This window comes from Coffea arabica, chromosome 2e, assembly GCF_036785885.1.
Source record: "Coffea arabica cultivar ET-39 chromosome 2e, Coffea Arabica ET-39 HiFi, whole genome shotgun sequence".
Classification (NCBI taxonomy): Eukaryota; Viridiplantae; Streptophyta; class Magnoliopsida; order Gentianales; family Rubiaceae; genus Coffea; species Coffea arabica.
Window position 1 is genome coordinate 67,920,250 of NC_092313.1, and position 59,311 is coordinate 67,979,560.

The window sequence follows — 59,311 nt, forward strand, 5'->3', positions numbered from 1 at the left end:
TGTTGACACGTTGGATACATCCATTCCATAAATTTGTTTACTGATGCTTAATTCTTTACCGCTTCTAGCTTGACATATTTTACAGAATAAGTTTTTGAAACTTTTTCCACTCTTCTGATTGCATCTGTCATGAAACATACTATAAAAATCTCACCATGCATGGTGTTGCCAACTCTTATTATGTTGTCGCGCTCTTTAGAAAGGAGAATTAAAAAATTTATATTTAGCACTACTAAGTAATCCTATGTGGATTTAAAGTGTTTCTGAGCTAAGAATGATGGATTCATATGCCTATTTTTGGTATTTCGTGTGTAGATCTATCAGCCAGATGTCAACTGTAGTTAGAAGTGGCAAAATGGATTCATATCCACCAATCCATCCATATAAACCAACCTTAAATGGATTTGGATGATCCATATAAATTCAATGGTTTTAAATGGATAACCATTTAAATTCAATTATGTTGGTGGATTTAAATGGATTATCCATGTCATCCATATACATCCACTTAATTTAAAAAATAGAAAATACACATAGTGATTGCAAATATTTATAAAAAATTGGGATAAAATCTTGTGGGACCATATATTCTTTTCTTCATAACTTCCTCATATGTCAAATTAATTTTGTGGAACCACCTATTCTTTCCTTCATAACTTTCTCACATGCCAAGTTGCCAATAACATTAATTGCATTTTATTTGCTTCTAGTTCCTAGACTTCTTCCATCCTTTTCAAAATTATATTTTAGTCTCTGCTCTTGCTTTTTTTTAATTAAACTCTCATGTAGTAATGATTTACAAACATTTACATTCTTAAGTAAAGAAAAAGCGAGAATGCATCATGTAGTGTCAAAATAATTTTTTATTTTTTTAATTCTTTTATTTATAAAAAGAATTTTTCTAACGAGTGTCCTCGCAACATTGGTTAAGATACGTAAATGACACCTTCTTTTTTTTTTTTAATAAGTGAAAGGTTTTAAATCCAAATCCTTATACTTACAATCCCTCTCCCCTTATCACCCAACCCAACTATCAAAAAAAAAGACACCTAATTTACTAAGTAATATAGGGTAGCTTGTATATCAATGGTATAATAAGGAATTTCATACATTTTTAGGTACTACGTGCACATGCGATGAAAATATTTTACTTGTCAAATAACATAAGATTTCTCATTAGAACTCCACTTTTATTCAAGTCATCCCTCTTGAGCAGGAGTGCAAAAAATTGGAAACATAAACTTCTTTTCACTGTAAAGCCGTATTCAATTCACCCAAAAGTTATAAAAATGTAGCCAAGTTCTTAATTGTTCATTACTTTACAAACTGATACTTAAAGTAATAATGAAAGGTTAAATTGACCACAGCAGTTAAATTTTCTTAGAACTAAACTAATTTTATGAAGAACTGAAATAGAGTAATAGTAAAAGCATTTGTTATTACCAAAAGGTTTTAGGTGATTTAAGGATAGAATTTTGGGGATCTGTATTTTTTGGAAAAAAAACATTTGGATCTTAAATTTAGGATTTGGGAGAGTAAATGGATAAATAGATGGATCATGGTTTACACTATCCATTTAAATGACATCCATTTAGATCCATTTATTAAATGGTTTTATTTGGATTGGATCAATTTGATCCACTATCCATTTAACTAAAACCATTTATTAACCATATATCCATTTTGCCACTTCTAACTGTAGTCATAATTAATCTGTAAGAAAGTTTTCAATGTTCAAGCACCTGCTATCATCCAGGTCAAGAGCGTGGACAAATTTGCTGGTACCTAATAATTCTGGTACTTGGATATGTTTACATCGCCGAGTGTTTCGAGTTAGATATCCCTGTTAGCTAGCCTTTGCTGCTATTTTTGTGCCTGTTTAGCATAACGAAGGTGCATGGTCTTCCACATCCACATGAGTTGAAGTTGAGCCTAATTGAGACAAAGCCTGCCCCATCACCATGCGTAACTCTCATCGTGAGTGGTGATGTGTATATTTTTTTTTTCGGTGCAATGGTGATGTGTCTAAAGTTTTTCTTTTTATAATTTTCTAGTGGCTAAAGAAAGCTATCTACTTCAAAACAATAGAGCTAATCAGCATTTTCCACCTTTTAAGGTTGTAGATGTTTCCACATATAATGTTTTGCATGTTCGGTTGATGTGAATTATGGCTTTTATGCTCTGACAAGCATCATCAGTTGGCTTACTTCTTGAAGTTCAACTTGTCTGACTCAAGCCAACCTGATGTATAAATGTGTCAGTTTCTTTGGTTAGATATTTCAGTTTCCAAGACTAGATACTCTCTCTGTCTATCTCTCAAGTTTACTTCTCAAACAATATGATATTCAGTTCAGGATTACCCTCTTAGGTAATTGGTATTATTTTTTCATCAGGGATTTACCACCAGGTTGACAGGTTTTTGACAGGTGCCGAACCTGTGCAATAATAATTACTAAAACGTCCTAATTACCACCTCAATTAAATAATTATAGAACAAATCCAAGTACTGGAGCAGGGACCCTAGGTGTGCAATGGGTTACTTGATTCACCCTGTTCCCGAAGAGTTTGCTTGATCCGATATACCGGATTTGTCTATAAAAATACTAATTTTGCGTACAATGGTAAGTAGGGTCGATTCCACAGGGAGCAGGTAGGAAATTATTTCTTTCCAAATTAGTAGAACGAAATTGGGGATTTTCAATGGGAGGCAAACAAAAATAAAATAAAATAAAACAAACAAAATTCAAAACTAACTCACAAAGCACAATTCACTAAAAATAGCAATTAATAAAAGTTCTACCCAAAGGATCAACTGCTCAGGCACGGTCCAAATAAATGCTCATCGACGCAAAGATATTTCATCCATTTATCACTAGGTTGGTTATAGCCATCAATAAGCTCTGACAACCAGTTCTTCCTTACTTTTTCGACAGTCAAGGTACGACTATTGACTGCTTCTCTAACCAGATAACAACCCTAGGTACGACCGTAGGAATTTAATTACCCAATTACATTAAAGCTAGAAGAACCCAACCCTAACCAATAGACACGCTAAGAGGGTTTATTTAAGCTAGATCTTGCGTTTCCCCATCATAAAACCAATTATGGTGGTTGCCACGAGGTGTTAATTAAATGAACAATTACGGATTCTATTTAATTAACGTGGCAGTAGGCTATTAAATTAAATCAAATACCCGGCCGTTGATATTCAATTAATAAAATACCCATGAACAATTAATTCAGGAAACGCACGAATAGCAATTAATTGGAGGAAATAATGAAGATTCGGTTAGATCTCACAGATATTATGGACCGCGCCTTCGCGTCAACCTTTGGGTAGAGGAGGAAATTAGCCGCTCCTCATCATGTCAATCCTGCGTGATTTAATTGAATTCATTCAATTATTCGCCGAAGAATTGGGGAAAGGAAGTTAATTGCGGCAACAACGAAGAAGATCCTGCTTTTGCATTCGTTCTAGAACCGCAATCGCAAAGCAAAAAGCCAACGCGAATTGTCTCAAACAAGGGTTACAACCCAGCAGTCAAATCCGTACAAGACAGAAGCTAAAGGAGAGAAAATTACGTTTTTTTTTCCGAAAGAGAACAAAAGGAAACTTAAAGCTCAAATCCAATTGCGGCTGACGGAAAGCGAAAGAAGAGAAAAAGCGTCTGACCGCTGACAAACGTAGGAAAAGAAAACTAAGCCTAAAAGTAGATGATCCCCTGAATCTGGCTTTTTCCTCTCTTTTAATAGCCGCCGCAGGAGGTCAAGCAACCAAAAAGAACGTCTGGCCCAATTCATTGAAACAAAGGGACTTTTGGAGTTTTAATCCCGTGTTCCTCGCGGTTCACGTGGACCGCAATCCGGCTTTCGGTTTCGTCCACCTTCTAAGGCGTGGCCACGCCTTGGAACGGAAAGTCTTCTGGAAATTCACCCCGCGAGATCATTTTTCATGCCTACCACCTACAATTCACACAAATATCGAATATGAGTGAAATTTCAATTCTTAGTACCGTGAATAGCCAAAATTAGGACAAGATAGTAGTGCAAAATACGCCAAATAACCGTTCTATCAAATCCCCCCACACCTAGACAATGCTTGCCCTCAAGCATTTCGGAGCTCAGAAGTACAACCAAGAGAGCAGAGGTCATGTAATAGTCTATACTAACACAAGCATCTAGGGTCCCTGACAATATCACCAAAAGTATAACACACCGGACATGTTGTAATTCAAAGAGTATATACGAATACTAGGAACGCTCAATTCAACATCACGGAATGCCATTACCATAGGCTTGCACATTTATCACATCTTCACCCCTTAAAAGTGAACTAAACACATAAATCAAAGGGACTTTAATAGGGTTGTAACGGGGCTCAGGTGAAAGGCGGGTTAAGAGGGTATAGATAGGGGGTAAAGTGTCAAGAGAATGTCCGAAACTCACCAATAACCACAGTGCTTTACCGGAGGAGTTTCACTAACAAGGCAGTTTCCATTTGCTGTACACCCTGTACAAGTGCCCCAAATTTTTTTTATTTTTTTTATTTTTTACTACTCGCAAGGCGTGGGCACGCCTTGTAGCCCATAGTCCTCTGGTCACGAGGTCTCTTCATGAATTTTTTTTTTTTTTTTTTCAAGAGACAGTCTTGTAAGGCGTGGGCACGCCCTGTAAGCCAAAATCCTCTGGTCAGTGGCCTTTTTACCAATTTCCCCTCCTTTACACAAAGATAGCATCATATAGCTCCTAATCTATCAGCACTTTCAACCCCAAATTCGTTTGCTTTGCGCAAATGATGGATTTCAGACATCCCTTGACAACACAGGGATAAACAAGAAAGTTTAAAGAGGTCTTGGGTTAACAAACACGGATATCAACCAGAAACGAAGGACAAAAGCTCAAGTTGGTTCACTATTGGGATATAAAATGAGGGCTTGATTTTTTAGATAGCTGAAGAGGGTTAAATCCTAAATGCCCTTATCATTTCAAATGCATCCTGTTCATCAAAATGCGGTCTTGACATGTACAAAATAGCAAGTTCTAGAATGTTCATACCATGTGCGATACCCACTCAATCAAACAAAATAGAGCAAACAAGAATAATACGCTCAAGTAAGGCTCAAAAGCTCCCCAAAAGTTACAAAAATGGGTGAATTCCAGCATACTCAACATTCAATGACATTGCTAAGGGAAACAAAACGCACAGCCAGCATATACGACCACATACCCACTCACTTTGATTATGTCATTCATCACAGCAACATGCCCCAAAAAGACGACTAACTACAATGTTTTTTTTTTCTTTTCATTTTTTTTTTTGAAAGAGTAACAAAGCAAAAAGAACTAATGAAAAAGAACTAATGGAAAAGTACTAATGGAAAAGAACTAATGGAAACCACTCCCCCCACACCTAAGACCTACATTGTCCGCAATGTAACCTGGAAAAATATTTTGCAAGGCTAGAGGGAGCGAGAACTTCCCTGACTACTGAAAAGGTGCGGCTGGAGCCTAAGGAGGCGGCGGATGCGGCGGCTGGAAGCCAATATGAGCATAGAAAGCTGCTTGATTCTCTGCCTGAATGCGGGCGAAAACCTGGAGCGCCCTAAGACGACCATCTATCCTTGACAGTTGGGTGTTAAGCTCATGGACAGCCTCTTGGAGATCCGGGTAGCGGGGGTCCCCAGCAGGAGGAGGATGAGAGGAGGACGGACCCGCCTGATCCGGATGGGGTGGCGAGTTAGTGGAGGGTGCAGTTGTAGGCACCCGAGGCCGCGGCCCGCCCTCACCAGGAGACGTAAACTGATAAACATCGCCCACTTTGAAAATAACCCCCATTCGCTCCAAGCTACGCAAATCCAGGGGTTCATTTTCTCGAGCTAGAGTGTAGTTGTGCTCCTTGTCCAGATCAAGCACTCCCACTCGAATAGCCAAGTGAGTAATGAGTGATCCCAGTATCACCGGCTTATTACGCTTTTGCATGACCGTTTCCATCTGGGTGGCCACCCAACATCCAAAGTTAACCTGAACCTTGTTGCGCATGCACCAAAGAAAATAGAATTCCACTTTGGTAAGCGTGCCGGAGGTATCCTTTCGCCCCGAGAAATTGTGAGCTAAGAACCTGTGGACAACCTTCAAGACCGGATCCTTCAGATGGGAAGCCTTCGACTGACTCGGATTGTAAACTTGACGATCCGTGGACCACTCCCTCCAAATGTCAATGTAGTCAGTAGAGAACGGTCGGGTGTAGTCACACGCACTGTTTATATATGCCCCAGAGGCAATGGTGTCCTCACTAGCAAACCCCAAAGTCAGGTTAAACTCATTAATGGACATACCAAACTGAGTACCTCCCAATCTGAAATTAATGACCTCCGGCTCATCCAAAGTGATGAATTCATTTCTGTTGAACTCGAATGTGGAGAAGAATTCACAACACAGCTCCTCAAACGTAGGGTAATTAATGGTTAGATATTTTTGCCAACCTATGGCTGAGAATAACTGTTCAACTTCCCGTGCAATTCGCAAATGGTCCAAGGTCGGGGCATGAAAGCACTTACAAGGAGTAAAAGGACGGTTTGCCAAGTTATTAAACCGCTCCACTTGTGCCTGTGTGAGATTAGTGACCGTTTCCCCCCTCCTCCAGGAGACATAGTTCTCTTATTCAGGCCCAGACGAGACCGAATGGTGGGTTGAACCGGGGCTCGCCTCTTGCGAGGTTGGGACCCAGACGGCCCAGCAGTTGTCGCCTTCTTTGGAGGCATTCGGATGCCCAGAAATGAAATGTAAATCAGCCCGGAGACAGCCAATCAATTACCCAAAAGAGGACACGGGACCACAGGTAACAAATAACATGCAACAATCAACAGTCCAATAGCAAAGAGGGAACACAATGTCCCCACCAAACAACAACCGGTCAACAAACACCAACCAATGCCCCACTGCTGTTAAATAGCCGACAACAATAAAGAAGACCGAACCAACTCCCCTCAAATCAAGATATCAGTCAATAAAAGGCAATAAACAGCGAGCTACCGACCACGTGTAACAAATAATAAATTCACCAGAGCCCACAGATGTCTCAAGTATATAATCAATCTCAAGCAGATTCGTGGACTCACACTTGCAGACAACAATTAAATGGTCCCCCAAAAACAAGCAATTATGTCAACCCAACACTGAGTGAGAATGCAGCAATAAAATTCCAGATTCCTAGTCAAATATAGTGTCGGACCCCAAATTCAAAGACTAGTGGCAGCAATAAAATAGGACAGAGGTACCAATTTCTGCTCTCAACAAAGGAGAGGGACGCACGACGGGAGGGTGGCTGGGCGTGCGGGTAGGCAGCAGGCAAGAGGTGCGCGGGCTGCTGGTGCTTGACTGGAGATGCGATGTGCGAGCCTGCGCACTGCAGGATGCTGGCAGATATGCTGCTGGGTCGCGCGCAGGCTGCCAGGAGGAGCAGGCGCGCGGGCTACTTGCAAGACCTGGGCGCGCCTGTCGCGCGCGCGGATGCGAGATGGGGCAAGCGGTGGGGCGCGGGCGGAGTCGCGCGCTGGGTTCTGCTGCTGGATGCTGCGCGCGCACGCCAAGGCTCGCACGCGATGGGCAGCTGGTAGGCCTGCTGGGCGTCGCGTGCGCTGATGGCGCGCCTGAGGAGAAAGGCTGCGCGCAGAACTGGTAGCCGCGCGCGCTGAGTGGTGCTGGCGAGGCGCGCTGGAGCGCCCGGTGCTGGTCGCGTGAGCTGCTGGTGCCGCGAGGTTGCGCGAGTAGCAGAAGGGGTCGCGCGCGGTGCTGCTAAGCCGTGGGCGACCAGGTCTGGTGGGTCGCGCGAGGTTGATTTGAGCGGCGGCGGCGGACAGCGATAGTAGGCGGCGGCGGGCTTGACCAAAACAAAGGAGAAAAGTCTGGAAACGTAGGCAATAGAAATTTGGAGAAGATTGTCCAAGACTAGTCAAAGAAGAAGGGAAAGTGGAAGGAGTAGGGTCTTGGTCAAACTTTTTTTTTTTTTTTTTTTTCGATATCGGAGGGGTTGGAAGGCGTGGGCACGCCTTGGAGAGCATACTCTTCTGCCCACAACATCAAAATGATGTCCAAACGAAATTTTTCTTTTTTTTTTTTTTTTTTGCAAGGCGTAGGCACACCTTGGAACCCCTATTCTTCTGTCCAACACCACAAAAACCATCAAAACATTAAAATAAAACTGAAAAATCGCAGAGTAAGGAAAAATGATCACAACTAATATTGTAATCCTTGGGTTGCCTCCGAAGCAGCGCCTTTCTTTAACGTCTTTGGCTAGACATGGCTTTCAACTGTTCAGACTGCACTACTTGGATTATCAAGGAATAGAACCTGCACTTGCTCGCTATTAAACCCTTCATAATAAGGCTTTAAACGATGACCATTGACTACGAACTTTTTCTCCGTCTTGAGACTTTGGATTTCCACTGCACCATAATGAGAAATATTAGTAACAACAAATGGACCAATCCAATGGGAACGCAACTTACCAGGAAAAAGCTTAAGCCTCGAGTGATAAAGTAGGACTTTTTGCCCAACGACAAATGACTTCCTCGAGACTTGTTGGTCATGAAAGACTTTGTTTTTCTCCTTATAAATTGCTGCATTCTCATAGGCTTCATTTCTTAGCTCCTCCAACTCTTGTAATTGGAGCTTTCTATTTCCTCCGGCCTCCATAAGGTCCATATTACACCGCTTGAGCGCCCAGAATGCCTTATGCTCAAATTCTACCGGTAAGTGGCGCGACTTCCCAAAGACTAACCCAAATACTAACCTGTAAGGGGACATTTCAATTGGAGTTTTATACGCGGTGCGGTAAGCCCAGAGAGCATCCTCCAATTTCACACTCCAATCCTTTCTATCAGGCCTCACCATCTTCTCCAGGATCGACTTAACCTCTCTATTCGATACTTCGGCCTGACCATTCGTTTGGGGATGGTAGGGAGTGGACACTTTGTGGAGCACACCATACTTACGAAACAAAGCAGTGATCATCTTATTACAGAAATGGGTGCCCCTATCACTCACTATGGCTCTCGGCATTCCAAAACGGATGAAGATGTTAGATCTTATAAAATCTGCAACCACTCGAGAATCATTAGTCCGGGTGGCTTTTGCCTCTACCCATTTGGAAACATAGTCAACAGCAAGTATAATGTACAAGAAACCAAAAGATGAGGGGAAGGGACCCATGAAATCTATACCCCAGACATCAAAAATCTCAACAAATAATATGGGGGTTTGACTCATTTGGTCTCTACGAGAAATATTCCCCACCCTTTGACACTTATCACAAGATTTGCAGAACAAATATGCATCCTTAAAGAGAGTAGGCCAATAAAAACCACTTTTCAACACCTTACGAGCCGTCCACTTAGGACCAAAATGCCCTCCACATGCAAACGAATGACAAAAAGTCAAAATAGAGTGAAACTCACCTGCACTTACACACCTTCTTATCACTTGGTCCGAACATTGCCTCCACAGGTAGGGGTCATCCCAAAGGTAATGTTTGACATCACTCTTTAGCTTATCTCTTTTAGCTTTTGACCACCCTGCAGGTAATTGATTCGTTACCAAAAAATTGACAATGTCAGCGTACCAAGGTATTGACGAATCAATGGCTAATAATTGTTCCTCAGGAAATGATTCTCTTAACGGTAGATCCTCTTGATTTGTGAGCAACCGGCTCAAATGATCAGCCACCAAATTCTCAGCCCCGCTCTTATCCCTGATTTCTATGTCGAACTCCTGCAGGAGCAAAATCCACCTGATCAGCCTTGGTTTAGCATCCTTCTTCGCCAGCAAGTACCTCAAGGCTGCATGATCAGAGAAAACTATTACTTTTGCACCCAATAAATATGACCTAAATTTTTCTAGTGCAAAAACAACAGCTAGTAATTCTTTCTCCGTCGTGGAGTAATTAAGTTGGGCTCCACTTAAGGCTCTCGACGCGTAATACATCGCGTGTGGTGCTCTTCCAATTCTTTGTCCCAACACGGCCCCCACGGCATAGTCACTCGCGTCGCACATGATTTCAAACGGAAGGCTCCAATTTGGGGGTTGAATGATAGGCGGCGATGTCAATGATTCCTTCAGTTTATCAAAAGCCACCTTGCATTCATTTGTGAAATCAAATGGCACGTCCTTCTGCAGTAACTTGAACAGGGGTGCTCCTATCTTTGAAAAGTCTTTGATAAATCTCCTATAAAAACCTGCATGGCCCAAAAACGAACGCACTTCCCGCACACATACGGGGTAAGGTAGAGCAGAAATAAGGTCTATTTTAGCTTTATCTACCTCTATTCCCTTAGCCGACACGACGTGCCCTAAGACAATGCCATGATCTATCATAAAGTGACATTTTTTCCAATTAATTACCAAATTCGTCTCTATACATCTTTTCAGAATCAAGGCCAAATTCTCAAGACATGCATCAAAACTATCCCCGTACACACTAAAATCATCCATGAACACCTCGATTATTTTTTCCACATACTCAGAGAAAATACTTACCATACACCTTTGAAAGGTTGCTGGAGCATTGCAGAGGCCGAAAGGCATCCGGCGGTAGGCAAACGTGCCAAATGGGCATGTGAAGGCAGTCTTTTCCTGGTCTTCTGGTGCGATCGCGATCTGAAAGTAACCTGAAAAGCCATCCAAGAAACAATAGTAAACACGACCTGCCAATCGTTCTACCATCTGATCAATAAAAGGGAGGGGGAAGTGGTCCTTTTTAGTCACGGAGTTTAGCCTCCGGTAGTCGATGCACTGACGCCAGCCAGTAGCTTTTCTGACCGGGACCATATCACCCTCCTGGTTCTCCTCCACGGTCACTCCCGCCTTCTTCGGGACCACTTGGACAGGACTCACCCACGGACTATCCGAAATAGCGAAAATGATCCCTACCTCCAGAAGCTTGAGTATCTCCTTTTTCACAACTTCCATCATCAGAGGGTTCAATCTTCGCTGTGCTTGCCTCACCGGCTTTGCATCATCCTCGAGTCTTATCCGGTGCATACACAAGGACGGGCTAATCCCTTTAATATCGGCTATGCTCCACCCAATTGCTTCCTTATGCTCCCTAAGGATTCGCACCAGTCTGTCCTCTTGACTTGGAGATAGGTGTGCAGAGATGATCACCGGAAGTGTCTCCCGGTCTCCTAGGAATGCGTACTTTAGATGCTTCGGGAGAGGCTTTAGTTCTAACTCCGGTGCCTGCACAACTGAAGGGAGCAACTTTGTCTGAGCCTCTGGCACAAACAGAGAAGTAAGCTCATACCTTGGGGATACGGGTGGAAGTGAGTGTAAGGCTTCAACAGCATGGAGCAAATCTTCCCTTAGGTCCACATCAAGAGTTACACCCAACTCCAGATGCTTGATTAGAGCCACTTCCAATGCGTCTTTGCCATCTAATTCAAAAGTTTCCTGCACAAAAGGCTCAATAGCGCTCACAGCAAAGACCGAGTTAGATTCCTCTGGATACTTCATCGCATAAAAAATATTGAAATTCACAGTTTCACCATCAAATTCCATTGACAAAGTACCCTCATTCACATCTATCTTAGTTCTGGCAGTGCTAAGAAATGGTTTACCTAACAAGATAGGTGAAGGGTTTAATGATTTTTCATCTCCCATGTCCAAGATATAAAAATCTGCAGGAAAGACCAATTCATTTACCTGAACCAAGACATCCTCAACTAGCCCCTCTGGATATGCATTTGTGCGATCAGCTAGTTGGATTATGATGGCTGTTTCTTTAAGTGGCCCAAGATTTAGAGAAGCAAAAATGGTCTTTGGCATCACATTGATTGACGTCCCTAAATCTAACATTGCTTTCCTGATCGGTGTATTCCCTATCTTACAGGGGATCATGAACATACCTGGATCTCCACACTTGGGAGGGAGCTTTCTTTGGAGCATTGCTGACACATTCTCTCCCACCGCTACTCTTTCGTCCCCTCTTAGTTTCCTCTTATGGGTGCATAGATCCTTGAGAAATTTAGCATATTTCGGTATCTGCTTGATTGCATCCAGTAAAGGGATGTTAATCTCCACTTTTCGGAACACATCTAAAAGCTCTTTTTCCTTTTCTACCTTTTTTGTCTTCTCCAGCCTGCAAGGAAAAGGAGGTAAGTTAGATTTAATAGTGGGCGGAGAAGTGAAGGTTACCTTAGGATCCTTGCGAATACGCCCTTCCTCTTCAATTTCCTTCTCTATCTCCTCTTCACTCTTGCTTTTTGAATTTCCCTCTTTAGGCCCTTCCAGTGTCTTGCCACTCCTCAGTGTCATGGCACTTACATTCCTGGGATTTACTTCAGGTTGTGAGGGTAACTTTCCATAAGAGTGGGACTCCAAGCGATTGATGGCAGTTACCATTTGGCTTATTCGAGTCTCCATATCCTTCATGCCTGCTTTTGTGTCCTGCTGGAACTGAGTGGTGTTCATGGTTAAGGCTCTAGTTTCTTGCTGGAGTTGAGCCATATTTGTGGTCAATGACCTGGTCTCTTGCTGGAGCTGGGCGGTAGTCATAGCCAGACTCTTGACAATATCCTCCAATGAGCTCCCTGTGTTGGAGGATGAGGGTTGCGGTTTCGGTTGCCATGGTTGCTGAAATCCTGGTGGACGATTGGAGAATGAATTTTGTTGCCTGTTCCCATAACTGAGATTGGGATGGTCCCTCCAGCCCGGATTGTACGTATTGGAGTACGGGTCGTACTCCCTGCTGGGCGCGGGCACGCCTTCGGCCATGTTCACCTGTTCGGCCCCATCCTCTTGCAAAATGGGGCACGTGTCCGAGCAGTGGTCCATGCTAGTACAGATTCCACACACCTTCGCTCGCGGCGTGTCTCTCATGGCCAATTGTCTAACAACAGACGTCAATTCTGACAGTTGCTGCTGTATAGATGAAGTCTCTACCTCGTTGACTCTACGGGGAGGGTTGCTCTCACGTAAACCAAATTGCTGGGAGTTCTCTGCCATGGCTTCGATGAGCTCCCACGCTTCCCTCGGTGTCTTGTTTGCAAGTGCTCCCCCACTCGCAGCATCAATGATACTCCTATCGGTTGATTGGAGCCCTTCATAGAAGTATTGGATTAACAGTTGTTCACTAATTTGATGCTGCGGGCATCTAGTGCACAACTTGTTAAACCTTTTCCAGTATTCATACAAGGACTCACCGGGATACTGTTTAATGCCGCAGATCTCCTTCCTCAAACTCGCAGCCCGGGATGCAGGGAAGAATTTTTCTAAAAACTTCTTTTTTAACTGTGCCCACATGGTAATACTACCTGCTGGTAGGTAGTACAGCCAATCTTTAGCTGCATCTTTGAGAGAGAACGGAAAGGCTCTCAGTCTGATTTGCTCTTCAGTGACCCCAGGAGGTTTCATACTAGAGCAAACCACCTCGAACTCCTTGACGTGCTTGTGAGGTTCTTCGCCAGAGAGACCATGGAAAGAAAATAAAAGTTGAATCAACCCCGACTTCAGTTCGAAAGCAGTATTCTCCGCTAAAGCGGGGAATGTGATGCACAAGGGCTGGTGAGTCAGCTCCGGAGCAGCTAGCTCCCTCAATGTTTGGTTGTTGGCCATGCTTACTTCGTCTTCCGCTGACTCGTTTGCAGCAAATAAGTGCCCTTCTTTTTGCCTCTTGGTCTCTTGCCTCCGCCTACGCGCTGCCTTCTCAACTTCAGGATCGTATACTAATTCACCTGTGCGAGAAGAACGGGGCATAAACTAGCAAAAATACCAAGAAGAAAAATAAAAAATAAAATAAAAACTGAATTTGAAAAGAAACAAATAATCCAAACGCCAACTCCCCGGCAACGGCGCCAAAAATTGACAGGTGCTGAACATGTGCAATAATAATTACTAAAAAGTCCTAATTACCACCTCAATTAAATAATTATAGAACAAATCCAAGTACTGGAGCAGGGACCCTAGGTGTGCAATGGGTTACTTGATTTACCCTGTTCCCGAAGAGTTTGTTTGATCCGATATACCGGATTTGTCTATAAAAATACTAATTTTGCGTACAATGGTAAGTAGGGTCGATTCCACAGGGAGCAGGTAGGAAATTATTTCTTTCCAAATTAGTAGAACGAAATTGGGGGATTTTCAATGGGAGGCAAACAAAAATAAAATAAAATAAAACAAACAAAATTCAAAACTAACTCACAAAGCACAATTCACTAAAAATAGCAATTAATAAAAGTTCTACCCAAAGGATCAACTGCTCAGGCACGGTCCAAATAAATGCTCATCGATGCAAAGATATTTCATCCATTTATCACTAGGTTGGTTATAACCATCAATAAGCTCTGACAACCAGCTCTTCCTTACTTTTTCGACAGTCAAGGTACGACCATTGACTGCTTCTCTAACCAGATAACAACCCTAGGTACGATCGTAGGAATACCCAATTGCATTAAAGCTAGAAGAACCCAACCCTAACCAATAGACACGCTAAGAGAGTTTATTTAAGCTAGATCTTGCGTTTCCCCATCATAAAACCAATTATGGTGGTTGCCACGAGGTGTTAATTAAATGAACAATTACGGATTCTATTTAATTAACGTGGCAGTAGGCTATTAAATTAAATCAAATACCCGGCCGTTGATATTCAATTAATAAAATACCCATGAACAATTAATTCAGGAAACGCACGAATAGCAATTAATTGGAGGAAATAATGAAGATTCGGTTAGATCTCACAGATATTATGGACCGCGCCTTCGCGTCAACCTTTGGGTAGAGGAGGAAATTAGCCGCTCCTCATCGTGTCAATCCCGCGTGATTTAATTGAATTCATTCAATTATTCGCCGAAGAATTGGGGAAAGGAAGTTAATTGCGGCAACAACGAAGAAGATCCTGCTTTTGCATTCGTTCTAGAACCGCAATCGCAAAGCAAAAAGCCAACGCGAATTGTCTCAAACAAGGGTTACAACCCAGCAGTCAAATCCGTACAAGACAGAAGCTAAAGGAGAGAAAATTACGTTTTTTTTCCGAAAGAGAACAAAAGGAAACTTAAAGCTCAAATCCAATTGCGGCTGATGGAAAGCGAAAGAAGAGAAAAAGCGTCTGACCGCTGACAAACGTAGGAAAAGAAAACTAAGCCTAAAAGTAGATGATCCCCTGAATCTGGCTTTTTCCTCTCTTTTAATAGCCGCCGCAGGAGGTCAAGCAACCAAAAAGAACGTCTGGCCCAATTCATTGAAACAAAGGGACTTTTGGAGTTTTAATCCCGTGCTCCTCGCGGTTCACGTGGACCGCAGTCCGGCTTTCGGTTTCGTCCACCTTCTAAGGCGTGGCCACGCCTTGGAACGGAAAGTCTTCTGGAAATTCACTCCGCGAGATCATTTTTCATGCCTACCACCTACAATTCACACAAATATCGAATATGAGTGAAATTCCAATTCTTAGTACCGTGAATAGCCAAAATTAGGACAAGATAGTAGTGCAAAATATGCCAAATAACCGTTCTATCAATTTCCTGCCTTGATATAGCTAATCAAGACTTGTTTGAATACTGTAATGTACTTGGTTCAACAGGAGAAAAAATTTCCCAGATAGAAGCTGAGAGCTCCATCCTTGAAACAATAACATGTGTAAATGACTCGTATGTGTACGGCTGATCTAATGCATACATGGTCTACAACCCCCCACCCCCTCCCGCGGGCGGGAGAATGGGTGAAATTTAAGAAGCGAAGAGGGAAAAGGGGGATTGAAACCCAAGGTCCCTGATTCCTGGAGTCTCAACTATTGGAACTCCTCTAATTCCTGCGGGCTCAACTTTAGTCACAATTTAGTCACTAGATAATGCAAGCATGTTAGCATTGATATCAATGTGCAAATTTTGAGAGCCAGTTTTGATCTTCTCTACAAGAGTAATTCTAGTACATCAGTTATCAGCCAACAGTTCTTGTCACCAGCTCCAAAATTTAGAAGTTGCAAGCTCTAGTTGTAGCTCTGTGTGCCCAGAATAATGATCTAGCGGACAGAAATCATGTAAACCTGATGAAGGTTCTCCTATGTTGATGTTATCATATAAATCAGCCTTCTTAATAGTTAATTATTATTATTATACTATGATGTACAATGCTGTTATTAAGGGTTAAGTATGTCGATCAAGGCAAGTATATATACATAGAATGAGGGATTATGGCGTTGGTTCATTTTGTGATCTATGTTTTTTTAGCACTCTTATGATAAAATGGGATTATGTTCGACTTTTAGTTTTAGAATTTGAAATTAGGTTTATAACTACCTATGATTGTAGATAACTACCCAAATAACTAATCATCTTTACATTTTAATTTTCAATTAATTCCCTAATAAATTAATTTCCATAGTCTTAAACCAATATCTATGAAGAAGTTTTTTATAAATAAGTTCCCACTAACATTGCGAGAAGATTTTTCCGGCAAATGAATTTTGAGATAAGGTTCTAATCATTTTTTTCATCCAAAAAAAAACGCTTATCTAAGGAATGTTACATTTTCTTCAAAAAAAAAAAAAAAAAAAAAATTCCCTGGAAGTGCCCTTCAAGTGGAGCACTAATATCCACCTATTTTATTTATGTGTTCAAAAGTATAGAATTCCTACCTTTTAATTGTGGCCATAAATATGTACTGTTAGTTTACTTTACAAAATGAACTCAGTCTCATGTGCCTCACTTTCCTGCCAAGTTTCCAGTCAAATGGATTTAAATGGACATCAAAACTTGAACGTACAAAAACTAAATTTATATTAATACTATCCTTCAAAAAAAAAAGTGGACTAATGTAAATTAACCTCTAATGTGGCAAAGGATCTCAATCAATCCGTTTTACTTATTTTTTCTCTTTGATTAAGGATTGGAGACCCTAAACTTTGCAAGAGAACAATGGAGAGTTTAAGAGTTGAGGGAGAGAGTTCGCAATCATCTAACTAATATTTTTCGTCATCAATACCCTCAATATAAAACATGTGGCATCTTTTATTTATGGTAAGCTTATGATGCAGGACCAAATTTTTTTCATTAGCTTTAAGATAATTACATGGCTAAAATTATTTTCATTAGCTTTTACAACTATTACATGATTTCTTAGCCAATAAATCCTCCATTACAATTTGAAAAAGTCTTTAATCGGACTAACATAGACAAAGTTGAATATCTCTACAATAATAAAGCAGCAACAGAGCTGAATATCTCTATAATAATAAAGCGAGAAAATGTAATAATTCAAGGAGTGCAACAAATGTGAATGTGTGTATTTACATGATAATTAAGATGTAATTTAGGTGTCTTGACATGTGTTCATTATGTAATTTTAGAAAAATCATATATGTATATATATATATATATATATATATATATATATATATATATATATATTGGTGGATGAGGATATGAAAGTTGAACAAAAAAGAAAAAAAAAAGGTTTAATAGGTGCTCAATTACATTGATTAGTGATTTAGTCTCAATAATGGTTCAGGTCTTATAAGATGCGAGTTTAATCCAACTTTTTGTTAGTATTTATTCTTCTAAGTGTGCGCTTAAGTCATAATTCGAATGGATTGTAAATGTAATCCTACAAATAGAGAAAAATATAATTAATGTAGTTTTTCTTTTGTTAAAAGTTAAAGGCAAAAAGATTGATATACAAAGACAAATTGAAATTCATCTTTTCTTTTTCCTTTTACTTTTTTAGGAAAAAAAAGGCGTACAAGAAAATTACAAAGTGAAAATATATAAAAGTATTATAAAATAATTAAATATTATGGATGCTTATCACTTTTATCTCATCCTCTAGATGGTGACAAGTCTTTCATGTTCTTCGAATTAACAAAAGTTGTTACGATTTTTAAAGTGTTACAGATGACACGACTTTCAATAAAACTATTACGACTTTTTGATAAAGCTGCAGGACTGTTATTAAACTTCTCACGTCTTATAAGAAGATTGTATCATCATCTTGAAGAAGTTCGTTGTTGTACTTTCCCCTATAAATAGGGGTTATTCCCTTGTATCAAAGTGATAAAAACTGAAGTTTCATTTGAATAAATGAAAAAATAGTTCTTTTCTTACTTTTATCTTCTTCTGAACTCTTTAATTTTCCTATTTTTTTTAACATATTATCCACCACATAAGTAACTCAAAACCTATGTCACATTAGAATTAGTTTTATAACAAAAAGGATAAATATGGCACCACCACATAAAAAAATCAAAGCCTGTATCACATTAGCATTAGTTTTATAACAAAAATGATAAATATGGCACAAAACAAAACGGTTAGCTTTCAAGGTTTCCTTACACAATAATGCAAAGAATTGGTGCCTAATCTAATAAGGAAAATTAGTTTTTTATTTTTTTAAAAATTTTTTTTATTTCCCCGCCCTTTGGAAACTGGCTTTTATGTACAGGGTTCGTCAAGTTCTCTTCTTCTTTTTTTTTCCCATCTTCTTCCAAATAGTAAAGTTCCGTTTTTTAGTAATGTAATCTGCAGTAAAATTCTTAGTTGCATGCGAAAATTTCATGCGAGTAAAGGGATGGGAGTGCTGGAAAAGATGTCTGAGAATCTTGAATCTACAGAGGCCAAGAGAGATAGCCTCAGGAAATCAATTATGATGGTTATGCTTGATTGCAGGGATTTTGAGAAGCATCTGGAGACATCCCAAAAGTGTTTGATAGAATGCCTGAGTGAACTTGAGTCCAGGGAGAAGCACTTGGACTCTGTTCGGGACTCGTTGAGCCAGAATTTTGAAGAGTTGGGGTTGAAAGTTAAGGAAGTTGAGGATAAAGAGAAGGATTTGATTTTGTTGCAACAGAAAGGGATGGAGGAGTTGGAGTTGAAAGAGAAGGAGTGGGCTTTGAAAAAGGAGGAGTTTGATGAGGAGTTTAGGAAGAGAGAAGTGAAATTGAGTGAGAAAGAGAAGGCCGCAGAAGGGCTTTTTGGGAAGTTGGAGAATGAGAAGAATGAGACAGTCGCGCTGGAGATATTGATGGAGGAGAGGCTTAGGGAGTTGTGGTTGAAAGAGGAGGGTCTTGAGCAGTGGAGCAAAGAAATTGAGAGGAGAGAGAGTGAGCTTGATGAGAGGGAGAAAAATGTTATGGAATGCGAAAAAAGAGTTGGTTCCGAGGAGTTGGCTGCGATGAGGGTGGAGCGCGAAAGGGAAATTGAGATGAAGGAGAAAGAGGTGAGATTAATGAGAGAGGATCTTGAGTTTAAGGAGAAAGCGATTGAGTTTGAACGAGCGGTAAACGAAAAGCGACAAAAAGAACTAGATATACGGGAGAAGCAATTGGAAGAGAGAGAGAAACAATATGAGATTACACAAAAGTGTTTGCAGGAGGTTCATTTGAAAGAGAAGGAATGCCTATTGGAAAAGGAGCTGCTCCAAAAGGGAAGTAAAGAATTGGAAGTGAAAAGGAAAGAACTTGAGGATAGGATTAAGGGCATAAAAGAACTTGAAATGAGGGAGAAGCAATTGGAAAAGAAAGAAGAAGAAGTTGAAGTCAGGGAGAGGCAATTAAAAAGGAAAAGGGAAGAAGTTGAGGTGATGGAGAAGCAACTGGGAAAGAAAAAGAAAGAGGAATACCAACTGGAAAAAGAGTTACTCGAAAAAGGAAATAGAGAATTGGAACTGAAAAAGAAGGAATTTGAGGATAGGATTAAGGAATATGATTTGAGGGAAAAAGAGCTTGAATTGAAAGAGGAAAAACTTGCTGATAAACTTCATGCTTGTCTGACGACAAATCCAGTTGAAACGGTAGTTGATGAGAGAGCTATCAGTAACTCCACTTCTCGTCAATTTACATTTGCTGTGGAGTTGGATCAGCTGGATATCCGTATGTTTCTAAATGAGCGTGAAGTGAACCTTGAGTCACCAGATGAAGTTTTTAAGGATCTTCAATCATCCGGAGACCCTGTATACTTTGTACTAACTGCAGTGGAGGCACTTTACCCTCCCTATTTGAGGAAGGTGGATATGGTGTTTGAGGGAAGGGTTGCCAGTTGTTGTATCCTTTTGTTAGAGCAGCTACTTAGACTTTCCCCACAGATTCAACCTTCTGCAAAAAGTGGAGCATTGAAACTTGCTAGTGAATGGAAGGCAATTATTGAAACTGGAAATGTATTGGAGGTCTTGGGCTTCTTGTATCTTTTGGCGTCCTTTGACTTGGCTTCTGCATTTGACGTAAAGGAGGTCATGAACTTTTTAGAGATTGTTGCTCAGAATCAGAAGACACCTGAATTGTGTCGTCTTCTTGGTTTGACAGATAAAATCCCTGGTGATTTTCAGTGTCTTTTTCAATCAGTCCTGCCAAATTTTGACACATGACATTCACACTTACTTTCTTTGGTTATTTGCTTTGTCTTACAAACGATTTTACAAAATGAGCTGAAATGTATGCTTGATTTTATTTTTTTTGTTAAGACTTGCTTTTTTGTTGTCTTACTTCTGATTGCTCTTTAAGTTAAGCATACTTGTCATTTAGGATTGCTTCGGAGAATTGCAAAGAAATATCATATTGGATTGACAAATCCAATTTAGTGCTTTTAGTAGTTTTTTTTCATTTTTGGACATTATAAATTGCCCTGCTCTCTTTTCCTCCAATTAACTAATTTTAAGATTTTTTTTTTGTTGTTTTGGGAGTTGTACCTTCATTCAATTAATACCATTTGCAGTTATTCAGTTGTATACTTATGTAAAATTTATTTGTCCTTATACGAAATTATCTGTTGATAAAACCTGAAATTGTAGACCGCATTTGCAAGTGCTCTGTTTTTTACTACATGTAATTTTCCTTTTTTTAATATCAATATCTTATTTCAAGATTCTATTTCTTTTGGAATGGATGAGATAACTAGATGAGGGGCCTCTTTAGGATTTTGACATGCTATGGGGAGGTTGAGACTAATTTATTCTAATAGTTACTGGGCCATATTGGAATCTTACAAAGAGTACAGAAGTATTATGAAGGCACTACTGTTGAAGTTGTCTTAGTCTTGGTAGTCCTGCCATCTCTAAAGGCCCTGTTCTTAAGCATGCCTGTGGAAGAGGAGTGATGATTACATCTATGTTTACTGTACTTGCGCCACGTGCAGTCGCAATGAATTTCTGTTCGTGTAATTATGGCCATTTGAGCACATCCCATTAATGCTGCTGTTGCATGTTGATTTCAGTGCCAGTACGGCTGCCACTTTGATTGCCACTGCAATTACTTTCACTTGTGTAGTATCATTAACTTCCTAGTGCTGGCACTATGACGACAGTAGTTGTAAGTGTCTATTTTCAATTGGAATGTTAGTTTTTAGTGCTGGTGTTATGATATTCATGGAATGAATTATCGCAATGAAGGGAATGGTGTGTGTGTTTGTAATATTTTCCAATTATATTTCAATAAAATATGGGATTATTAGAAGTTTTACAATGAACTTTCTTTTTATTTATATTTTATTCTTATTTCATTTTATTTATTTATTTATTTTGCTCTTGTGGAGTATTGAAAACCAATGAAACAGTTGGAATGATCAAGGGCTGGTTGAATCAGTTTTGTGAAGTGTATATGTTCCATTAACTGCAAAGATGTTCTTAGGGTGAAAGAGAATACTAGGTTTCTTTTTGGTAGATTTTCCCCTTCTAGTTGTGTGCTAGTTCTTTCAGTCTCTCAAAAACAACTGATAGCTTTTTATTGTCCTCTTTGAAGTAAAATACTGGGGAACTGATCAGACACTTAGCGCATGCTTTTGGTTGCTGAAAATTAGTTGATCTTAGCTTCTAAAAGTTTATTGGCATTTAGAGGTTTCCTCTTGGTGTTTAGTTTTTTTTTTTTTTTTTTCTACAAGCCAAGTTTAAGTGAAAATAATTGGACTGTGGGGAGCAGCCCTAGGTGCTTTTGTACACAAGTTTGGTTCCTTTCACTTATTATTATTATTATTATTTTGAGAAGTCATTTCCATGGACAGCTTAACAAAAGCTGAGGCAAACGAGAACTGGCCCTGAGAATGGAGTAATAGAATTTTCATTTCTTTTACAATCTCAATGGTTGTACATCCTTGTTCAGCTAATAGGCTGAGAATCTAGTCCTCTTTTGCCCCTTTGTGTTGATGCACTGAATGATTTACCGTAACAGTGGCATCCGAATATTGAGCTTCATCTCATATTGAAGTTTTCTCATCTCAAATATCTGTGAAGTTTGAGTCACTTTCCACTTCTTTTGGTTCTGCTGTCACATATTCCTTTTTGCAATTTTTTCTCATTGACCATTTTCATCTCTCCCTTCGCTGACAGAGAGAATATGTATTGGGTTAATGCAACATTTCGAGGGAAAAATTCTATCGGTAGGAGGGAAGGGCCAGGGGGAAGGTCTGCTTAAATGCGTTGGTGGTTGTCTTATTTCTCCAGGCTGGAGCTCAAATAATTTGGGAGGAGGTTAGAACTACTGCTTCCCAACTTTCCTTGGCAATTTGGGGAGACTAGAACGTAGTGATAATATAGGATTTGTTTTGTGTTTTAAAAATTAATATTATGAAATATATATGAGGTGAAAAAGGTAAAAATAAGCAATTGATTTGTAAACTCACATTATGTGGTTTTCCATTTCCACTCCTTCCATCTTCTCTGCTGCCACCCCTCTCAGCTCTTAAGAAAAGAAATATAAATATATGTACCCTTAACATAGGTTGAATTGTTTCCACCCAAATTTTTTTCTCTTGGGCAAACTCATGTAAGCTACTAGTTTAGACACACAGAACAATTTAATACAGGAAATTTGATCAAGAAATTAAAACTTTTAGAGGAAACAGGCATAAGAACAAGTACTAAGTAGCTCTCTTGAGGATAGTGTGTTGAAATGACTTTCCTCCAGGGTGCAAGTCTGTTATGTGCTGAATCTAGGTTTACGCAGAGCTTGGATGGAGGAGATATTCAGCACATATGCCTATTAGAGTTGCTGCCATAGGAGGAATGAATGCTGAGGGTGTTCTTACTACTATTATCACCTTTGAAACTGTAAGTGGATTGTCCAGTTACTGGAAAAGGTAGTTGGGAGTGGAAAACTAGATCTGGATCAAACAATGCATTCTGCATAAATGAGTTGAACAACATTTGAAGTTGATTACTGCAATTATTTGGGAGAATAGGAAAGGTTATTAGTTATATGTACAATGTTGATAATTTCTTCTTATGCCTACAAATGCACTTTCAGTATGCATGTCATTTGCTTTTAGGAATTTGGTTTGTAGAATGTCGACGCTTTTGTGATTTCTGGTGCTGAATTATCTATGAACTCTAGCTGAATTATAGCTTGCTTATTGGGGATTTTTTGATGCACTTTCTTAGAACTATTTCTTAGTGTTTGCTTGGATACTTTGATTCAGGCAGGTTGTTTATGTTTCTCAATACTGTTCATCTTGACCGCTCACAGCTTCCTACTTTTTCTTCCTGAAAAAACTAATTCTCTGTACAACGCAGGCTTTATCATGGATCTCACTAAAAAGAAGCGGTATCTTCTTGCATTTGAATATGTTTATGAGTTCAATCTGGTTGATAAAATTCCACCCATAGCTCTAGTGAAGAAGCATGTCTCACATTCAAAGCAGGTAGCTAAAACATTGTGTAATGAGGGACAAAATACTCCTGAGGCACAAGTACGTGGTCCTTACTTGTGAACCGCTTTGTCTAATTTGATTTTAACTCTAGTACTGTGATCGGGTTTTCAAACTTGCTTACAGATTAAGGCTTTGGTGAATGAAATCTCTGCTCTTAAATCTGCTATCAAGTCCATCATAGATCGTGGTCTTGAACGTGAATACTCACCTAATCAACTCAGACAAAGAGTTATACAGCTGGAAAGCCGTAGGGCAAACTTGAAGACTTCATTGTCAGCACCAATTTCAGAGGAATTGCCAAAACTGGACCCAAGCAAAGAACTGTCTTCTGCACAAAAGGCTGAGGTGAAAGAAAAGGACAATGAGAAACCTCCTCTTTCAGATGATGCCATCATCAATGAGGCTCGATTGCCTTCACAAAATAAGTCGCGAAGGTTGGCTCTTCCGGAAACAACCCATAATTTTCAACTTGCTAATGGTCAAAACTTCCACTCAGTCTAACCATCTTCTAAGCACCACAGTGGGCTTGTACACTGAAAGTTATGGACCTCAGATAAGGACATTGTAGCCTGGGAGGCTCAACTCATGTCAACTACTTGGATGGTTACTTAAAGGTTGCTGCAAGTAGGAATATTTTGCATCCTGGCTTTCTTCAAGTCACTTTGGGATGGTCTATAATGGCTTTTCACCATAGTGGATTGCTGGAGAGAGCAGCCTTTTACCGAGTTGCAGTTTTCTAACAAATTCCGGTGTACGGAAAACCACTTCTATTCAGAATATGGAATTTTCTGTAATGTAGGTCTACTAATGGCATCTACCTTCTAGCCATTTTTTGCAGTTATGTTGGTACCAATGCCTAACAACTGCAACACCACTCTCCTGGATTTTAGATGGTAGCTAGCTTACTCTAGCATATTTGGAGATTGACCATTTGTTAGGCTTTCCTGTGTAGTTTAATCATCATTTTGTGCAGGTCTTTTGGTATTCACTCAGATGAAATCCACTAGGGGGTTCTTTTGTTCTGCTCACTGAAACAGGTACCAGGCGAACGGCCTTTTGGACAGTTGAAACTTCATCGTTGGATCAAGGATTGAACACAGTTGTTTTTGAAAGAAAAGTGGTCATTTGTTTTGGGCATCCTTGGCACAGTGTGGACGATTTTGTTTCCTTCTCGTTTCCTGGTTGTTCTTATTACCAGGTATTGTCTTTGGAATGCATGGACTGTGGCAGGCTGGCAGCTAAAAATATTGCTTGAGGACTGTTAAGAAGCATCCTAATTAGTAACGAATGTCACCACTTAGCCTGGAATGTTGAGCGTTATTCAACAAGCTGTTGCATTTCTTAGTATTTTGGTTGCGGATTTGCCAAGGTGTTGCTCTCTGGTTTGAATCCGAGGACAGATTCAAGGCGTGAATTGCATCCAGTTCGTGGATCTGCATTGATCATTTGGCTTGAATCCACAAGAAGAATTTGTGGACGGATTCAAGGCTCAAATTGCATCCAAAATCGCGGTCTGTTTATTGACTTGATTGCAACCAATAATAAAAATAACAATTCTAACATACAAATAAAAACACTAATAAAACTTAAGAAATCTACCCTAGTTTAGAAGCCTAAACGATTCTCAAGTAGCCTTATTAGATACAAAAACAATTCTCAGATAGCCTGCAAAGTGTATTCTAATCATTTTGGTTCGTACCTTTGATTTACTAAACATTGATAACATGGTGCGAACTTCATATTCTGCGGAGCATGTTGAAATATGTGCGTCTATCTTGAGGTCCATGCTAAATTTTGTCTCGATTGTGATAGTTCTGTTCTGTCAAAAACTTCCAGAAAATGACTTATTTTTTGTACTTAATGCCGTGAAACCCTGGTGGATTACCTCTCTGTCGGTAGCTTCTTGAGCGTGTACCACTTTTACACGATTTCTTATCTAACATGCTGAAAAGTAATCAATAGAACTGAAACCACAAGCTGTTTAATCAGCTTTGCGTTCTTGATTTGGCCAGCATTAAACGTTAGGTGCTGGCAAGGTTTGGTTTTCAAATTCTAATCAAGCCTTCCTCAACATTAAATACCGTATAAGAGGATCAAACAAGAGTTTGCCAAATTTCTGCATTCAGACTTTTGTCAACGCTGGTCAATACTGAACCCCAAACAAACCTTAGCAGTAAATTGAGGCTTTTACATAATAATCTACGGAACTGAGTTAGATGTGCATGACACGTACCTAACGCTATCTCTTTGGCATGCACATGAAGTCGTATTTCTGAAAAGATACGTAATGGCAAATGCTGCGATATAGGTATCTCTCAGGAGATTTTGAGGGTTAGTTTTGGCTTTCATTTCATTTCTTTTATCCAATTTGGTCAAGTGAGAAAGAAGAATATTTTGTATATAAATTAGGAAGTGGATATGGGGTGGTTGTTGTCTCTCTTTGCCTTAACAACATGTATAAAGCAAAATTAGGGGTTTTATTGTGCTAAATCTATGTTGCAGCTGGTTCGGGGATCGGATTTTAGACATTGTATAAAGGATTCTTTGTATGTGAGAGACGTTACTTCGACAAACATGTATAAAACGATTTTAAATACTATCTAAAAAATAGGTTAAAAAGTAGAAATATCTAAAGTATTGGAATAAAGAAGTATGATAATGATAGATTTGGAAAAATTAGTGTCTCAAAGTGGTTTGTAATTTTTAATGTAACTTCTAAATTAGAGCGTCTCTCACATTTTTATTTTACTCATAAAAATTGCTCATTAAAAGAGAGAGAGAATGCAAAAAGAGATAGGCGAAAGAAAAATTGTGAGAAAAGGGGAGCTAATAAAAACAAGTAGGTGGTGTATGAACAAGAAATCATGAGGTTTAAGAGAATAGAGTAGAAAAAAAATTACTTTTTTTTTACAGGGGTAGAAAAGAAAAAGTGATTATATACCTACGGTGTAGTTTCACAAGCTTACCTTAGTTGTAAATATTTTCACATACAACAATCCTTCCTATTTCTGTGCATTTGGTTTTTGAACTTTTCTTTCCTTTACTTCTCAAAGAATCTGTTCTTTTCTGCTCACTTTCGGAGTGAAATTTCAAGTTCCACTTTCTTGGCTCGAAATCTTCCCACTGACGAAGTACGCATGCAAGACGGAAAATCTAAAACAGCGACGGGTGAGAGTAAATTGTATAGCAGATTTGGACGGTATATAGGAAGATTCAAGAAATAGTTGCAAAATCCTCGAAGCAAAGAAATCCAATTTCCCTTTGAATTCCAATTACTAGAGATCCTACCAAACAAAGGTTTTAATCATTCAGGCAGCAGACATAAGATGCACACCAACTTGTCCTGTTCAGGGTAGGTATCTTCAATTGAATAGGACCTCAGTTTTGGTGGGGTGGGGGGGGGGGGGGGTAGGGGGATAGGAAAACACCTCCAACCCCAAAAGAAAAAAGAAAGGGAAAAAAACTGACTTTTTTCCTCAAAAATGTTATGATCCATCTGCTTTTTAAATTTATCTTCGATTGATTTTTATAGTAGCTCTTCTGGTTATTAATTTATTAGTAGAAGATTAATTTCTTGATTTAACAATATGTAACACTAATACACTATTATTATAACTTTTATTCTTCCATCTGTATTATTGTACTCTTAAGTGTAATATTTGTACTTTTTTCCTTTCGTATTTCAAAAAAAAAAAAACACTCTATTTAATCAAAAATCATCACTCGGAGTAATAAAAATTAAACTTTTACTTCTCATTTAACATTTTTAAGTACAATAAATCACAGGTTTTGTATTTTAGAATAACTTATAAGTGTTCTTTTATCTCCCAATTTCTTCCCTTCCCCCTCCCCCAATGCCAAATCCTGGCTCAACCATTGGAATAGGTGTTCTTTGGATGCCTTCTGGATAGGCATTTCTTCTTTTTTTTTTCTTGAAAGTTCATCTTTCTTTTAATTTTTCTTTTTTGGAGGTCTACAGCCATTATGTGGCACTAATCTATCAGACTACTAATTAGTGCTTAGCTTTAGTTTGGGTGAATAGAAAATAGATGACAATGAAAAAGGACAGTATTCACAAATGTAGTTACCATGTATCCTTGATGCACAAAATTCATTTAAAAACATTAAAGGTATTAGTGTTTGTGTGCAGCCAGGAACAATGTGGGAAAGTGATAGAAAATTAGTTATTCTTTCCTTCTTCTAAATTTGGTTGGACGAAATGTTGAAAAAATCTTCTTGTAACATTGGTCGGTAAGAATGTTGAAAATTATACATCGTCAACTAATCATAAAGTTCTGAATCGTGTTTGAAAAGAATTTTTCAATCGTGTTTCCTGTCATTTAATTCCCGTGAAATCACATGGCCATCATTTTGACCGGTCCTTTGAAACAAACACCCCTTTATGGAAGATTTATCAGAAAAGGAAGGAAGAGAAACAAAAAAAAATTCATTGCTGGTTTTCCCTTTTTGTTGTTACTTGAATGCTTTTCTTCTTTAGTTCTTTTATCATTTTCTCGTCTGGATTTGGTTAGGTCAAACACACTAAGAGCTGCCTAATGGGTGCCTTGAACACTTATTAAAATATACTTCAGGTGTTAAAATTTTGAAAAGGTAAGATTAATCAAGAAAAATGTATAAATGCAAGAAAAAATATGCATTTTCGTGGTAGGTCAGATAAAATTTAGGTAAATCCCTTTAAACACTTGTTAAAAAAAACCCACGTATTAATTGCAATAATGTACCGAGCAAGACAACAGTCAGCTGATATTACAACTTGTCTACAAACACAGTTTAATGTAGTCCTAAATTAAAAAGGAGGGCATTTCAAATTTTCCAGCATAATTTAATTAATCAATTAAACTATTCGCCAACTATAAATAAATAGCTTGTACCCGGTCAAGTCAATTTTATTTGCTCATTTGCAACCTCAACGGAGAACTCATACTACTACTATTTAAACCAACGTGTAAAGTGTCAACAAATCATAAAAGCAATACCTGGAATCTGTAATGTCAACCACGACCACCAACAACAACAACAATTTAAAACAACAACTAAAAAATCATCCAACTTAGTTCAACGGCGACCACCAAAGTTGGTGAGGTGGGAGGTCAAGAGATCAAATCCTATCTCTCATCATTGGCCACAAAATGTGACAAGTCACTTTAAGTGGCTTTCAGCACTCGTTTGAGTCGGTAGGATGGTTTAGTCTCCTTCGATTTCCCTTAACCTCTTCAAGTCCTCTGTCGTATCGATGAAAAAAAAAACTAAAAAGATTGTAAGCAGCTTTAATGTGGTATAATGAATTAACCCAATAGTGGATAAGATTACCTACCAAGTTACATTTTGTTCTTCTGTGGATAAGGTTGGGGGAGGCATTGGTCGGTAAGGTAATGCTAGTGCCTAAATTCTGATGGTTGCTCTCTTTTTCAAAACTCTCAAGTTTACAATTAAAACTTTCAAAAACCTTATTCATATACAAGTTGGGTCAAAGAGTTGAAGCTCAACAACAACAACAACAACAACAACAACTTTTGTGGACCTTATTTTGACTAATGCATGAGGTGTTGCCTAGTAGACATGGCCAATTTTCCCACTTTCTTGAACCAAGAAAATGTTTTTGCGATGGTGACTTTGGGGTTGGTGGGAGGGGTTTGGTGGGCAGGTGATACAATGTCTCTATTTGTGGTCAAGTGTACTTGTCCAGACTTTTTAATCATATGAGATTTTCGGCGCCACTTTTTCGGTTGCAATTTTGTACCACTTCTATATTTATGTTAAATATCCTATTTATTGAACTTGTTATGTGATATTTATATAAATTTTTTCTATCTTCACGTGATAAGTGGAATTAGCACTGAATTTGACACCGAATAATAGTGGCATAGAGGATCCCAACTGGTTAAACATAGTATTTGGTTACTACACACATGGCACATCTTAATTTCCCTTTTGGTCCTACCATATTTTTTCCCTCATCTATTTTCTTTTTTCTTTCGTTTTTGTCTTCATATATTATAGACAAGTACCGTATGTTTCGGATCTCAAACCCAATCTAGTAAGCAAGAAAGAAAGTACAATATTTCAAATTCGGTTAATTTCATTTTGGTCCTCCAATGTGAATTTAAAAACTAAAAAATTCTCAATTTGGTCCACCTAAATAGTATAACATCTCAATTCAGTCCCCGTACTGAAAACATACATTGATTCTCCAAACAGCCGAAAAATCTCAATTTGGCCCCTCAAACCAAAAATCTCAATTTGTCCCTTCAAACTAATAAGCATGTTCCAAATTGATGCTCCAAGCCTATTTTATCAAAGACATTAACTATTCCCTGATTACAGAAAAGATTATACTACAAAAATAGCAAAGTTGCTTTTGTTTTGCAAGTCCAAGAAGCATTCGTTCCATATTGTACTGATCATAAAGGTGCAATCTTTTTTAAGTTACTTGTGACATGGATATAGAGCAATTCAGAAGTTTCATCAAAGAGAAAAAAGAAATAAGTGTACAAAATTTTAACTTAGCTGAAGAAGGCATTTCTCATTGAAATCAATAAATTAGGAAAAAATTTTAGTAAGTGATGAATAAATTTTGCTTGGTTTTGTAGTTGCAATTTGATTTTTTTTCCATATTTATTGAACCATTAATACATGAAGTTTGGAGGACAAGGTTGGAACAATTTTTCAATTTGGATTACCAGATTAAGATTTTTTTTTTTGTTTCTTTGAAGAGCAAATTGAGATTGTATTCTATTTAGGAGGACCAAAATGGAAGTGTTGTAGTTTGAGGGATCAAATTGAGACGTTTTGCAACTTTGTTTATACAAATGAGCAAAGACTTGAAGTTACAACTTACAACTGGTCAGGAAATGATTGACAATAAACTAAAAGTCTTTTTATTCATCTTTATTGTGAAAAAACAAACTAGCATATTTACAAACATTTATTTGGTTCCTTCCTGCTGTTTTCTTAATTTATCACAAAAATAAAAAAAAGATTTATATTTATTAGAAATTTTGAAGTTACACATTCACTTCACCGGGTCAAATTTTTTACCATTTCAACCAAATTGATGTCAACAAAATTCTTTCAAAAGTACCTTAATCATTTGACAATTATCAATATAAAATTTTGTCTTTTGAAAGAAAACAAAGAAAAAAAGGGACAAAAAATATAATTTTTGTAAAGAAAATTATACACATTTTAAAGATTTCGGATACTAAGAAACATAGACATAAATTTTAAAATATACGAAGTTACATAGAGTTCAAATATATCTAAATCCTTGACTTAAACCCAAGTCCTACAAATTATGAATATACCTAGAGCTTTAGCATATCTCAACCTCCAGAATTATAGAAACTTACACAGTATATTAATAATTAAAACTTGTAACATTGAGCTTTAGAAATTCGGATGAATATATATCATCACTCTTTTTGTAATGGAGAAAATAGTTAGATACGTATAGCCCTCTATTTCAATTACATGCAAATTTATTTCTATATGAAGTAGCAAAGGATGCCAATTCTTTTCTTTTGATTTTTTTTTTCCATGCAGAGAAAAGCGGCTGAGTGACCTTTGTTAACACAAATAGAGAAAGATAGTTCTATTTTAAAAACTTTAAGGGTGTTAAGTGATATAATAAAAAATCTCAGGAATGATGTCTGAAATTATTCCTTCCTTCAAATAATTAAAGATTTACTCATCAGTAAAGTAGGAGGGTTAATTAGTTTGCCTTTTGCTTTTGTTTTCATCATTTAGTTGGTTCATAACCCTCAAATAATAATGTAAGATATAGCTGAGGTGTATGGCTCTTAAACCTAAAAGTTTATCAAAATTCAATTTTGGGGAGAAATTGATACACGTTCATAATATTGGGGTTGAGTTTACGTCCTTTTGAATTCGTCAATTTAAGACATGAAATTGGTCAATTTCTTTGTTAATTTTGGAGGGGAACAGAGATAAACAGTTAGATACCTATGGCCCCAGTTACAACTACGCTGGATTCTTTATTCAGGTTTGGTGCATTTTGTTTCTATTTCAAGTATCCCAAGTAGGGACTTGGATCCTTGTCCTTGCTCTTTCTGAAAATCTACCAACTCTTTTCATTTTCATTTTCATTTTCATTTTCATTTCAATGTGGGGTTTGGTGACCTTCGTTAACAACAAAATGTCACATCACCTCTTCAAAATGACACGTACGTACGTACATATGTGTGTGTATTTGTTATAGATAGATAATTTTATTAAAAAAATCTTTTCTATGCTGAAAAATAAAACAAACGATAAAACTTTTGATGGCAATTTTCCTCGAAATTCTAATGAATCCTACAGCTTCAAAAAAATCCGTACATGTCTTCATAGCCAGACCTATTATTTAACGAGCACAACCAAAAACATGAATTTTACATATGCTACAACATTTCAAAAATAAAAAAGCTAATGCGAAAAGCAAATTTGAGAAAATTAAGAAACACACCAAAAGAAAATCTTAGAAATGGAAAACATTTCCGATATAAAAATTTAGGAGATAGAAAATAATTAAGAGAGAAAAAGCGGGACTTTTGAAACAGAGAAGAAGGACGGGGTCTACGGCTTAGACTTTTGAAACTTTTTTGGAGGTAACTTTTGGACACTGTTAATTGTGATTAAATATCCGAACAAATTACGTTAATGTCTGCTTGACAAATTCGATGTCGTAAAATAACATTAAATATTCTTTAGGTTCCGTTTGAGATTACGGTGACTTATAAAGAAACACTTCTGATACAAGTAATTTTAATAAAAGTACTTTTAAAAGTATAATTACATAAGCACTTTTAATACTCACTTGTGTTTGGTTTTAATTTTTAAAAAAAGCATTTCTATTTGTATATTGACAAACATAGCCCTAAAATTAATACTAAATTTATGCCAAAGGAATATTACATACATACTTTTCTCTTACCACTATTTCACTCTCAAATTTCACTTATATTATTTTTTTTTGATAATGGCTTAAAGTAATGATTATTGTAAATTTATATTAAAGGAAACAAATTATTAAAAGTTTTCTAGCTACAAACTTTTTTAGTTGAGAAAATTATGAGTTACGACAAATTCTAGGAACACTAGCAAACGTAAATCAAGTATTTAACTTAAAAAAAAAAAGAAACTTTATTTTCCTACACCATTTGGACCTACAAATAAAGAATTAAGAATGACATAATTACATCACTTTGTTTTCACGAAGGGCACTCATCATGTAGAAGTGTTACTCCTACTTATTGAACAATCGTATTTATAAGCATTCCAGAAGTGTTGAGTAAAGCATTCTACTAATGTAGGATAAAAATATCAAATTTTAAATCTAAAACATTTTTTAACGTAAAAGTAATTCAAGAAGCACCAAATATTGGCTTTTCGGAGAAGTGTGATTGAAGCCAAAAGCTGGGGTCCTTAAGTTACGGGAAATTAATTACCAAACAGTTTAGAAATACTTTTAGCACTTAAAAGTTTTTTTTTTGTTGTAAACACAATACATCCTCAAATAGGCCTTTATTTCTTGAGCTTGTTGACATTTTTTAAACTAAGCATATTTAGAATTTCAGTAGTATTAGAAGTTGATTTGTTATTTGGTAACTAGATTAGAATTGATGTCAAAATTGGTTTAGGCAATCGAGTTGAGCCATGTTTTGGTATTATAATTAGAATAGGATTTGTGGTTATGTTTGTCTATTAAAGGACTTGGAGTCGTAAGTTTGTAATCAAGGGAAATTAGTGAATTGAAACAGAATATTTTGTTTCCTTCCGTGTCTTTCTTATTATTTATTATTTGTAAGATTTAGAGTTAAATCCTCATGTAGAGGCTGTTAATTGTAATTAGATCATCGAACACACGACATTGATCTCTATTTTTTTTTAATAACTCATGTTTTTTTATTTTATAACGGTAATTAGTTAGAGTTTTTTTTTTAGTTAGAGTTTGAACCCCGACAAATCTGAAATATCCATTAATTCCTTCACTTATATAGAATTCCTCACTAGTTTGCCTAGTCATTAGTTTAGATTCTCTTGCCGTTCGGCTAAAGTATTAGTGTTAAGATTTCAGTCAACATTCGCATATATTTGGTGTGTGTTTTCCAATTATTTTTAATTATGTTTTCATCTCACATAAACATTTCATAAAAATATCACGGCAAACAAAAAACTCTCGTATATAACCATCCAAATGGAGGAGAAAAAAATCTATTATCTCTTTGTAAAATTACTATTCTTGCTCAATAATTTTCTTTTTTGTTTTTTTTAATATAACAAAAGAAAGGGTAGAACCAAGCAAAATAAGATAACAGGGTGGTGTGAGAATGAACTCATATTTCAACTATTGGATGATAACCAACCAAGTTAGTTTAATTAGCCAGTGGAGGAGAACATTTAAGACGTTTAATGCAAATTTCCATCGTGTAAGTTAAATCAAGAAAACACAAAAGGTGCACCATTTTAGGTTTGAGGTAAAATTTGACTCTCTTTATTTTTTTGAATTAATTTTGTATAAATTATCAGTGTATATAATATCATTTTTTAATGTATGTCACTTAATTTGAATTTCATTTTGCACGTACAAGAGTGCAAATATAAAATTTGTTCGTTTCTTTCTTTCCTTTTTTACCCTAAGAATCTGGCCGGATCCCTTCCAAAGTAAAGTTAAGAATAAATACAATTGCAACAACTATTGAAATAAATAAACCACTGAGTTACATCATATTCTCTTGTTTTGTGTGTCTATATATGTATGTATGTATATATATATATATGTGTGTGTACTAGTACACACACATACACACATACAAAACTACACACACATACACACATACAAAAGAGAGCGACATTTCAGAAACTGTAGGCTAACGTTATCATAATTAACACTAAATCCATTTCTTGCCATGCTTTATGCTTATCTCCAAGTTTCTGGCCTTAACGCCCTTAACTACCAACCCTATCCGCTAATGAAAACCAAAAAGGTGATTTCAAATGCTTTTCCCTTCAAAGCTCAAGGGGTTGTTGAGTCGCTTGGATTTGGCAAATTTTCTTCATCTGGGGGAGATGCTGGGAGTCACATGAAAGGAACCCATCCATAACCCCCACCCCATTTTCTCTCTTTTATCTGCTTCTCTTTCTTATTTAGAGTAGTACTCATGATATGTCTAGTCAATGCTTCATCATCCTTGATTCCTTTCCCATAGTTAGCTTGGATCCTACATTTTTCCAAAGTAGTTGGCTTCTCAGGTTTTTTATTCATCTCAGGAAGTCTTTTCTTGAATTCAGTTCCAGACGAAAACTTGCATTAGTATTTCTTTCATCTCCTTTCAACTTGTGGCCTCACCACAACCACCCCCACAAGTGCATGCATCTCTCGCTCTATATATAGCATTTAATACTCCGTCCTCATCAGCAATACATTTTTGAAATTGCTCTGTTTTCTTGGTGATGATATCCAAATAGGAATCCAATCCCACATTACTCTGTTCTAGCTTAAAACACACTCTTTTTGTATTTCTTGAATTCATTGTTTCTTGAAATATTGAATTGATTCCAAGATTCTTTCTGGTTCTTTGATTATTTTATCCAAATGGGTAGTCTTGGATACTTGAAAAATTCAACAATGGTTTGTGCTCCATTGATGGCTGAATCAGTGGAGCAAATGCTAAAGGATATGCGAAAGGCAAAGGCAGAAGGCGCTGATGTTGTTGAGATTAGGCTTGATTGCATAAAGGGTTTCCAGCCTCAGACAGACCTTCAAATCCTATTGAGAAACAAGCCTTTGCCAGTCATCACCGTTTTTAGGTAAGTTACCAAACTCTGTCCTTCCCTTTCTGACACGAGTTGCATAGGTAAATAATAAGGAAAGGAAAATGAATATTAGCACTCCTCAGAAACTAAACTTCAGACACTCCTTCGGTACTTTTGCATTATATGAAGTTTAAGAAGTGTTAATTTTCCCTAAGGAAAAATAGAGGACATTTCTTACAAAACATAGCAGTTAATTTTTACTAGTCCCACTCCAAATCTTGACAAAAATGGTGGTGGAATTATTCTATTCTGGGGATTATTCTGTCTGGAAGAAGTTTTGATCTAGTAGATGTTAGATTTTGCGGACGGACTCAGTGGTAGAGTTGTATTTTGCTTGTTGCTGCAAATTGGTTCCAGCCTCTTGAAAATGAAAGGTCGAGTTTTGACAGACATAAAAGTGACAGCGATTGTTTGATGATTTCCCAAAAAGAGTTCTGCTTAAAAACGTATCCGTTAAGGACGAGAGATCTTTCTCAGTGGATGTGTATCCAATCCCGAATTTGGTGGTACAGGTGACCTGACCTTCCATTTGCCCTGGACTCAAGCCAGGGGTCCCGCAGGTGGCTTTGGACACATCACGCTGACTGAGCAGACTATCATCCACAGCCGTAGGTGGTAGGTGGGAATATGCTGTAGAGGGGGAAAAGTCTTGGCTACACTTTAAGCCAAGGGCACAGGACAATAGTTTTACCCAACTTTAATGCTTAGGTGGCATAATGCCATCGGCACTTAATATCCACTTCATCTGTTTTGATTATTTACTGCAAAATAAGGAAAAAATAATTAATCATGTCCAAACTAATGTCTGGTGGCATTGCTAATTGGTATACCTTGACCATCAAAAATCGATCAAAATTTCTTAGCTCGGTTGAATCGGTGGGAGTGGTATACCCTGACCATGCAAGATTGATCAAAATTTCTTAATTTGATTGGCCCATTTGGATCCAGTGCGTCTCCTTTAGTATAGAATAGGAGTAGATATAGAATAAAAAGTATCAAGTCGATTAAAAAAAAAAAAGAAGATTGAGTCGGTAGGAGGGGGTCACGGGAGAAATAGGGTTTGCATTTTGATTAGATGTTATGAGTTCATTGTAAGAATAGATATGACTATTGTTGTATGGGGTGACCTCGTCCACTTTTGATTCTATGAGGAATTTATTGGACTATATTAGTGTGCATTGAAAATTTGGGGTACTAAAGAACATTAGAATGGAAATTTCTTGTTAATTCTTGTTAATTATGATGAAATATGTGCAAGTATACATTGTAAAAGAATCTAAAAGTGAAAAAAGAATCATAATGCTAAAGAAATTACATAATCATGGACCTAGCTGACAGAATGAACAGAATCATGTTTTCAGTTGCACTAACTTTACCTAATCGGTTTATTTATAAATAATCAAGCATAAGCCTTTGCTGTTTCTAATGAAGATTATGATTTAACTTCCGTTGGCTTCTATTATCATTCATAACTGCAGAGCAACGTCTGAAGGTGGTCAGTGTGATGCTGAGTACAAAACACGGTTGGACACATTTCAACTAGCTAAAGAATTGGGAAGTGATTACATCGAGTATGAACTCAAGGTGATCATTTCACAAACATGACACCAGTATTGATTCTGAACTTCTTGGAGGTTACATTATGTGGCTTTGATTTCCAGGAAAGTCGCAACATCTGCAGATATAAAATCATTGCATTCTTCAGGCAATGCTAAGATTATGGAACTTCTGAAATGAAATGCATATTTTTCAAGTAACTGCAGTAACAAATAGAGGTTGCAAATGACAATTGTCATCCATGCTACTTCGACTCTTCGTTTTACCCCTACCGTACCTGTGACACACTCTTCATTTTGCACTAGAGTAGCCATGTCCACGGGACTCCTGTACCCTAGTCCTAGTAACATAGGCTATCACTATAACTGAACATGTCATCTATTCCCGTGTTGGATTTGACTATAAAGTTGAAATTTTGAATCATCCTAATCGCGTGGAAAATGCTTGGAAGTTGGAATGCGAATCTGAAATCAATCGGGTGTTTTTGTTTCTTATGGTACAATGGTTGACACTTCTGCTCGGCCTGTCGGTACCTTGAACTAATTAGTTGGCTTTCAATTTGTCTGAGAAGCAATCTATCCACCTCCCTTTCCTAAACATTTGCACAGCATCATATATGTAATCTGGGATAAGACACAAAACTCTCAGACGGTTCCAATAATTACTTAGCGAGAAAATTTAGGATTTCATGCCTTAATAAATTTTGAATTCTGTAGAAGGTTGATGACTTGATGTCTAAAATGTAGTATTTGCTCCATTGATGCCCTTCTGTATCAAACTCTTGGAGTTCATATCTTCTGATTTTCAGCATCATGGTTCACTTAAAGACTCTGCACCCGTGTATCAAAAGTTTACACAATTATTAGAATTTGCCAAAGAAACTAATTATAAGGTGCTGCAAATGAGGTACAAGAACTAGACATGAGTATCAGCATTTGCCTGTTAAAGACTAAAACAGCTGCTGAAGTGATTGTCAGTACCTCTTGTCTACAGCTTGTATTGTTGTTTCTAAGGTCGTAGCTTGGTTTAACAAAGCAATGCCAACGAAATAAGATCTGTGGTTGTATTCCCTATCGTACTATCCTGTGGAAACTGAAACAAAAAAGGCAACTATGGTGCGATGGTCATTGGTTAGTCCTGTTATGAACCACTATCTATGAGTCATAAATGATTGATGCCAGGTCATATTTTGATTCCCTAATCATATCTGCACAGGAGTTAAGCCTAAGCAATACAATCATGTAACTTGCTTAAATTATGTGGCTTGCAGATTTTGATGTTTTTGTAACTCATTAGCTGTTGTCTCAGGTAATGTTTAGTGGTGGCACTTAAAACACACAATCATGAAATACTCCTAAAACTCTTTATTTTAGCACTAAAGGTTCCACAGGTACCATGACCGCAATTGGCAGACAACACTGATGGTTTTTTTTTTTTTTTTTTTAAATTTACCTCCAAGGCTCAATTCTTGCAGCTATACTCGTGCTGTAGAATCCATTTGTCAGCCATGTGATGTTCAAAACCATGCTAAGTTGTCAACAGGAATTTCAGGATTAATGGGATTGTAACATGACGCAGGCTTCAATCTGGATGAACCTGAAGTTCTACCTTGGATGTCATTAATGATACTTTTTTCAGGAACATTAACCATTTTCACTTTTTTTTATTGTTCTTTTACTATTTCTCTTCAACAGACAAAGAATGACTTTGAAGTCAACTTTTCCATCTCTTACACTTAATTTGAGTATTCACAATATTGTCCTGCAGTTCAGGAGTTTGATAGATATTCAGTGCTATATTTTTTTTTGAATATTTTTTTCTAATTCCATAAGCTATTAATGATTAACTTGACTTTTGTTCTTTTCTTCAGGTTGCCTCTGATCTCATAAGAGAAGGAAAATTCCATCAATCTAGTAGAAGTAAGACGATTGTATCTTCATATATTAATGCTGTGAACTCTTCAAAAGAAGAGCTCAGCCAGCTTGTTGCTAGACTTCAATCAACTGGGGCAGATATCATCAAACTCGTTCTTGATGCGGATACTATTACTGATACAGCTAAAATTTTTCATCTACTTCCCCACTGCCAGGTAATATAACTTCAGAAGAAGTTGAACTTATCCCGCACTATCCACAAGAGATACTGTCTTCAAGGGGAAAAATAGTGTTTGACCTCTGTCATTTACATGGGAGATATAATAGATATATTAGATCATTGTGATGGGCTGAATCCCAAAGTCAAATGTTGAACATGTAAGATGAAGAAAGGGCAAGTATGATGCCATCTGGTTTCCCTATTATACAGAATTTATTAGAAATTAACTTGGACCATTCTACTAGATGGTGAACACAAACTTGTTCTTTTGGTTTGGCACTTATGGTCTGTGCAGAAGTTGGCTATATGAATCAAGTCAAAAATAGAGGTCCATAATATGAGACCATACGTAAAAAAGAAGAGACTTCATTTGTTTTAATCACTAAATATTAAGAATGAAATGTGATAACACAAATATGCAGATAATGATTTTACTTAACAAGGCTTATGACTCTTAAAACGCAGGTTCCACTCATTGCATACTCCACAGGAGAAAGAGGTCTTATAAGTCAGATACTGGGGCCAAAGTTTGGTGGCTGTTTGGTATATGGATCTATTGAAGGAAAGATGGTGGCTGGCCTTCCCACCCTGAGTAGTCTTAGAGAAGCATACGAAGTTGAGTGCATAGATGCAGATACTAAAGTTTTTGGGCTCGTTTCAAAACCAGTTAGTCACAGTAAAGGCCCCCTTTTACATAATCCTACATTCAGACATGTCGGTTACAATGGAGTTTACGTCCCAATGCTTGTGGATGATCTCAAGGAGTTTTTTTACATATACTCAGGTCCTGATTTTGCTGGTTTCAGGTATGTTTTACTTGAGGTTTCACCTTCTTAATGAAGTGGGATAAAGTTCAAAGCTATGTTGTTGAATAGTACTTTGTCCAAAACTCGAACAGGCCAAAGATGACATGTTTTTTCAACCAGATGGCTAGCTTAGAAGTTAGAACGAATTCTTCTCTCCCTTGATCCTCTTGTACCAGACAGGGAATAAGTAAAACTTGGATTTCTTGTGCAAAAATGATCAGTACACCCACTAAATGATAACTCCCCACTTTATGCCTGAAACACACTTGCTGGTGTTAATTTTCCAATTCTACGAGAAATGAATTCTTATATTTACTCTACAAAATCATACTTTAATGTAGTGTTGGGATCCCGTACAAGGAGGCAGTGCTGGATTTTTGTGATGAAGTCCATCCACTTGCTCAGGTGGGCGCATATACTACATGATGTGCTTAACTTTTGCTGTTTTTAACACTTCAGTGAACATTCAACACTACGTATGTTTTAGTATCTTGTTGCCATTAAGTGAAAGGGGAAAAAGAAGTAAATGCTTTACATAATCAAACAAAGGTGTATATCTGAGACATTGTATACTTTGATCGGAATGGTATTATTGCTGAGTTCTAACCCAAAAATATCATCATATTCTTTTTCTGCCTGCAAGTACAGCTAGTAAAGGCACATCACTGATTTTTATGAAGGAAATGTTGAAGGATCAAAAGGAAATAACTTTGGGTCTTTTTCATTATCATATGTTGATCCTACATGTATTACTACTAGGAGCGGTTATATGCTATTGGACTTATTTTAGCCAAGTTATCTCAGAGTACACTTCCACCACAGATGTTTCTTTATATGTGGAATTTTGTCCTGGCTGCAGTTCCTAACATATGATGTTTCTTGCTATTCTCCATGATTTACCAACTCATGCATTCTTCATCAGTCTATAGGTGCTGTTAATACCATTGTAAGGAGGCCTAAAGATGGGAAGCTGATAGGTTATAATACAGATTGCGAGGCTTCTATAACTGCAATTGAGGATGCTTTGGGCGGTATGACGCTTTATAACTCAAACTTTTCCATTAGCTATGTAGTTTTTTATCCATTTAGCCATCATGTTACATTTTGTTAGCTAGCCTAAGCTTCAACTAGTTCATAAATATCTGATGAGTAATTAGATTGTGTCATCTTTGCAGTAAGGGGAATCATAAATGGTGAGGCAGTCTCTTCACCACTCAATGGTAGATTATTCGTGCTGGTGGGTGCTGGAGGTGCAGGAAGAGCACTAGCATTTGGTGCTAAGAGCAGGGGAGCAAGGGTGGTTGTTTTTGATATCGATCTAGGTATGTAAATTTTGTTTCTCAATTTTAACATCTTTATGTTTCCGAGCTGATGTTTCTGGATTGATTGCCTGCAGCTCGTTGTGTTAACCAGCATAACACATTTTGCATTGATACCGTTGAGAAAAAAACAAGCATCTAGGACTAAACTTCACTTAATTAGTTTCACACTTGTTACAATTTTGGTCACCATAAATCACTCCACAAACTCTGATCATCTGACCTGCTATAATGCTGCACACTAACCTCACATGTCTGTATATGTACTCTTTAACAGGAAGAGCAAAATCATTAGCGAATGATGTGTCCGGTGAAGCATATCCATTTGAGGATTTAGGTAGTTTCCAACCCGAGAATGGTGCAATCCTAGCAAATGCAACCCCTCTAGGAATGCATCCAAAAACAGCAGACAGAATCCCTGTTCCTGAGGTTTTTAGTCTACACCTAAGATTTCTTGTTTCATTTCATCAGATGGTAGCTAACGCTTTGTTTCTTTTTGTAGAGAACCTTGAAGGAATACAGGGTTGTCTTTGATGCTGTGTACAACCCTAGGAAAACCAGATTACTAAAAGATGCTGAGGCTGCAGGAGCCATAATTGTTAGTGGAGTTGAAATGTTCTTGCGACAAGCCATTGGCCAGTGCAATCTTTTCACTGGTGGCAAAGGTACAAATTTGTCTCCTTCACCTGGATGACATGCACAAAGTCTAGCAGCCTAATGAACCTCAACTTTGAAACATCTACCTTTTTAGTTTTGATTTAATTGCATATTTTTCTGGGCATCACGATATGGAATCCATCGCGAATTATTAACATAGAACATCTTTTTGAAATTTGTCAGCATCAATTTTAGCAGGTTCAAGCTCTCTCTGCTAAATTTCATGAAACTTGAAGCGATAAATATGTGAAGTCCACTTAGCTAGAACAAATTCCTCACTGAACCAAAATCTGTTCAATTGTTCTCCATTACTTCTCTGGATCCCTTCTTCTTTTATATGTGATGTTAACATTTTTGCACTACATTTTTGCAGCACCTGAAGATTTCATGCGCGAAATCATCATGGAGAAATTCTGATTTTTTATCGTAGTAAGGTGTCACATATGATGTAGTCTGATAATTTGATTGAGAAGAACTAAAGTAGTTAGAATGATGAATCATATTTCCCTCAAGGGAAGTATTTAGTCTCGTTGAATTTTATTTGGTTCTAGTTTAGAACTTGTTCAAGTTCCCTTGGATTTTTGAGCATCTTCAAATTGTAAGTACACAAATTGAGCTCTTCACCTTGATACACAGTGGACGTGATCTATGTGATGAAAAGGAAAATAAAAGAAGGAAAAAAAAAAGTTAAATTCTAAATTTATTGTTGAAGGGAACAAATCTTTTCACTTTGTTTGCACTTGACATGGACAAGACTGAGAAATTAGATACCAAAACTAGGTTGAGTTTGTTTTGATTTCCTCAAAAACTTCTAATTTTTCTTAAATTGGATATATTTCTGATACGTAGAATTACTAGTAAGAAAATCTTTGTCTCTCTAATTTGGTTCTTTGGTGAGGCACAAGCTATTGTTAGGCCAAATTATATCAATTTTATTCCTACTAATTTTACACGTATCGTAGATTCATAAAAATAACCTACAAATATTATGTTCAAGATAATCACAATTATAATGAATAGCTATTAGCAAAAGAAGTGATATCTTCCTATAATTCTGTAAATTATATCAAGTTAGTTTTTAGAATATTTTTATTTGCTCCAATATTTCTCCAACAATTTTAGAGCTATGAAGTAAGCATACTTTTTGATGACATCACTGTTATATTGTTGTTGGATGTACTTAGAGGTGGCAAAATGGGCGGGATGGGCGGGATTTGCTTGGGTTTGTGATGGAACCAGGTCATATGGGTTTGGGCCCAATCTTACCCATATGTATTTTGGGACTAAGTTGGGCGGGATCACTTTGGGATGGGTTTAGATTGATCCCGCCCAATACCCAAATCTATTTTCTACATATTTTTTTCCTTTAATTCATTTTTATTTTTTATATAATTTTAATATTTTTGATTTATTAAATTTTTTTAATTTTATTAAATAAACATGCAAGTGCTTTATACTCAGGATTCCCATCAAAAATTGGATTAACAAATAAAGGAAAAAATAGATATACAGTCATATTCCAACATATATCAAGATGGCCAAGGTACTTAAGGTATTGAATATTTATTCTCATCATTGTCCAAAGATGACAGGTCTAAATTGACTGAAATGTTGAAAATTCTTGTGGATAATGACTAGGAAAACTACTAGATTATATTCTCTAGTATGACTATAAAAATTGTTAAAGATAATTTTTGAATCTAAGACTCCGTTTGGATTGGCTATTTTTTCAAAAAATAAGTTTTTCAAATACAATGTTACAGTAATATACAATAACTCAAAAAACATCCCATCCATATTAGTATATCAAATATTTCAAAAAAATTTTATAGTAAAAATTTTTCATATACACTGCTATAATAAAATATTTCAAAGATACCCCCCCAAAAATAGTTAAACCAAACAGAGCCCTTGTTATTTGAGCCCAATGGGTACCCAAGTATTTCCCAAGTATTCCCATCAATTAATGGGTACAATTGGGATTTGTCCCATTTTAAACCCAATATCAAAATCCAATACCCATCCCGCCCAAAGTCCCCATGGGCATGGGTAACCCATTGGGACTTGGGACAAATTGCCACCTCTAGATGTACTAGATTAGCAACAAGCAATAGGAGTTGCACCAATAGTTTTTAGTACTACTTTTTACCAATCAAAGGCTTGGAGTTTGACACCGAAGACAACCGCGACTAACTGACAATTAGGAAAATGGGCCTTGTCAGTTTTCAAGTGACTTGCCTGCTTAGAACCATTAGGCCATTACTAGCCACTGGCCGCGAGGAGCGCTTTCAAGTTTAAAACACTGTTGCATGGCTGTGTGAGTGTGTCTAGAACCCGGATACATAAACATATTTTTTCATAATCTTTTTGTGTTCTTAACCATCTTTTTATCTCTCACACAGACACATATATATTATAAAAAAAGATATAAAATATATGAATAAATAAATTAAGTGATAAAGATAAAAAGGAAATTATCCCACTTTACCTATTTTTCTTCTCTTTCACATATAAAGTTAATTTTAGGATCCATACTATTCACTACGAAATCTCGGGTTGATGTTTCGCTTAATATAGCAATACTATATATCATATCATAAAAAAATATTATAATAATTATTTCAAATAATAGTTCAAATAAAAAAATAAAATAATCTCCTTTCCAAACACACTCATTGATATTTCAAAACAATGGAAGAAAGCCATATCATAATATAACCTTACAGACACTCTTAGACTCTCTTAAAAAAAATATCACAACTAATCCTTTTTTTTATAACCTACTAGATTTGTTAGATAAGAAACCACTTACATCAACGTATACTTCTAAATAACACAACTACTAAAAACCTAACTCTAATAAAACTAGTCAATAAATAAATAAATACTTCTAAGTTTAATTTAGGGTTAAATGCAGAAAACCCCCTGAACTCTCATATGAGTTGCACAATACACCCCTAAATATATTTATAAGCACTTTGCACCCAAGCTCCACTGAAAAGTAACGGATATTTACACACCATTTATTTTATGACCCAAATGACAACTTTATCCTCAGATAATAACTGAACGGACAAAAGCACCCTTCTTCTACTCCAAACCTATTATGTCGAGCGGAAAGTACAAGGCAAAGCTGAATCTTGAGTTTGCCAAAATTTTTTGCCTTTTTCTTGCGATCGAGGAAGAACCAAAGCCGAATAACTGCAGAGGGTAACTAGAAGTGGGCAAAAGTCGGTTTGAAGAATCTAAAACAAGTGGAATATTTAAAGTATCTCAGCAATTCAGGTAATAAGCAAAGCCCTAATTTTTTCTTTATTTAATCGACTTTTTACCCTTTTTCTGTGGATTTGGATGCCCAAACTTGTAGTTTTATGCCCTCGTTCTGCTGGCAGTTCATTGTTGTTTTTTACTAGTTGGTTTTATGTTCTCCTCGCCGTGATAAATTAATGATCGAGAGCAATGGTTGGCGGTAAACAGTGAAGCTTGCAACTGTTTCCCTTTTGTTCGCCACTGCTTTCAATGAGTAGTAGAGTTCAAGTTGTGTTGTTTAACAATTGCCACTGGGTTTGTTCCGACGTCTAGCATTCATGGGTGAGTTTTTAATTTTACATTTTTTTCTTCGTTGTTGCTTTCTAAATGTGAGATTTTGATTGTTGAGTTTTGCTATGCTTTTTCCTTTATTGTTTCAGGTTTTTATTTTTTTGGTATTTCAAGTAGCTCAGAAATTTGTTCATTTTTCTCTGTGATTTTTTTTTTTTTAGTCTTTCATTTGGTTGTTAGCTAATTTATTGGGTTGGCTTTGGTTTTTTAATTTGTGGCTTTGTTCTTCCGCGTCTTCTTTTCACTTTTTTTTTCTTTTTGTTCACTGTTGGAACACAGCTTTTATTTGACTGCACTTCCCTTGGTTGAGACTTGAGAGACCATTTGTATTGCTTGTGCTAATTTAGAAGCTTCTGCTTTTATGTAAAGTATTTTGAGTCAATTATTTCCACCATGGTTAAATCATTGTTCTACGGTTGGATGAAATGTTTTTTGAGATAAAGATAAGCCATATTGAAGGATTAGATCACTTTATTTAATAGTTGAAGTTTGTTGCTTCATATGCATTGCTTGAGCTGCAACTATTTGGACTGTGTTCCATGTGAGTTGAAGAAGAATTGTGCATTGTGAAGAAGAGGAAATACAAAGGGGGAAAATGAGAAGTGATGGTAGGTGATTCTCATTTATATTCACTAGAAAGAGGACAATTCTGTCAGCAAATTCAACAGACAGAAAGTGGCTTCCACGCGTTTTGTTTCACCGTGAAATGTGTGAACGGTTGTTTTCTCAGGGTGCAAAATGCCTATAAACATATTTCGTGGTGTTTTATGCAACTTCCATGAAAGTTCGTGGGTGTTTTCTGCATTTAACCCTTTAATTTATTTTGCCAACATTGCTTGCCTTAAACTAAACTCTTTATTAAGACAGGTCCAACTCCATCTTGAACAACCAACATTATTGAAAATTTTGTAGCCGTAGAGACGGTATGCAATACCTTAAAATTAATTTTCATATTTACTCATGGTAATGGATGACTTATATTTTGCAAATAATTTCTCAGCAATTTCTTCTCAATCAAAATAGTCATTCATGCAAACCCATTTATCACCAGAGTCACCATATTTATCACCAAATATCAGTGCCTAAGAATACAAAATCATAAATTTCTTTCTTGCTAAAATGATCATTACCAAATAATTCAGAAGCCACACTATCATAATTAGGAAAAAAAAATTCACACTATCAATCAACTCTTTAAAAGCAAAATATTTTCAACTTTGATAAAATCCATATCTATTAAATCAAACAACTTTCCATCACCTGGAAGTAGGGGTGGGCAAAAAAATCGAAAACCCAAAAAACCCGACTCGATCCGAACCTAAAAATAGGATATCCGATCCAATTTCTGTCAGCGGATTAGATAGGGTCGGGTACCCTAAATATTCGGATACGGATCGTAAAAATAAAAACCCGCGGGTACCGATCCGGTAGTATAATATATAAATATTAAAAATATAGGGGCAATTGTATAATATTTTAAGTTATTATTAACCCTAGCCTAAATAGTTCAGCCGACAGACACTCCCTCAGCCTCATGCCTCAATTGACTTTCTCCTTCTCCTTCTCCATCTCTTCAACCTTCAGCCGACACTCTGCGACAACTTTCTTCCATAGGATTATTAAAGGATCTTGGGCTAGGTATGTCCCCTGATTTTTGCCTGAATTGACCTGTTCTGATTGAGTTAAAATGTGATCTAAGCTGCCTGTGTTTAGATTCTATGGTTTAGAAAGGCTTAGAGCCTGGTCTGTCTTTTGGGAAACTACAGCCGGATCTGTTTGGCTAGTGACATTCCAGTGATATGTTTGGTAAAAGTCTTAAGGGCATCCCTACGTAGTTTCATGAATAGAGACCTGAAACTAGAGATCTTTGAATTTTATATCCTCCATTGCAAGTATCAGAAAAATAAAGACTTTTCCCTATTAAATTCATCCACAGAGTTGCTCATTCGTCATTCTGTGATTACTGCAATTTTTTGAACGTTACAAGTGGTTATTAGTGTATTCATCTCTTCCACAATAGGGAAGGAAGGATATAAGACATGTAAGGTTCCTGGGTTCCACCTATAAGTGCACTTTTGCCTCTTCTTCAAGATTGGATCAGACACTTTTGAAGCTTGACAGTCTAAATGTTGCTCAATGGGATGCCTCTGGTGACAGAAGTACTAGCACGTACCACTGAGGATTGGCTGGGTTTGTATTAGGATATTAGATCATGAACACTGAGAATAATGAATAGGTATTTTGTTATGATTCTGTATGTATTCACAGAGCAGGACACTTTGTTATTACCAACTTATTGGATCCTCCACCTTCTTTCACCACTCAAACATGATTATTTCACTTGCGAATCTTGAAGCTAGGCTTTTTTAGTGTAGTTCTGCTTTCTTATATGTACACTACTCTGGTAACAAAGGAATTGTACCAGATACAATATAGGCTTGTTGGTACTACTTTTTCTGTCAGTGTTATTACGAAGTGGTTTTTTATTCTGGTTGCAAGGGCACCAGTTCTCCTAATTGTGATGGAAAATCTACTTGAAAGACCTTAGAATAATCCCTGTAGTTCATTAAACTAGCATGCCCATATTTGCTTGAGTTGGCTCTCTGGAAAATTGAAGTGGAACTCTTTCCAAGGAGAAGAAATCAAATTCTCAGCAGATGTTGGAGAAAAGGAATCCGTATAAAATCTTGCATTCTTTAAATAGGGACGGGTACCCTATGACCCGTCCCTATTTTTCGGGTATTCGAGGATTGGGTACCCGAGGACAATTGGAGCGGATTAGGGTCAAAAAAATAGTGACTCGATATCTTAAGGTCGGGTCAGCCATTTGCCGTTCGGGACGGGTACCCGATCCGTGCCCACCCCTACCTGGAAGAAAGCCCGAGCCAACAAATTTTCCAACAATAATTTCTTTTTCTATACTTACCAAATCAAAATTTTCTTCTTCTTTTACTAAATTAATAAATTCTTTTTCTTCAACAAATTGATTACTCCCAATTTCTCTAAACAAGGTATGCAAATCAAAATTCTTAACAGATTCAAAATTTTAAAATTACTCATATCATCAACAAATCTATTATTCTCAAAATCTACAACCTAATACTAACAATCAAATTTCAATTTGAAAGTATATTTCTTCTCAATAGTCTACAAAACTTAATAAATAACCTTCCAAAATCCCCAAGGGATTTTAGTACAATGAATAAAAGTTTTGTAAATACTTTCTGCCATTGTTTTGCGCATCACTTGAAAGAATAATCGTGCCTTCATCTTGAAAACATGTTCTCACTTGCAAAAAATTCAACAAAGAAAATAATTCAAATTATATTGTTCTAGATATTTTTTCACTTTTAAAACTTAACTAAAATATGCATTTCTATTTGTACTTATAAAAGTTAATATAGAAAAATTTTCACTATCAATCAAATTTCTATAAAATTTTATCATTATTTAACAGTTCATATGCCTGTCAAGTTTTTCTTGTCTCTCTTGCTGATTAACTAATCAAATCTTTCAATTGGACAACCCGCAACAATCAACAAATTTGATAGGATTCTTCTCTAATCTCTGTTATAATACTCGTAACAATCTGATAATTGTCAGGCCAATCTTATAGTCAAATTTTTCACCCATTACAAACTTCAGGATAAACTTCGTGGTTTAACTCAATCAACTAAATACTCCCCGACAACTTTATGCCCTAACTCTATGATAGTGGAAATGCAGGACCAACCTCCTTGTAATCTAACTCTGATACCAATTATAGAATCCAAATTTAGGGTTCTAATAATAATTGATACATACAGGGTTATAGAATTGAAGGAATAAAAAATATCATTCAAAATATTTATATGGAAGGGAAGAAATAAATAACTCATAATATTATTGATATCTCAAAATAATGGAAGAAAGTCACACCACAACATAACCTTATAGGTGTTATTAGACTCTTTTAAGAAAATATCACTACTAATCCTTTATTTGTAACTCGCCAGTCTTGTTGGGTAAGAAATCACTTACATCAACACATACTTCTAAATAACACAACTACTAAAAATCTGACTCTAATAAAATTGGTAAATAAATAAGTACTTCTAAATTTGGTTTATTTTACCAACAATATAATTGTATACTTGACAACTTGAAGGAGCAAATCACCAACACCCCGCACAAAAGAGAAAAAGAAAAAAGTCACCACCCCCTTTTAGTATTGCAAACCATAGTAATTGATTTTTTTTTAAGAAAATAGAGTATATTAACCGTCTTCTTCATCAACTACGAAAAACACTTGTCCCCATAATCTAGTCATGACATTCATGTAGCTACTCTATCATTCTCATTCTATTTTACTCATATTTAAATGTTTCATCTGAAATCATAGCCATATTTCTTATGTTGTGCTAAAATGTCCTTCCACTTTACCACAAATTATATAAAATTCTAGAAATCAAGAATTGCTTACTTTGTGAAACTAACTTTAGTCTCACAACAATCGAAAAATTAACTATTAAACAGTGAACTACTAAATCAATGTGGATTCCACATTTTTAACACGTTAATGTGAATTGAATACTAGTATAGTATGTATAAATTTCAAAGTATGTTCCACTAGATCCTCTAGATTGACTTCATATGTGCACTTAACTCATTAATTCTCACTTCAACAAATATACAAATTCCTTATGCCTGCTGCATTGAAGAAACATACCAATTCACTACAACAAAAATGACCTTTAATGGCATTTAAAGGTGTTAGTATAGATAATCTAATCTGACACTTTACCTTTTCTCACACTTCAGACAAGTGTCGTCCCTTCCAATGTGGGGATAGAATTGTAACTTCAAATGTGTCAGAAAAACTATGCTGTTATAACATCCCATCTGCCAACAAAAATTCTTTTTCTTGATAATTGAAAGTGTCAGGATAGCTATAGTACAACATTAGGATATCGAATTCTATGCTGACACTTTTAATTGTCAGGAGTTTTTTTTTCTTTTTTATTATATAGAAGCAACCTACGGACAGTGCTCCCTGCTATACATTCCGTCAATCAGAAACCCAAAAGACTTGTAAAATTATCCCAAAGAACAGAATGCATATAGTAATCCACAAGCAAAAGTCAATACTCAAATATAATTTGTTGAACTAAAAATCAGTAACAAGTACTAACATAACAAATCCCTAACAAGTACAAACTTGAAAGATTCTCTTGTGGACAAACTAAAAGATCCTCATGTGCACAAACTAAAAGATTATCTTCCCTAACAAGTAGAAAGAACTTGCAATTTTAAGAAAGTGCCTCATGAAAACATAAGGAGTAGGCACTGAAAGATTAAACTGCAAGGTGTTGATCATTAAGCTCTCCTGCAGCGATACTGATGAGAAGGAGGAAAATTGTTGGACTTGCTCCATGCCCAAGAAAGATGTCTCATTGTCATTCAGGCAGAGTTCATATATTCTGCAAGTGGAGAAAAAGAAGATCAGGATAACAAAACCCAAAGTAGAAAGTTTTACATGATGAGTAACAGCAAATCTATAACAGTAGAAAGTTTCACATCATGAAAAGTCACTAGAAACTTTGACCAGTGACATGGAAAGTCATTATATAAAAAGGTTAGAAACAATCTCCAATAGAGCTAGACAATTATTTTCTTCATTTATAATGTGCAAGTAATAGTGAACATGAACTCTCAAAAAATGATGAAATTGCTAAGAGGAAACCATACATGACTAATACACGTGAAGTATTCCCATACAATTTAAGTTCAAAACGAGATTACAGGATGTTGTAAACATGTAATACATCAACTTCATAACTCAACTTTAGTACAGCTCCAATTAAATAATATTTGGCAAATTGGCATTCAAACACATTAGCAAGTCTCCCAAAATAGAGGTCCAAAATCTAGACAAGCAGAAAAAATATTGACCTTCATGTATCACATTCCAGAAGCTGAAGACTTTTCAAGCATAATATACTATATAGAGGCATTGTAATTAAACTTTAACAAGGCAACAAGATTGATGAAATATTTAAATCCAAACATACAAGTAGCAGCAAGAGATCGGTAAGCTTTCACCACTTAAAGGACCAAACACATACAAAACAAATACAATATAGCTATTACCTCAGAAATCTGGCTCTGTATGACCTCATTGAATGTGATTGAAATCTTTCCCTCACTTCAACAATCACAGATCTGACCTGAAAATGTCTTGGCCATAAGAAAGCAAAAATAAGAGCTACTAAAACCAGTAAAAGAAAAATCATTCTCAGAAATCGTGAACTGTCTTCCAAAGACAAATTCCGCAATAAGGATAGGTACTAGAGTTTCAAAAACTAAAGGTGAAATGAATAAGGAAGTGAAGGCCATACTGATGTCAGCTTAGAGTATTCTGCGCTAGATAGTGATTCCACTGATGCATTCCCCAATAGATAGAGCTGTCACAGTTACATTATCAGGTAAGTATGTCAAGCAATGCACTATAAGCATCTAATAAGTGTAAAGATTTAGAGATCCAACATATTCTTTTCATTCATCACTCAACTTAAGAACAGGCTGGCACTACACAAGCATCATGAGACCGAAACTAGAGTGGAAGTTAAAAAAGTAATATCAATAAAATATGACTCACACTGCACAAACTCGCGTTTGAATTTATTCCTTAAAAGAGTACCTTAGACACAAAATTAAATTCAAGTATTCATCAAGATTCAACAAAGATTATGCAATTAACATCCGACATAAAGTCTACATACAAGGTCAACGGGTCATGAAAAAACTGGCAGAAGTTTATTATGATTTCCACCAGTTCATCCTATCAATTTTGTAAATCTTAGTCATGAATCTCGTTGTTGAGAAAGTCTTAAACATTGTTGTGACTCACTCTTCTTTTAATAATGTCAAGAACAAATAACTCTTTCAGATCAACGACTATCTAAAACTTAAAACTGAGTTTGGACTTAACATTAGGTGTAAAAAAAATGAAGCCAAAGGGCTGAAGCATTAGAAAGCTTGGAGTGACACAATGCTATGTGAGTATTATAAAGCTTTCTCTGTACTAAAAAGAAAATAAAAGAAAAAAAACATGCAGTGAGAGGAACTCCTAAATATGAAAGTTTTTAAATTCTTTCATGACCTTCTTTCATGACCCCTCAGGACCAAGACCACTCCTATTACCCTTACCATTCTCCTCCTCCTCATCAGTATTGGTATGCCAAATGCTCTTAACGGCTTGGCGAGTCATCTCGATTGTGATTCCAGAGCCTAAAAACCCATCGGAAGCACGATCTTCTGCGATAAGTCCTAGCAAAAGATGTTGGGCATACATCATTTCAACCTCCAAAGCTTTCGCCTCCCTCTGGGAAAACATAACCGCTTTAATTGCTCTCTCAGTAAATTTCTCAAACACCCCAGCTACAATATACAACGATCGGTTTGACTTAGCTTTTCCAGACGAAACAAAAATCATGGTTTTGTCAGAAATCGAAATCCCAAAGTAGGAAGAAGAAGAAGAGGAGGAAGAACAGCTGGTACTGGTACTGGTACTGGTACAACTGCTGGTGATTGTAGAAGGAGGGTAGCTAGGGAAAAGAGAAATAACATTCCGGCAGCGGTGGTGGTGGCGGTTGTGGGGAGAAAGACGGCGGTGAGCTTGAGGAATGGAATGAACTAAAAGCGGAGATGATGAATCCCGTGGCTGATTCTTCCTTATTTTAACTGGTCACAGGAGCCAGAAAGAGCAAAGGGAAAGAAAGTGGAAGAAAGTCTCATTTAGTACCTCAGTGGTCTATTATTTTTCAGGTTTCCTTTACCCATCTGCAATCGTCTTGCGCCATCTAGAAAAAGCTCCGGTCTTAACGCCCCTACTTGGCTGAGAGATAATTTGCCGAGAGTTTAGTTTGCGGAGAGAGTGTTTTTTTGTGAGAGATAGAAGAAGCAAAATTTGACTAAGTGTTTTGGCCGGCAAATTGAAAGTTTTGAATATTTCACAGCAAATGAATCTTTCGCCAATTCACTATGATGTTGTTTTGTGCCTTTTCTTTTTTTTTTTTTGGTATATCTCACATTTTCTCAAGTGTCATGATAGGTAATCTAAAGGCACATTATTATTTTTATATCAGATAAAATAAAAAAAATTAGAGTGTATATTATTGAATTGATAATAAGTGTCATAATAGAAGTGCTATAATGACACAAACCAGCAAGTGGCCTTATAAACATGTCTCGAAAAGTCATTTTTGTTGTAGTGATTCTTTGTACTTTAGACAAGTAATCGAGATGATATATGTAGTATCCCACATTAGTAGAGGAAGAGGAAAGGAAATAGCGTAAGAGATTGGGCCCTTGGCTACCTTCTAATTTGGGTTAACCATTTTGGCCCAGTGGATTTCGATCCAAAAAATTATTTGGGCCAACTCTTGGATCGGGTCATGACAGTTGGTATCAGAACGAATCTCATGTAATCTCTGTGTAGGGTGAAATTAGACCAGCGGGTTATGGTTCCGACTACGCAAAGGACGTGCAAGGAGTTAAGCGTTGTGTGAGACTAAGTGCCATATTCGATGGGGACCACCTCTAGAACTCATATGAACTACCTCTAGAATCCAAACATGACTAAGTTGACAGTTTGGATTTTGATGGGCTTTACAAGAACGCAAAATCATAAAGGTAGGGAGAATGTAGTATTCCACATCAATAGAGGAAGAGGAAAGGAAATAGTTTAAGAGCTTGAGCCCCTTGACTACCTTGTAATTTGGGTTAACCATTTTGGACCAGCGGATTTCGGTCCAAAAATTTATTTGGACCAGTTTTTGTATCCGAGTCTTGACAATATAATCTAAAACCCTACCTAGTTTCTTAATTCCTCAAACCAGTTTGTTATATTCACTCACTTTAGCAAGACCAGATCTAGTTGTTTAAGGAGGACTTGGAGGGTCGTAAGAGTGGGTGAGGTTGGTATGAGTAGGAAAAGGGGAAAGGACTCCTAGGGTGGTGGTAGGGAAGAAGGGAGAGGAAGGGTTATGGGGGTGAGAAAGAAAGGATGAGAGAGCGGCAAGTAGGTGGTGAGAAGGGATGGAGGTGTGGGAAAGGGAAGGAGGTTTGTTTAAGGAATGAGAAGGAAAGGATGAGAGAGCGGCAAACAGGTGGTGAGAAGGAAGGAGGTTTGTCGAAGGAAGGAAATGGTGATGGTGGTTGGTAGTGGAAAGGGAAAGGGAAGGGGATTGAAGAAGAAGATGTAAGGGAAGGGGAAGTGAAGCTTTTCCTGATTTTTGGTGTATTTTTTGGAGTGTTTTTTAGTGCATTTAAAATGGGACTGCAGATGTATAATGAAAAAACTAGTGGGAAAAGCACACCCAAATTAATAAAAAAATTAAGTTATTTTATTAAAATCAATAGAAGTTATTTTTTTTGTAAAAAAAAAAGTTATGACTTTTTTTTACAAACAAATAAAAGTTATTCAATGTGGAAGTTATTAGAAGTTACTAAATCAACTAGTTATCCTTAGTAAATCTTTACTTTTTATTGGGGTAAAATAAAAAAATAAAAAAATGACACATAATTTTAAAACCTAATCCCCTCCTTATGCTTTACATATAGCAAGACATATATATCCCTACCAAAACAAGCAATCTAACAGTGTAAAACGTCTTCTTATTATTCCAATTCAAATTTTATTTTTGTTCATTAATTTAGCGGTAATTTTCTATGGATGAAAAGTAAAAAGGATTGGTAGAGAATGTTAAAGAGTAATTGGGGGTTAAGCAGGAGATAAGATAGGATAAGCTAAAATCCTAAACCCACGTAACCACCATGTGGTGGGTGGTTATTAGGAATTTAAAACACTTATCAAAACAATTAAAAGAAATAACATCATTCGTAATTCTCATTATCTACCTTTCCTTAGAACGAGAACCATCTATGAATAGAGATGAAGAAGAAAACATCACCATCGAACAAGCAGGCAACTAAGCATCTAAACCTGTAAGTCCCGAATGCGCGTTAAAGCTTTTTCTTTTAAATCTTATTAATTTCATAAATTATTTTAAAGATTTTACGTATATGTATATTACGATATATATATATATATATGCTTGAATGAGAAATTTAGGAAGGTTCAAATCCGGATTAGTAGGAATAGTGTGTTAAATTTTACTAATGGGATGGAATAAAGTCTAAACCCCAATTCTGTTATATATGCTTGTATGAGAAATTTAGGAAGATTCACATTCGGATTAGTAGGAATAGTGTGTTAAATTTTACTTATGGGATGGAATAAAGTCTAAACCCCAATTCTGTTGGAAAGTTTAAAAAAAAAAAGGAGAAGAGATACGCCATTGCTAAAGTTTCAGCAATGCAAGAATGAAAAAAAAAGGAAGAAAAGTTGCGCCGTTGATAAAGCTTGAAGCTTCAGTAATGTAAGAAGAAAAAAAAGAAAGCAAACCCTCCTCTTATACCAAGTCAAACAAAAAAGGGGGGGTTTGGTGCGGGAGAGGAGGAGTAGCTGGTGGCTGCTGCTGCTGCTGTTGTTGTTGTTGATGGGTTAATGAACCAGGTCGTCCCACGGGTCGGATCTAGAGGAAATGATTTAGGTCAAGAGGTGGTTAGGTATGTGTGTGGGTTTGTTAAATTGAATTTGGGTCAAGTGTGAAAGGCCTTGGGCTAAGACTGGAAGAAATAAGGAAATGATGGGCCCTAAGTAACTTGGGCAGTTATTAATCAGGTCCGAAAAAAAAGTGGCAAGTATACTTGGGCCAAAAATATAGTGTGGACTTAGTGAATACTCAATAGATAAATTTATGGTATAACCAACCCATCTTTTATGCACTATCATGGGTATTAAACTTCAAAATCCAACCTAAAATAATCGTGGACTTTAAAGATTTAGTCATTCAGGCTTATTTTAATTAATTAAATCTAAAATATTTAAATAGAAATCTAAAACATTTTAATCTAACATTATTAGATTAATTTATACAATATAAGATAAATCTTAGATTTTAAAACAAATGCTTAAAATAATAATAATATAAATATGGATGAAATAAATTAAGGATATAAACGAAAATAAAATAAAAATATCAATACAAGTGGAATAAGTTAAGATAATAATTGTAATGGTAAATAAATATGCATACGTATATACATGAAAAATAATAATACATACACAGGTGTAAAAATGGAAATAAAACAAAAGATAATAATAACTAATTAACCAATATATATATATATATGAATGAAAATAAAATAAATAGTGTTGGTAAAGACAATAACAATAATAATGAATAAAATAATAAATATATATAATATAATAAAATATTTATATAGTAAAATATTGGTCAAGATAATAAATATGATTATAAAAATTATTTCTAAGTTAGGAAACTTTACATAAGAGAAAAAAGGGGAACTTTCCAATATAGGAAACTTTTCAAAAATAGAAACTTTTCAATTTAGGAAACTTTCCAAAAATAGAAACTTTCCCAATTTAGGAAACTATTCTAGGTTTCATATAATGGTCTAGACATGAATCTTTGAGTTGCTTAGAGTAATAAATATCAACTAATTAAAATACCTATGCATTTGATAAATACGACACAAGTTTAAAAGATTTAAAGTAGTCTCACTTGAGTAGCCAGATAAAAGTAGGTAGTACTTATTCTTTTGGAATTTCAAAAGTTCAAAGTAAAATTTTATTGCTAATCCTATTTTGATGTATCAATTTGAAAATTACTTGATTAAATGATTTACTTCAATATTTATTCAAGTTTTATTTTTGCTATATAAAGATGGACCATGTAAATTATTTGAAACATTTTAATATGTTATGACTGGTATCTTTTGTTAACTCAAAGAACTATGCATGTGACAGGTGAAATGAATTTATGCCAAGTAATGCTCCAAACAGTTATGGAATAGACGGTAGGAGTTATAGTCCTGCCTAATGGTCATGATAGTTAGGTATAGAGTTCGACCGATTGACAAGGTCATGGTAGTTCGGTATAGAGTCCGGCCGATTGACCTATGTATGTAATGAGACCAATCGGTAATCCTGAAATCTATTGATTACCCACCTAGAAGGGGTTTAATCTCTAAACTGAGTACTCAAAAAACGATCATTGCATATACATGTTATGAACTAATATGAAATGATTTATGATTCTATAACTTTCATGTACGGTTATGAATAAAATGTTTACGAATTACTGTATCACTCATTATTATTGACTGTTTTACGAATAACGTTATTTTCAATAATTATACATGTGAATAGTGTGCAAATGATTTGGTATATAGATATATATATACATGTATGTATATGTAAAGTTATGGATGCATGGTCCAACAGAGGGATAGATGCTACCTATTGAGTGATTTATCGTTCAACCCAATTTTTACCACTTTTGCAGATTTCGAAAAGTATGAGTTGATTTACATTGAAAACCCTGAGGATAACTTTTATTAGATCTAAGTGGATAGAAATTAGCAGTCTAGCTACTTTTTACTGTTAGTTTTATTTAATTTCTTTTTCATTGTCTCATCTAGAATATAAATGTACGAGTTTATTGGATAATCGTAGATTACCTTCCATTTGAGATTTGTACCGCACTATATTTAGTTGTGCTATTTAGTACTTTTAAATTTTAGTTTAGCTAATGTTACCTTATATTTTTTAACGGGATTTGAGGATACGGTGGATGTTGTGTGACTGGCACGTACGGACTAGATGTGTGACATTTTTAGTAATATCATATCCTAGATTATGATTAATACCATAAGGTAGCACATGTCAGGAAATGATCAGTAGCAACTAGAAGATTACATTTGGAAAGATCTGTGTACCTTGAGGAAGATGAAATCATTACTAATGCTGTTCCTTTTGACCTTGTAGGAAATGGCCAAGCCAGTACATGGGGAGAATCAGGATTGCGACTGCCTAATTCATGTGACGAGATGTGATGTGACTCGTCTTAGGAAGAGGCTGAGGTTCTATAGAGATTTGTATCTTAAGAAATTAGAGTGAGCCACAGATAGAGTTAGTTAGGCTCATGTGTTGGCTGATCAAGTAGTGGACCAAACACACGAGATCTCCACATTGATAGTGTTGAGGGAACACATGAGGCAGAGCAAGAAAATCTTGCGTGAGGAGGACCTCCGTCTACAGGAGGAGGTCAATAAGTTGAAAACGAAAAGGAAGGTGCAGAAGGAACTTGCCAATATGTATCATTAGGGATTTGAAAAAGTGACTTCCTTATTCCAGGATCAGGATGCGGAATACCATACCTTAGTGGTGAAATATGAAAAAAGAAGGTAGTGCGTGATTAACTAGATAGATGATCACCTACCACTCGCACTCCAGATGCCTGGGTGGAACCACCTATGCCCTGATGTGACGTTGAGTTAGACAATAGCCCGGAGGAGGATCCTAAGGAAGAATTCCTAGAGGACATGCCCTTAGATAATCATCCAGTGAAAAATGGAGTTGAGGATCAGGATGATGCTCAGAATAGTATACGAGATGGAGCAGTTGATGATGCAGACCCCCCAGCGGATGAGCACTAGAGTCAGTTTAGGAGAGATTTTTATTATTATTAAGTATTATTCTAAGAACATTAGCATGTAGGTTTTGGTGATTGTTTACGTTGATTAATTCATCTATCAAATCGTAAGACACGCTTAGGAATTTCGAACAGTAGATTCGTTAGGAATTTCTAGAATAAGTTAGGAAGTTGACTTTTTATGTGTAAGAAGTCGATTGTTTCTTTTCATCTTGAGTTGGTGAATAAAATTCGTCTACTTTAAATTTTATCTTATGGGATAGTTTGTA

At 36.5% G+C, this 59,311-nt stretch overlaps 3 protein-coding genes, 1 long non-coding RNA gene and 1 other non-coding gene across 9 annotated transcripts; 4 read left to right on the top strand and 1 right to left on the bottom strand.

The window, feature by feature from the left end:
- The first annotated feature begins 13,129 nt into the window (after positions 1-13,129).
- On the top strand, positions 13,130-13,236 carry LOC140037415 (small nucleolar RNA R71). The gene has a single exon (XR_011841320.1). It is a non-coding gene; the product is annotated as a small nucleolar RNA R71 (small nucleolar RNA).
- Positions 13,237-18,038: 4,802 nt separating this feature from the next.
- On the top strand, positions 18,039-25,468 carry LOC113727540 (uncharacterized). Of its 3 annotated transcripts, XR_011840896.1 has the most exons (5): positions 18,039-20,290; positions 22,294-22,434; positions 23,476-23,651; positions 23,736-24,505; positions 24,586-25,468. XR_011840896.1 is itself a non-coding variant. In XM_027251763.2 (4 exons), exons 1-4 carry the CDS (start codon positions 18,523-18,525, stop codon positions 24,111-24,113), a joined length of 2,463 nt encoding a protein of 820 aa, XP_027107564.2. In that variant the 5' UTR covers positions 18,039-18,522; the 3' UTR covers positions 24,114-24,600. The 3 variants fall into 3 exon arrangements, 2 of the variants coding, with proteins under 2 accessions (XP_027107564.2, XP_071936864.1); XM_027251763.2 differs by having other exon boundaries at positions 23,736-24,600; XM_072080763.1 differs by lacking the exon at positions 22,294-22,434 and having other exon boundaries at positions 18,041-20,290; positions 23,736-24,600.
- A 9,502-nt stretch (positions 25,469-34,970) lies between these two features.
- Positions 34,971-42,579, top strand: LOC113732748 (bifunctional 3-dehydroquinate dehydratase/shikimate dehydrogenase, chloroplastic-like). The gene is made up of 10 exons (XM_027258687.2): positions 34,971-35,441; positions 36,926-37,031; positions 38,875-39,093; positions 39,564-39,904; positions 40,246-40,309; positions 40,827-40,935; positions 41,080-41,226; positions 41,501-41,652; positions 41,726-41,888; positions 42,254-42,579. The coding sequence occupies exons 1-10, from the start codon at positions 35,227-35,229 to the stop codon at positions 42,295-42,297; spliced, it is 1,560 nt and encodes a 519-aa protein (XP_027114488.1). The 5' UTR covers positions 34,971-35,226; the 3' UTR covers positions 42,298-42,579.
- Positions 42,580-44,853: 2,274 nt separating this feature from the next.
- On the top strand, positions 44,854-46,295 carry LOC140037357 (uncharacterized). The gene is made up of 2 exons (XR_011841285.1): positions 44,854-45,165; positions 45,294-46,295. It is a non-coding gene; the product is annotated as an uncharacterized lncRNA (long non-coding RNA).
- Positions 46,296-50,581: 4,286 nt separating this feature from the next.
- LOC140037358 (uncharacterized) lies at positions 50,582-58,671 on the bottom strand. 3 transcript variants are annotated; one of them, XR_011841287.1, is made up of 4 exons: positions 58,327-58,671; positions 51,858-51,923; positions 51,610-51,686; positions 50,582-50,939 (listed from the first exon to the last, which is right to left on the bottom strand). XR_011841287.1 is itself a non-coding variant. In XM_072081478.1 (4 exons), exons 1-4 carry the CDS (start codon positions 52,684-52,686, stop codon positions 50,726-50,728), a joined length of 375 nt encoding a protein of 124 aa, XP_071937579.1. In that variant the 5' UTR covers positions 52,687-53,413; the 3' UTR covers positions 50,582-50,725. The 3 variants fall into 3 exon arrangements, 1 of the variants encoding a protein (XP_071937579.1); XR_011841286.1 differs by lacking the exon at positions 58,327-58,671 and adding an exon at positions 52,669-53,413 and having other exon boundaries at positions 51,610-51,696; XM_072081478.1 differs by lacking the exon at positions 58,327-58,671 and adding an exon at positions 52,669-53,413.
- Between the last annotated feature and the right edge of the window lie 640 nt (positions 58,672-59,311).

Bases quoted from the DNA above. Each gene is read 5' to 3' on its own strand.
- LOC140037358 (XM_072081478.1), bottom strand. The intron at 51,687-51,857 runs GTATGGCCTTCA...AGACATTTTCAG, and splicing joins AATACTCTAAGCTGACATCA to GTCAGATCTGTGATTGTTGA. The intron at 50,940-51,609 runs GTAATAGCTATA...CTCCACTTGCAG, and splicing joins TACAGAGCCAGATTTCTGAG to AATATATGAACTCTGCCTGA.
- LOC113727540 (XM_027251763.2), top strand. From the start codon at position 18,523: ATGCGAAAATTTCATGCGAGTAAAGGGATGGGAGTGCTGGAAAAGATG. The intron at 20,291-22,293 runs GTGATTTTCAGT...CTTCGCTGACAG, and splicing joins TTTGACAGATAAAATCCCTG to AGAGAATATGTATTGGGTTA. The intron at 22,435-23,475 runs GTTAGAACTACT...TGTACAACGCAG, and splicing joins CTCAAATAATTTGGGAGGAG to GCTTTATCATGGATCTCACT.
- LOC113732748 (XM_027258687.2), top strand. From the start codon at position 35,227: ATGGGTAGTCTTGGATACTTGAAAAATTCAACAATGGTTTGTGCTCCA. The intron at 37,032-38,874 runs GTGATCATTTCA...TCTTTTCTTCAG, and splicing joins ACATCGAGTATGAACTCAAG to GTTGCCTCTGATCTCATAAG. The intron at 40,936-41,079 runs GTATGACGCTTT...TCATCTTTGCAG, and splicing joins AATTGAGGATGCTTTGGGCG to TAAGGGGAATCATAAATGGT.